The sequence below is a fragment of the Phocoena phocoena genome, chromosome 20 (assembly GCF_963924675.1).
Source record: "Phocoena phocoena chromosome 20, mPhoPho1.1, whole genome shotgun sequence".
Lineage (NCBI taxonomy): Eukaryota > Metazoa > Chordata > Mammalia > Artiodactyla > Phocoenidae > Phocoena > Phocoena phocoena.
Genome location: NC_089238.1, coordinates 50,991,140 through 51,062,979, shown reverse-complemented (window position 1 = coordinate 51,062,979; position 71,840 = coordinate 50,991,140). Strand labels below are relative to the sequence as shown.

At 47.0% G+C, this 71,840-nt stretch overlaps 1 protein-coding gene across 1 annotated transcript; it reads left to right on the top strand.

Moving 5' to 3' along the window:
- The first annotated feature begins 39,019 nt into the window (after nucleotides 1–39,019).
- Nucleotides 39,020–40,894, top strand: MAF (MAF bZIP transcription factor). The gene has a single exon (XM_065898976.1). The coding sequence runs from the start codon at nucleotides 39,171–39,173 to the stop codon at nucleotides 40,311–40,313; it is 1,143 nt and encodes a 380-aa protein (XP_065755048.1). The 5' UTR covers nucleotides 39,020–39,170; the 3' UTR covers nucleotides 40,314–40,894.
- Nucleotides 40,895–71,840: the final 30,946 nt, after the last annotated feature.

The following is a 71,840-nucleotide window of genomic DNA, read 5'->3' as shown; positions in this document are numbered from 1 at the left end:
TCACAAGCCCTGGCCCCGCGGGTGCTGGCTCAGCCTCCAGCTTCACTTAAGTCAGGGTTTCTCAGCCTCAGCACTGTTGGCACCTGGGTCAGATCATTCTTTGTCGGGGGAGTTGTCGAAGCTCAGAAAGGTCAGACGGCTCATCAAAGTCAGATGGCTGTTAAGTCACAGAGTTGATCAGGTATTCACTCAGCAAACATTTTATACCACCTATCGTGTAGTGAGCTTTATTACAGGCACTGCCGGCCAGCAAATATTTATTGAACATCTATAAGATGTCAATATTATAGATACACGAAAGAGCAAGACATGCCTTCTCATTGTGGAGGAGACAGAAAATAAACATGTGTACGATGTTCCGCATCATCGTTGGCCTCTACTAGATTCTAGTAGCATCCCCTGTCGGGACGACCAGAAATTGCTCCAGACGTTGTCACTTGTCGCCCGGGGAAGGGGGAGGGCAAGATCGTCCCCTGCTGAAAACCACTGACATAGAGGGAATTTAAGAAAACAACCTTAAAGTGAGGTGGAGCGATCTGAGTTAAAGTAGAAATCTGTCTGTCCAGAGAGAAACAAATGTATTCCAGAGATGACCTCTCTTGCGAAGGAATATGCAGAGATGAGAGCTACCCCGGGGCTGTGACAGAGCCAGCCCTGCTGAGAAGGACGGCAGCATTTCCGTCAGTAATTGGACCAGCTGGTTTCTCTGCAATTTGCCGTATTGAACCACTGGTTTATCGTCAGTGTCCCCCGTTAAACAGTAACATCTGTGAGACCAGGGACTTTGTCCCGCTAAGTAAGTGTACGATCCCCAGAACCTAGAACCGTGCCAGACACAAATGCCAGAGGGCAAACTACAGAATGAAGAAATCCAGATAATCTGCTTGTGAGACTTCGGTGACTTCTCCTCCTCTCTTTCTGACCCTCTCTTATTCCTCCCCGCTTTGTCTTCTGGCCTTTTTTCTCCTCCTCGGTACCAAAACGTGCTCAAGGTCAAAAGCAGATACACTCATCCTCCCACAAACAGACGCACATACCCACCAACACACCAGCAAGAAGTTAGAAGGAAAGACCAGAACACATCCTTCACTCAGTGTTCTGAGAAAATCAACCAGCCCAGACCCAACAGCAGATTCTACTGGAAATCAGCTGGCCTGTGAGCCTCTTGGCAGTTGTCGATCTGTCACAACTGGAGGGCTTGATGCCCTCACCACGAGGTCACCAGAAGTTCTGTGTTCAGGTCAAGAAACTGTGTGACCCTTTGCGTTCGGAGTAACACGCTTTACCGTCACACTTACGGTGAAAAATAACGTGAAAAGGCCGCCCCCCCACCCCTGCCACCAAAATAAATAAATCAATAAATCACACACACACACACACACACACACACACACACACACACACCCCAGCTCTGTGGTTATGAAGCCCATATAAAGCGGTTCCAGTCTCTTGGCAAAGACTACTAAAGGCTGGCAGGGCGGGCAGAGAGGCAGTTCAGAAAACATAATCTTTTATTTACTCAGATAAATATGATACTGGCTACATGAATATGAAGGCACTTTGTTAAACACTTGATATGCTGTACTGCACCCAGAAGGCCATAACTGCCTTTCGATTAAGGACAGTGATTGGGAAAGAGCAAACCAGGCAAATAAATAAATTATATGTATTTGTTTATTTTTAACATGCTTTGCCAGACAGGCCACAAGGCCTGTCTCAGGTAACACACACCTGGCAACCTAAACTAAAAAGGGACCTCTTGATAGGAAAGAACTGAGCTCCCCTTCCCTCTCCTCCTGGGCTGTGGCTGAACATCTGTCCGTCTGCCGTTCTGGGTGAAACAGAGGAAGTTTAGATCCAGTGGCCGCTGTGCTGTATCAAAGCATCCACCTCCTTTTCCAAAATCTGTGCAGAAGGACTGTTACAAATTAGGAAGCAGTCTTATAAATGCATAGAGTCAAACCCCAAACTGCATCTGAGTTAAGAACCAGGATATTCATGGAATACAGAGCGTGAGTCTGAGAAATGAGTTTAGAATCCTTCCCAAATGCCAGCAGATCTCCTGTGACCAGGAGTATTAAGGTGTCCCCTGGACTGGCACAGGCTCTGAGGGAACCCCTCTTAATTTTTACAGGTTCCTTTGCTCTTTGCATTCCCCCCAATAGCATGTATTGAGCATTATGTAAGTGTCAGCTTGTTCTAAACACTTTATGTGACAGTAATGTTATCCAGAATGCAATGAGGTACTATTGTTATCCATGTTTTACAAATAAATAATTACGACCTAGGGAGTTTAGGTAAATCTCCCAAGTTAACACAGCCGATAAGTGGTAACAAGGGGATTTGAATCCAGGTCATCTTCCATCAAAGCCAACACTCTTTAAACTACAGCTGTGTATTTTACTAGATATGCCCTTTCTACCGAGGGCGCTCCTGACCCCTCCATGGCTTCAGTCATCATCTCTGTGACAGCCATCAAGAATATTTCCATTTCCATACCAGCTCCAGTCCATTGGTAATGGCTGCCTGAATCATGGTGCTTAAGCAGCCAGGCTCAATGGGGGAAAAAAAAAAAAAATCCGCAATTGATTAGTGATGCCTGTTCTGGGTGCAGAAGGGGCAGTTTGTGGCATACATGCTACCTATTTGCATGTTCAGTTTCCATTGCCAACGAATACTTTATCTTCTGAACTCCAAAGCCAGATTTTCAACTGCCACTGAGCTATCCCACTGGGATATCCTGTTGACATCTCAGACTCCCCAAATCTGGCCTCTTCTCTCATGGTCCCCAATGAGGTTTCAAAAATATTCTCCCAGATTTCAAGCTGGAAACCTGAGAGCTGAGCTGAGCTCTTCTCTCTCCTTCATCCAGTACTCTAATCAATCGTGCATCTTTTCCATTCTGCTTTTCAAAAGTCGTGAAGGTTTCCTGTGAGCTATCACATTCTCACTCCTTGAGTGTAGGATAGGCCTCCGTTTACACTATTGCAAGACCCAGATAACCAGTGTTCCTGCCTCCAGATCTGCCCGTTCACTGCCAACTGTTCTTTCTGAAGCATGAGTCTGGATATATATTTCCCTTGCCCAGTACCTTTGTGGCTCCGCTAAGGTCCAGACCCTGCAGCTGGCATATGAGACCCTTTACCATGAGTTCTTATTCTAACTGTTCAGAGACCTCCCTTGCCCCTCGATGAGTCATCCCGTCACACGCTACCTGTGCTTCAGCTACCACCCTGCTCTACCGTCCCATCATCATTCATGCCCATGTGTCCTTGCACAAACTGTTTCTCCCACTAAGAATATCCTGCACGATGTAGTGATTCTTTACAGAGACCTCCACGCCCTTGCTTGACAGGAGCCAGCCATCACAGATGACACCCTCAGCTCTAAGAAGCGTTGTCTGGAGGAGCCAGTGTGGCCATAACAAGCCCATCCCCAGAGGGGCTGGGCCTTACCCTGGCCTGTCCTTTCCTGAGTCTCCTTCAAAGCAGCAGCTGTTAGGATGGGGTTTACAGCCTATACATCTGTAAACAAAGGTATCCTTCAGAGAGTGTACCCATGGAAGCTGGATGGTGAGACCCATGACCCTGAGTTACCCCCAACAGTGTCCCCAGGCACCTTGGCTGATGGGGTTTTGCACCAGCTTACAGTTTACCATTTCGGGGCACACAACTCACACCAGCCTCGTGGCATTTGGCATTGATACAAAAATGCAACCTCCTTGAGGGCAGGGGCCAGTGCGAAACATCTTTACCCTCCTGTTGTACCTGGACTTGGAACCTGTTACAAGGCAGGCAGTCAAGAGATGGCCATCCACGGACTTAGTGGAGTGAAGCAGAAAAGAGATGAATCTGTCTCAGCATTGTCCCTTATTAGCTGGGGGATCTTGGTTTAATTTTGTAACCTCTCTACTTCTGTTTCTTAAGCCACAGAACTGGGATAATAGTAGTGCCATATTTAGGGGTTCTTCAGACTTTGTTATCAGTGAGTAGCGGATGGGTGGGTGGATGGATGGATGGATGGGTAGATGAATATTCCTGTTGATGAACAGTGGATTAACAGGTAAATGAGTTACTTAATAGATTCACTTAATACATGTTTAGTTAAAGAGAAGTGAGTGCCAAAAGCCACCACCAGTCACACACTAAATAAAGCGACCCAAACACAAATGGTCCCTCAGGAAATAATCAAATAACAGTAACTTCTGCAGGCCTAGGGATGGCGTGGAGGTTCCCTCTGGGCACTCTTGTCACCAGATACCCTTCCCATGAAGAAAGGGGCAGGGAAGGGGGGAGGGGAGGGGGGGAGAGATGAAGGAAGGGACAGGATGGTAAAAGTGCACACATGCACACATGCTCAGAGGAAAAACTTAAAGCCGAGCCCTCCTGTCACTTCACCCTAAGCCTCTGCCCTTACCCCGAGCCTCCCCGGGAACAGTCTACGGGTCCGAGGTTTTCTCTTGCAGAAGAAGGTGGTGCAGACAGGATCTTGAGCTCCCCGTCGCCCTGCTTTTAAGTTGATCTGTCAGCTCCGTAGCGCTTGTGTGTGTGAAGGCAAGCAGGTGGAGAGAGACACAGAAGAGGACATCTCTGAATGCTTCTTCTCTAACCTATTAGAGGTCACCCCTCACCTGCCTCGGATCGCTCACCTGTGGCTAAAAGGCCTAACCCACTCTGAGAACCCAGATTCTCCTGTTGGGAGCTTTATGGACCCCCAGGACTTCTCTGGCCCCTCCCGGCTCGGCCGTATCAGCTGAGTAATCTCCCTGAGCGTTCTGACACACAGCTGCAAGAGATGAAAACTGTACTGTTGATAGCTGAAACTTTGGATAAGATTACATGGTTTTGAATATCTTGATGACATATTTGTCTGAAAAGTCTTTTAGAGGACAGCCTAATATAAATGCGCGGAAATGTTTCTAATGACTAGCATTTGTCTACAGACTTCGTTGGAGAAATTAGCATTCATGTGTCTCTGGATGTCATTTGCATTTGTATGTGGGGACCAACTTTTGAATAATCATCTCTTCCAGCCCAGAAGTGTTAACTATTTACTCCGAACACAGGCTGGTTTCCTTCTCAGGCTATCTGGCTGGGTCTGTGATGTCCAGAAATAGGTAATATTGTAAAGGACATATATCCCATGGCTCCAAGACCACTGGAACCTTCTAAGGAGTCATCAGATACCATTTGCCCTAGCAAATATTTACTTGCTCTGCTCTGTTCTGGCCTCACCCACCCCACTGTTTTAATCACCTCCCCTCATCCCAGCCAACCTTGGTTCTTGCTATGAGCTCCAGACCTCCTAGGGTGAAGGCTGAGACCTATCTGGTCGCAAGTATACTTGGGATTCTCCCCAGGACAACACAGATTCCACTGAAACTCCACGGAAAGGAGCTAGCGTGTGCAGGCAGCCTGGGTCCCATTCCCTTCTGTGGTTTCATAGGTCCTTTGGCTGAAGCCCAGGGTAATTTTCCTGGTCCAATTTTGCTTTAAGTAGAAGGAGAAGACAAGGTCTGGATAAAGCCAAGCAGAGCTAAGTGCTCACAAGGCTCTGATCTGCTCTGGGATGTCCAGGAAGAAAATTAACCTCTGTAGGCATCAGTTTTTTCATCCGTAATGTGGGGAGGTAATCCTACCAACTACCCAGAGTTAAAAAGACAGGAGTTGATCATGCATCTAAAATCCCAGGACTGGGCACACAGCAGACACTCAGTAAATGTTCCTTTCCTGCCCTGTCGCCTCAGTATTTCCTAGCACGCCGTCAGCAACAGCGTTAAGGCTCCTAATGGCAACTTTAGCAAAGAGCAAAAAATGATGCGCTGGTTTCAGCGTGAGATTCATTCGGGAGAGTGTTGCAGAGGGCGCGTTCGTTTGGGGATAGCTGGGCAGCTTGGGAGTCATTCCCTTTGTGAGCTCTGGGTCTCCAGTACAATTTCCCTGCGCACGGTCATTCTCCGAGGTCTTACGCGTCTGTGTCAGAAGGAACTCCGGACTGTTCTGCCTGAGAGGGTTGCTCTGGAGGCAAGAGGCCCAGCGTCAGGTGAGGGCCCCGTGTGGCTCTGCTTTGGGACCTAGCACCTTGCACAGAGTAGGTGCTTCATGAACGCCGGGTAAGTGAATTGGTGTGAGTTCGTCAATCTCGGCAGAGCCATGCTGTCTCCTCCTAGAATGTGGAGCAGGAACACTGATGGACTACGTTCCAAGAGATAAGTATCTCTAACAGTAAATGACCAGCAACAACAATTGTAGCATTTCTGGAGCCCTCGGTCCAGGGCAGACTTTGTGCTGTGTGCTGTATGGTGCCATCTGGTTTTGACACACAACAGGCCACCCAGCCATCAGCTGTCATCTCCCATCCCAGTGGGAACTTGGATTGCAGAATGGGAAGAGGTGTTTGCTGTTTCTTCCACTCAGCCTGCCCCTTCTCTGTTTTGAGGTAAAACACAAGTAGCTCATTTCAGACATCACTCTCTCTTAGAAATATCCCCCAAACCCCCAGGTTTGGGGGGATCTGTGCTCCCAAATATGGCCGCGTGCAACCTTCTGGAGACTCGGAGAGCTGGAAGATGAAAGATGATGGTAACCCTATATGTAATTACAAATGGCAACTCTATCAGACTGGAAGTGAACAAATGAAGTCCAACGAAGTTCAGCTTTTTCCACAATAAAGACTAATTTGTGTTTTCAGTTGCCGTCAATAGAAACAACCTCGGGGTCGAGGGGTGGGCAGAGCTGCTTTGCTGATACCCGGAGCCCGTGCCCTGCCTGTGATTCGACCTGGCGCCGGTCCTGGGGCATCCCAGCTTCCTTATCACAGGACGTGTTACTCCCATCCTAAGCTCAGGCTTGCTTGTCTGTCTGTCCACTGCCTGGAAACCTCCGGGAGGACAGGCGCTGGTGTTGAGATGAAGAGGGTCAAGGAATGTCTGCAGAATGAATGAACGTGCTCATCTGCAGTGTCCTCTCAACCCGCTGGTGTGTCCCAACCGGCAAACGACTGTTCTGGGGTCTTGCTCTGTGTCTCTCTGTCTCCCTCTCTCTGTGTCTCTCTCTGACTCTGTCTCCGTTTCTCTCTGTCTCTCTTTGTCTTTGTTTCTCTCTCTCTCTCTCTCTCTGGATGATGCTGACAAGGAGGGAGGGAGGGAGCATTGAAACCTGATTTGTAAGAATTATTCGATCTGTTTCCATCTTTCTGTTGGGCCTCACATGAACACCCCGACAAGTTCTGTGCCGCCATGTTAATGTTCCGGGCGATGCTCTCTGGCGGCCCTCATCTCATGCCAGAGACAACGCCTGCTCCCAAAGAATCCCAGGCCACGTCCCACCCTTCCTGTGTCTGCAAAGGCGCATTGGGAGAGGTAGAGCTGATCTTCCTTGAAGCCTGGGTTGCTGAGGGTTTTTTTCGTGGACACTGTGCCTTGAGGACGTTTTTATGTGCCTCTTGCCAAACCTGAAACTTGATGCTGGGATCGTTGGTGATCCTCTGAGAGTCAGAAGTGGCACCAGAACACACCTGACCACTCCCAAGAGCACATTTCCCAAGCACCAGAAAACTACACCTTGTCCTCAGGGTAGGATCAGCTCGGCAGAATGGCCCAGAATCTTCCAGCATCACTTTTCATTGTTATCCTGAAAGAAACAAATTAACCCGCAGATGTGGCTACTGTAGCCTCTACTTTGACTGAGCTGATGGGTCCGCTGGTGCAAACACATCATTAAATGAATATACACGTAATGTATTCATATATAATTGATGTGTATGTATACTTTCCCCTTTCTTTTGTCACTAGCCATTTGTTTTTAATTTATTTATTGGTTGGTTGGTTTATTTATTTATTTATTTTTGGCTGTGTTGGGTCTTCGTTGCTGCACGCGGGCTTCCTCTAGTTGTGGTGAGCGGGGGCTGCTCTTTGTTGAGGTGTGCAGGCTTCTCATTGCAGTGGCTTCTCTTGTTGTGGAGCACGGGCTCTAGGCACGCGGGCTTCAGCACTTGTGGCTCGCGGGCTCTAGAGAGCAGGCTCAGTAGTTGTGGCGCACGGGCTTAGTTGCTCCGCGGCATGTGGGATCTTCCCAGATGAGGGCTCGAACCCGTGTCCCCTGCAGGCAAATTCTTAACCTCTGCGCCGCCAGGGAAGTCCGCCATTTGTTTTAAATATCTACTGACTGCCAATCACATGGTCCCTCCTCGCACTATTATTTGAGACGTGGACTGATTTAAAGAAAAATATGTAAGTATCTCCCTCCGACACACCATTGATTACACCCACATCCCTTAAGGAGATGTATATTCCTACAGTTTCGATCACATAATTTATTGATGAAAAGGATACAGTGACAAAACTGGCACTGCGTTTTCGTCCTCAGAGTGTAACCCTCTGGGGGATTTTGTTTGTTTGTTTTTGTTTTGTTTTTTTTTTTTGCGGTACGCGGGCCTCTCGCTGCTGTGGCCTCTCCCGTTGCGGAGCACAGGCTCCGGACGCGCAGGCTCAGCGGCCATGGCTCACGGGCCTAGCCGCTCCATGGCATGTGGGATCTTCCCGGACCGGGGCACGAATCCGCGTCCCCTGCATCGGCAGGCGGACTCTCAACCACTGCACCACCAGGGAAGCCCGTAACTGATCTTTATATTCAGTACAATCCCATACAAAAAAACAGCAGGCTTTTTAATAGAAATTGATGAGCTAATTCTAAAATTGGATTTGTCTAGCAGGCTACTGTGAGTTCCAGTTGGGTTGGCCTCAGAATTAAGATGAGGAGATTTTTTTTTTTTGCGGTACGTGGGCCTCTCACTGTTGTGGCCTCTCCTGTTGCAGAGCACAGGCTCCAGACACGCAGGGTCAGCGACCATGGCTCACGGGCCCAGCCGCTCCGCGGCATGTGGAATCTTCCCGGACCGGGGCACGAACCCATGTCCCCTGCATCGGCAGGCGGACTCTCAACCACTGCGCCACCAGGGAAGCCCTCTGGGGGATTTTTAAGAGGAAACACCAGGGAGGCTATTTCTAACCTTCTGTCACGAAATTTAGAGCATGGGCTGAGTAGTGAGCATGGGTGAGCAGTGAAGCGCTGAGTATAAAGGTAGAGAACCCCATGGCAAAGGGGCCGACGTGTGAACCCCATCTTCCCGTGCTCCATGGAAGCCTCTGGAACATTCACTGGTGGGGGTAATTGTATCAGCACAAAGGACTGGGGGAAGGGTGTTAACAGCCTCTTTGCCCTCATTCAACTTTGTGTCTCTGTTGGGCTCTGCCTCCACCCAGCCCCACCCCCGCCAGGTCCATTCTCTACTTCTCCCCACTCAGCTCTGGGCTCTGGGAGGCAGATCAGTGTGAGTGGGCTCGCCAAGCCCTCTGGCTTCCAGCTGGCTCAGGCCTCTGAGTAACACTGCAGGGCGGTGGGGTGAGCTCCTGCCTCCCAACCTGCAGGTTCATTCGTGCCCTTGACTGAAGGTTACAGCTATAGAGTCGGAGTCAGGCTGCCCTGTCTAGTCACCCAGCTCTCTCTCCCTCTCTCCCTATCTGTCTCTTTCTCCCTTTCTCTCCCTCTCTCCCTATCTGTCTCTTTCTCCCTTTCTCTCCCTCTCTCCCTATCTGTCTCTTTCTCCCTTTCTCTCCCTCTCTCCCTATCTGTCTCTTTCTCCCTTTCTCTCCCTCTCTCCCTATCTGTCTCTTTCTCCCTTTCTCTCCCTCTCTCCCTATCTGTCTCTTTCTCCCTTTCTCTCCCTCTCTCCCTATCTGTCTCTTTCTCCCTTTCTCTCCCTCTCTCCCTATCTGTCTCTTTCTCCCTTTCTCTCCCTCTCTCCCTATCTGTCTCTTTCTCCCTTTCTCTCCCTCTCTCCCTATCTGTCTCTTTCTCCCTTTCTCTCCCTCTCTCCCTATCTGTCTCTTTCTCCCTCTCTCCCTCTCTCCCTCTCTCCCTATCTGTCTCTTTCTCCCTTTCTCTCCCTCTCTCCCTGTCTGTCTCTTTCTCCCTTTCTCTCCCTCTCTCCCTATCTGTCTCTTTCTCCCTTTCTCTCCCTCTCTCCCTATCTGTCTCTTTCTCCCTTTCTCTCCCTCTCTCCCTATCTGTCTCTTTCTCCCTTTCTCTCCCTCTCTCCCTATCTGTCTCTTTCTCCCTTTCTCTCCCTCTCTCCCTATCTGTCTCTTTCACCCTCTCTCCCTCTCTCCCTATCTGTCTCTTTCTCCCTTTCTCTCCCTCTCTCCCTGTCTCTTTCTCCCTTTCTCTCCCTCTCTCCCTATCTGTCTCTTTCTCCCTTTCTCTCCCTTTCTCTCCCTCTCTCCCTATCTGTCTCTTTCTCCCTTTCTCTCCCTTTCTCTCCCTCTCTCCCTATCTGTCTTTCTCCCTCTCTCTCCCTCTCTCCCTGTCTGTCTCTTTCTCCCTTTCTCTCCCTCTCTCCCTATCTGTCTCTTTCTCCCTCTCTCCCTCTCTCCCTATGTCTCTTTCTCCCTTTGTCTGCCTCTCTCCCTGTCACTTTCTCCCTTTCTCTCCCTCTCCCTATCTGTCTCTTTCTCCCTCTCTCCCTGTCTCTTTCTCCCTCTCTCTCCCTCTCTCCCTATCTGTCTCTTTCTCCCTCTCTCTCCGTCTCCCTATCTGTCTCTTTCTCCCTCTCTCTCCCTCTCTTTCTCTCTCTCCTCCCCTCTTCCCTGAGTCTTGGAGCCATGCACCCTTTCCTTACCCTTTCAGGCAGCAAGAGGTGGTCCCGGCTCCCTGAAGGCGGAAACCCCCGGAAATGATGCTTTGCCTTAAGGCTTTTCTATGTCCTGTGTTCCCGTGCTCTGTCAACATTCCCTTTATTAAAACTACTCTTGGTTCCCCAGGCCCACTCCTTCTCACTAGGACCCAAGAGACACAAAGTTGTGGATCAGATAGAATCACATGGGTGTGCTTCTCCCAGGTGCCCCAAGGTCCACCCGGAGTAGAGCCTCCTTTGTCTCTCTCCTCCTCTCCCCCGGATGCAGTCAGGGTTCTCTACAGAAGAACGTGAATGACCTTCACCCTTTTCCCAGGAGAGACCAAGCTGGGGTCCTGTGTACCTCAACAGGCCCTTACTGCCTTCCCCAGCCCACCGCACAAACTCTGGACCACCGAATCAGAGCTGAGCTATGCGACAGGGCAGAGCACGGACCAAAGTCAGAGGGCCTCTGCTCTTTTCCTGCCCTGTGACTTTGGGTTATACACATGCCTCCTCCTTGGGGATGATGTGACATTTCATCAAGTCAAGCCGTGAATAATCTTGTAGCTGAGAAAGGCCATGTGACTCATTTCTCATACATAAAATATAAACATTCCAATGGTACCATCAATTTCCCTTTTGATTTTACCACCTTGCAATGCAAACATGATGGCTAGCACTTCAGCAGCTACCTTGGGAAGATGAGGTGATAGCAAGAGGGGAAGGATGAGAATTGCAGAGATGGTGAGATGGTGACCTTAATATTAGTAAGCCACTGAACTAATGCTAGCAATCAGCTACCTCCACAACTGTGTGGTGTTTGTGTGTGTGTGTGTGTGTGTGTGTGTGTGTGTGTGTGAGAGAGAGAGAGAGAGAGAGAACATTAATCCTTCTTTGTTTAAGCCCCCTCTCAATTAATTTTTCTGTTGTTTGCAGCCAAAGGCATTCCTGTCTGATATAGTAAATAATGTGTCAATAAAATAAAATCACTTCTCCTTCTCCAACACCCCATTGGCTTTTTACATTGAAATCTGTGTAGTGTAGATTTTTTAAGTTAGAGGGTTAATCTGTTTAACCCCCTTTCACCCTCTTTTCAGCAGCTCCTGTAGCCCCTTGAGAGCAGATGCCACGTTGACATATACATCCCTAACGATCAACACCACAGTTTCCGTATAACTGGCATTCGATTAAAGATGGGCTTCAGAAGGTCCACGGAGGATAGTACAGTAACTACCATTTATTGAAGGACTAATACATGCAAAGCATTTTCCAGTTCTCATTTCAGACACATCGTATCTCTATTGAGCAAGTATTTTTACCCTCATTTTACAGATGAAAATCCTGGCGCTCAGAGAGTTTTCGTAATTTGGCCAAGATCCTGACGCTTATAAATGACACAGAGAAAACGTGAAGCCCCAGTCTCCCAGCTCCCCTATAGACATCTTCCCTGTGAGACAAACAATTCAGAGTGTAGAAACCACCCCCGGGGACTTTTTCTCGTTTTAGCCTCTGAAGATACCAACACACCCAGCCAGGTGCCGACCTGCATTGAAGCAGGCTCTGCATTAAACCTTCAAAGAGTCTAGAATTCGATCCCCGGAGGGTTCAGAGGATGATGGCTTTGGGCTATTGAGAAAGTGGCCCTTTCCACTCTCTCATTTGCATGCTGGATGTCTACTGAAAGTTGCTATGGTGATCCGTTTGACCAGAAGTTTCCGCTGAATCATCCCAACACATATGAAAGCAGAGATGTGGTTTGGGGACCCAGAGCCCCGTAGCCGGGGGAAACGTCTCCATCTTTCACTTGTGACTCACTCGTGGTCACGCGTAGGCCCAGCTGGGACGAAAGCGAGACCTCTGGGACAGGTGTCGCTCCCTGGAGACATTTTGCACAGCAGGGCACGCTGCAGTCGCCTCTGGGGACCCGAAGACTGGAGAAGGAAAGGTGGGAGCCGGCACCTGAGTGAGCCACGCCCTGCTCTGCGGGGTCATTCCGGGGCTCAGGTCTTCTAAGCAAATGTCTCGGTTTGGAGACCCCTAACAGCAGAGGCTGCAGTAGGCACGTGGGTTCAGGTAGTCTATCTGAGAGCTGATCTGAGGAAGCAGAAGGGAAGGGGATTCTAAGCCAGAGTGAAGGGAGAGCCTTACCAGTGTGCTATCTGGGTGCTGCCGTGGGCGCTGCCCTGCTTTAGGATCTGTTTCTAGAGTAACTGGTGACAGAACACAGAGACGATGGAGCACGGGACTCCATGTTCAGGTCTCCTGTGTTCAGGTCTCCTTCCACTTGCCGCGGTCCTGGTTGTAGGCCTTGATTTCCCTATGCACAGAAATGTAGAAAAGAATACCTCGTGTGGCTTAAAAAGAAATCATGTACACAGTGGAAGCTGGTGCAGGGTCTAGCATGTGGCACATCTTCAGTCAGCTTTGCTTTCTCTCCTTCTCTTCACCAAAGAGATTCAGCTAAGTGATACTGCTGCTCTTGGCTGAGAGCCAGGCTTAGGAGCTTATGGACAAACAGTTAATTTAAAAAATGTATAGATATGGGACTTCTCTGGTGGCACAGTGGTTAAGAGTCCACCTGCCAGTGCAGGGGACACGGGTTCGAGCCCTGACCCTGGAAGGTCCCACATGCCACGGAGCAACTAAGCCCGTGCACCACGACTACTGAGCCTGCGCTCTAGAGCCCGCGAGCCACAACTACTGAGCCCTCGTGCCACAACTACTGAAGACTGCGCGCCTAGAGCCCGTGCTCCGCAACAAGAGAAGCCACCACAATGAGAAGCCCACGCACCGCAACGAAGAGTAGCCCCCACTCGCCGCAACTAGAGAAAGCCCGCGCGCAGCAACAAAGAGCCAACGCAGACAAAAATAAAATTAATTAATTTAAAATACATATAGAGAGATAGAAAGAGATTTAAACATAGCTCTCAAAAATTGCCCTTTATTTTGAAGTAAATGTTATTTGACATTTGATCTTCTTTTGAATTATGTCCTGTGTAACTAGATGAACATGGATATCTTTAGAGATAAACAATGTAGATGCATAGAGGAAGTGGTGCCTATTCCCTTTTTTTTTTTTGGGCTACTTGGAGACATTTAAAGGATGCTACTGGTTGGGGTGCAGGGGGCTGTGCGGAACAGAATGTGGAAAAGTTGTCAAAGGAAAAACTCCAGGGCAGTCTGTTGGAGTGCATTAAAGGAGAGAGATTGCCGTTCAAATGGAGGTTGAGCTTTAAAAATTCTGGAACACATTACATTAGCAACATGTTACATTTCTGTGTGGAAAGACAGGTACAACTTTTCTAGAAAATACTTTGTCATATCAGCACCCTAAAATACGTATACCTTTTAGCCTGCCTTTTAGTCAGGGTTCTTCAGAGAAACAGACCCGATAGGATATGTATATATTTCCTGTTGGATAACTATCTGTCTATCAGTCAATCAATCAGTCAGATAACCTGTAAGCTGGAAACCCAGTAAAACTACTGGTGTCATTGAGTCTGAGTCCAGAGGCCTGAGAACCCAGGGAGCCGACTGTGTAGATCCCAGTCTGCAGGGATCTGGGATCCCTTTTTTTTTTTTTTAATTTTTTAAAAAAGTTATTTATTTTATTTATTTATTTTTGGCTGCATTAGGTCTTCATTGCAGTGCGCGGGCCCGGGCAGTGAGACAGGAAAAAAAAAGGGGCTGGAGGAGCAGGGGTGAGGGAGGTGAATCCCTCCTTCCTCTGCCCTTTGTTCCACTCAGGCCCTCAACGGAGTCACCGACGCCCGCCCACACTGGGGAGGGCGTCCACTTTACCGAGTCCACAGGTTCAAATGCTGAGCTCTTCCAGAAATATCCTCACACCCAGAAATAATGTTTCATCTGGGCACCCCACGGTCAGCCAAGTGACACATGAAATTAACCATCACAGCCTGGTAACCCCAGTTTTTTCTCTCTGTCTTACAGAGATTATCAGATATTCAGAAATGTACAAGGGTAGAGATCAAAGCAGTATGTATCTTACTGAAAAATTGGAAAGTATTTGAAAGTCCCGCAATAAGTGAAGTAAATTCTTTTATGATCATGTGATTAAGTGCTATGTGGGCAGTAAAGACACTCTTGCCAAGAGTACTCAATGATCAGGGAAAGCGTTGATGGTAGATTATGAAGTGAAAAGTTGGTTAATAAAGAGTCCACCTGATTCCAATTCTGTTAAACATACCCTTTCCTCATACAATTGCATATCTGTGTATATATTTTTGTATACTCATTACCCAAAGAAGAACTTAGGGGAAACACTATTCACAACCACTGTTTCTAAGTGGTTCTCTTCCCTTTATTCTTGCTCCTTTTTGTACTTTCCAGAGTTTCCATAAGGAGTAGAAAACACTGTCATGATCAAAGAAGGAAACGACAGCTGTGGTTCCTAAAGATGCTGAGAAGTCAAAACGTTCGATTCCTGCTCCTTTTGCTTCGGCTTCATTTCTCTTCAGAATACAGCCGGATCTGCCCCCGGAAGGTGAGGGTCAGGTGAGCTGCAGGGCCACAGGGGTCAGGACACCGCGCTTTGATGTGTGGCCTCCGCCCCCCAGGACAGAGCAGTGTGGAAGGCAGCCATCAGAGGACACCGTGGAGGGTTGGTTCGTCTCCCCAGGGCTCAGGGGTGTGGCATTACAGTGCCTGCCGTCGCTCTGGACCTTTGGGGGTGCGTCCTTGACCGTGCAAAGAGGATGAAAACTAGAAGCTCCCCGCATCCTAACCTCCTGACCGGCTGTGTTTTCTCTCCTTTGATGGCACCTCCATTTCCACATCCCTCCCCCTTTCTCTACGGCCCCCACCTGTGTCGTCCAGCCGGCTCCCAGCCCACCGGTCTGCTTCCACTCACACCAACACCTCGTGTCCCTCACTGACAATGCCAGAGGGTCACAGAGAGAGAGTGACCACGATTCCACCCACCGCAGAGATTTGTGAGACCCACGAAAACATCAGAATTGTAGTCAGGAGACCGTGTGGTTTGAATCTCTCTCTCTTGCCCTGCCAAGCTGTGTGGGCTTGAAAAGGTATCTTCACGTCTCTGAATTTTAGTTTCTTCACCTGTAAGCAGCCTGCCGCCTGATTGTGAGAATGACGTGAGTCTGTCAGCCTCAGTAATCACGAGAGCTGCACGGCAAAGACCTCAAGCTTCGCCACTTGAAACAACGCCCACGTATGGTATCGCGGTTCTGTTGGTCCGAAGTCTGAGTGGGCTGAGGCAGGTTCTCTGCGGAGGGGCTCGTACAAGGCCGCAGTCAAGGTGCCGGCTATGCTGAGCTCTTAATTGGAGGCCCTGGGGGAGAATCTCCTTTCAAGCTCATCCAGATTGTTGGCAGAATTAATTTCTCTGTAGCGGTGGGGCTGAGGTCCCCATGGCTTTTGTCAGCTGGGAGCCGCTCTCTGTGGCTGGGGAGCACCCACCTTCCGTGTCACATGCTTCCACACCCCCCGAAAGCTCAAGCCAGCGACAGCCGGCCCAGTCCTCCTTGGGCTTTGAACCTCTCCGACTTCCCCTTCTGCTTCCAGCTGGAGAAAACCCTCTGCTTTCAAAAGACTCGTGGAGATTGGAGACAATGGTGCGTGTAAATCGCTTAGAACGGTGCCTGGCATTTAGTAGATCAAGGTTGACTTCAGGACAAATACAGCCCAGGATACCTAGAAGGTTCTGAATTGGCTTTTATGGAATAAACGAGTGCATGAATGGATGCAGGAATGAATGAGTAAATGGGGAAAAAAAAAAAAAATCAGCTGTGAAGTTGAGTTCCTATTTTGGAGGGCGGAGGCAGTCAGCGAGGGACATCACCAACAGCGAGGGGACCTTCTGATATGAATTCCATCAATCCACCCAAAGTGAGGATTCAATTAATACAGCTGCTAAATAAGGTTTCGTCCTGCAGCGTGAGAGTACCTGGGGTGCGTCATCTGAGCCCGGCTTCTCTGCTCGGAAAGCATCCCGCTCCGAGACCCCAGGAAGTCTTACTGGCAATTACAGCCAAAGGAACAAAATTCTGTCTCTAGGCACTTCCCCGCCTTCAGCTTCAAATTGCTCTTGGGATCGTTGTTTCTCCCACACGGGCTCTGCGCTAGGCGCCCAACTCACTTCCTCCCGCAGGAGGGGCAAGGACGTGGATTCCGGATCTGGCCAGAGGGAGTCTGGTGATTCTACCCTTCAAGTCTCAAGTCCTTGTCATTTTAGCAGTCATCGGAGCATTGCTGAACCATTACATCGAGCGCCTCCAACACCTGTGAAACAACTCAGGTACCAAAGAGAAACGGAACAAAGATGAAACCTGGTGTCTGATGGGCAGCAGTGCACTTGGTAAACTTACAAGCACCCCTGGCTTCCAGACCTCCTCCAAAGGGCTTTTATAGCTTCCTGAAAATGCTTTAGCACTGGGTTTTAATTAAACATTTAATATGCATCATGCAAATTTATTGATTCTGCCAGGGGGAAAAAAGATGAATCTTGTTATTTGGACATCTCCAGCTAAGAACACTCATATTTTCCCGGGGGTTACTAATGGAGCCCCCGGCTGCATCCAAGTTTGAACAGCACTGCGGGAGCTGGGGAACATCCTGGTCTGCAAAGTCACCGGCTCAGAGCAATTGTGTTCATTTCAGCTTCTCAGACTCAGTCCTAATACTAAGGATGTAGGGAGATGCAAGCTGTTGAAATTAACACGAAGCACTTAAAATGGACCCCTTTGTCATAGGGTCTCCTTCTGTGTTCATGTCTTCCCCCTTCCCATTACTCCAAAGTTCTGATCTCTGAAAAGGATGATCCAAACTACCCGGAAAAATACTTTGAGGAAATGGCTCGGTGTACAGGATCATGCTATCCTGGGTCAGGATCCCACTAAGTTGGTATTTATTGACCAGAATTTTGGAAGAATGAGGAATCTGGCATATCAAATATTCTCATTTACTGCAGATCAATCACAAACTCTTTTGATTTCCAACCTTGTTGTTCAGATTTCTTCTAAATTCATATAGGCCTCATGTCCTGCCTTATTAAAGGGGAATTGGCTAAAACTCTTTGGTAAGGAGGGGTTGGAAATACCCTTGGCTGGTCTCAGCTCCAGTGTTCATTGAACAAGACAATAGCCATAGAGTAGTGGTTCTCGACTGGATGATTTTTTCCCCCAAGGGACCTTGGCAATGGCTGGAGATATTTTTGGTTGTTACAGCTGGGGAGGTTTGGGGGGCAGGAGTTGCTATGGCATCCAGTGCATGGAAGCTAGGGATGCAGAAACATCCTACAACACACAGGATAACCTCCTCCACAAAGAATTATCCATTCCCAAATATCAATAGTGCTGAGGTCGAGAAGCCCTGATATAGAGGCTAAAAAAAAGGTTTGTAATACAGGCTGATATATTAGATGGTCATCTAGAAGGAAAGATTTAAAACAAACACACAAACAAAAAGCCTTTGTTGCGAGAATCCAGTGGGGAGTCTGCCATCAACCAGCTGTGTGGCCTTGAGCAAGTTAATACATTGAATATACTGAATTCGATTTATTTACTCATTCCTCTGGGCAGCTTTGTGAAGAATGGCACGTTCTAATCTAAGCAGAGGAAACAAAATAAATGGTATGTGCAAAGGCTCAAGGCGGGAGAAAGCCAGTGTCCGAGGAAGGCCAGAGCGACTGGACAGTCATCAGCAGGAGGGAGGGAAAAGCTTGTGGACCTTCCGGCCCAGAGCTGTGCTTTTATTCTGGGTGTCACGACCCAGCTGATGCTTTAATATCAGCTGACTGGACAGGACCTTGTCTCTCTGGTTCCCTATACAGGCTCTAAAAGTGTCTGTTGGGTGAGAGACTCTGCTCCCTGCTGCTGTGGTGAGGAGACCTGACCGGAGGGAGGGGACAACCCTGGGGGCAGAGAGACCACTCAACAGGCCACTGTGTGGTCCCACAAAAAAGAAAACAGCGGGGCAGTTCCTCACACACTTAACGTTGTGCCACCATGTGACCTAGCCATTCCACTCCTAGGTATGGACCCAGGAGAAAGGACGACATATGTCCACCCAACACCTTGTACACAACTGCTCATAGCAGTGTTACTCGCAGTGGCCAAAGGGTGGAAACAACCCAAATATCCATCAGCTGATGGATGAAGCAACAAAATGTGGTGTATCCATACAACGGAATAGTACTCGCCATAAAAAGGAATGAAGCACCCACATACGCTACAACGTAGATGAACTTTGAAAACATTAAGCTAAGTGAAAGAAGTCAGACACACAGGACCACATTTTGTATGATTCTGTCTATATGAAATGTCCAGAAGTGGCAAATCTATAGAGACAGAAAGGAGATGGGTGGTCGCTGGGGAGAAGGGGGAATGGAAGGTGATAATAGGTACAGGTTTGGGGGGGGTGATGAAAATGCTCTGGAATTAGATGGGGGTGGGGTTGCACAAACGTGGATACTAATGGTGTTTGCGGGGAGGGAAAACCAGCAACGGAGGCTGGCTGCCTGCTTTCTCTTGCAGCTGCTGCCGCTGCTCTGATCTCTTCCTTACGGGGTCACATTCAATAACTACATGACAGTTTTCCCCACATCTACCTCTTTCTTCTTATTGGAGTGTAAGCTGCGGGGGAGGAAGTGCTTTGAGGAAGGGAATTTGCTTTTTCAGAGGAATCAGAAAACTTTCTTCTTGGTGACCTTTCCACCCTTCATTGCCAGAAGAGTTTGACCTCTGACCCCAGGGATGGTGGGGGAACAGGCTCCGGACAATAGAGCATTACAAATGCAGTGCGTTTTTCATGGACAAGATGTGGTACATTTTAGTGCAGATGGCTCTCCCCAGGTATTAGTCAACGTACAGAGAGAGAATGATGGTGCTTCCTTTACTTAGAAACTTATCTTAGCCTTTCCTACACAAATAAGTGTCATTTCTGGTAAAGTCAAAAAGAGAAAGAACATTCTTTTGTGCTGATGAGAAATGAAGATTAAAAAAAAAAAAAGCACGACTCAGGAACACAAAATTCATGGACATTAGGCGTCAAGTTCTCATGTCATTTGGGGAGGAAGGGTGAGTTTCTATCTGGTTTTAATTATGCTGACAGATAACAAACACATTTCTGTCTTCACAGGAGTGTTCAAGGCTGGGGCAGGAGACGACTCTCCTCAACGGACCCTGAGACAAGGAGATGCCCTCTGGCCCCAGAGGCCCCCCAAGAAAGACAGTCGCTTATGTTCAGAGCAGTAGCTAATTTCCAACGTTACTGGCTTTTCATTCATGTAATAAAGCATATGCCTTTGGAGTTAAGAAAGGGATGAAGGTAAGATTCCATCCCTTCCCTCAAAGGGCTCACAGGTATATGGAGATAAAGACAAACAGTCCGCGATAAACTGTAGAAGCAGTATTCAAAGGGTAGTATGAGGAGCATCCATTGATTAGGAGGTGGGTACGCGATGCGGATTACCAAGGTGAGCGCATCGTCAAGATGCAGCTGGCCTTTTATAGAGGCCCCGATAAACCATGCACTGGGGGTACTGGGAAGAGAAATAAGGGACTTGGGTCATTATTTTCTTGTCTTACGTTCAAACGTCATTTAAGGTCTGCACTAGAATCAAAGGACCAGGGTTGCTCTCCCGGGATTTCTCAAGGCTTAGGTTAGACCTCCAGTCCCATCTTTCAAAGGCCAAGTGGTTTGGTGGCTCCATTCCCTCAACCAGGCAGCCCCCGCCCCTCCGGCGGCCCTGGCTTCCCATCAGGGGAGACAGACAGGAGGCGGGTCTCGATTCCCAGGCTCCCACCCCTCCCCACACGCCGTGTGCCCTCCCTCCCGCGCCTGCCCGCCGGCTCGGTCATCCTGGCTGCTTGTGTGGAAGGCTGTTCACCACACACTGCTCTGAGCCCTGGCTCCTTGCCCCGCAAGGCTCCCCTGCAGCCCCCTGGGGACTCGGCGCCCGCGGAGGCTCCGCTGCCCAGGCCGCCGCCCTCACACACCACACGTCCTCCTTTCCCAGGCCCTGCTGCCCTCCCCTCCTTGGCTGGTGGCCCATCATGGCTGACCGACAGCGGGTCTACGACTTTCTTCCTTCCTTCCCGGGCACAGACGGGGTGGAGCCGTCGGGGGGAGAAGCCGGGCTGTGGTCTCCCTCTGCATCCCCAGGGCCCCTCCCAGCTTCCTGGTTGCTGGGCTCACAGGCGCAGAAGAAGCTGGCGAGCCATCCCATCTGAAAAACCAGCTTGCTACCAGCGAACGGAACAAATGTAATGCGGAAGTCACCAGGAGAGTAACCAGGGAACCCTGCGGACTGTGTCATCTCCACGGAGTGGCTTTGCCCGGTCCTCTCAGACTCCAAGCCAATTAGAGCCTGGCTAATTAGTTCTGGGCACTGAACAGCATTTGTGGGGGAAAGGTCACTTTGGTATACGATTTTCTTTCTCTCTAAGCCACAGAACTTCCTCCAAGGAGCAGGCACTCACCTCTGGTTCTCAGAAGCAGAAGAAGCCAAGTCACACATTTCTATGAATTCTCTCAGAAAGCCAATGGTTAGTAATAATAGCAGTAGCCGTGTCTATTGATTGAGCACAGGTGCCAGACTCTTCACAGATCTCGCCTGTAAGGGAGCCTGCCAGAGATGTGGGCAGCTCCTTTCATAGCTAAGTCAACAACATCTCAGCAAGCACAGTGAAGAGAAGCAAGGTCGTCTCTTGCAGAGCACCGGCCGGAAGTCCGGAGGGTCAAGGTCGTGCCCCGGCCCCAGCCGACCCAACGTGGCTTGGGCAAGACTCGTCTGCCGATGGCCATTCCAAAGCACTGTACCAAAGAGTTATTAACTGCAACGAGAAGGCACACGCTGGTGATTTGATTGAAATGAAGTGTCTGTACAATGCGAGTGGTACCCCCAGCAGATATACTGACACCTCCCAGTGCCTCCCAAGTTGGAAATCAGAAGGAAACGAGTTTCCGGCTGCTGCGTGCCAGGCACCGTGTGGGGTTACTGCCACACGCTTTGACATAGAAACAGCTTTGAAAAACGTGGGTGCACATATAGACGCGTAGACTTCTAAGATATACTTCTGTGCTCCTGTGATGTAGCTCTGACATTCTACGGAGAAGAGACTCCCCTAAACATCTTACCCAGACAGGTTAGTTAACACAAGGTATAAGTACTGACTCCCTAGAGCCATGAGAAAAGCCCTGCCTCTGAGTGTGTCGTCAGTGATTACTCCCCAACCCTGTAGGTTGTGCAGGGGTATATGTGGCCTGGACGACTTCAAACCACAGCACGGTGCCCCGGCTCGGCGGTGCCTGAAGACAGCATAAGCACAGTTTTAAGCCCAGGCTTTATCTTTTCTTGTATCTTCTCTCTTTCCATTTGTTTAGTATGTGTTTTTTCTTCCCAACTTCTGTTGTGTAACATCAGCATTTGTGCCAAACCTCTGTAGACAAGGATTTGGCAATAGGGGCGCTTGCAGTGAGACTCTGTCACTGTATTTGGAAAAATTAGGTGACCAGCCAGTTGGATTTTGTTTCTAATAGCTGGGAAAGATCATCACAGTGCAGAACGATGGGCGTGTTCATTCACCGGCACCAATGAGCTCTAAACTGGGTTCAACGAGACATGCCTTTAAGCCTTCAAGGGAATATTCCATTCCATCCAAATCCATTGGTTCTCACAGAACCACAGGAAACCAGTGAGAATGACCCAGTCGAGGTGCCCTTCTGTCTGTGAGATGTGTCCCGTCACGATGAAGCTTCAGGAAGCCGCAGCAAAGTTGTTCAGGAGAAATTTTCTACTTCCCCAGGTGAAAGGGAATAGTCACAGGGAATTCCATATGAAGTAGATTCCCCTAGAGAGATGAACAGATAGATACCAATGAGGGGGAAAGTAATATATTTTTTTCATTTCCCTGAGATTTTCATTTCTGGAAAACCAAAACACGAAATATACTAAGTGCCGGGGGCACGAGGGGCCTATCCACAGCGAGGGTTTACCTTTCTGTCAGATTTTCCAGTTTTCTTACTTAAAGCAGGAGGGTAATAACACTGGTTCCTTTTGTCACCAATAAGCTGTCCTACGTGTATTCTAAGGGGCTGATGTTATGTCTAAGAGGCAAAGATGCGTTTGTGCCTGGAAGTTGCCTCAAAGAAGTTCAAAAAGCTACTGCTTTGGGCTTCCCTGGTGACGCAGTGGCTGAGAGTCCGCCTGCACGTCTGGAGCCTGTGCTCCGCAGCAGGAGAGGCCACAACAGTGAGAGGCCCGTGTACCGCAAAAAAAAAAAAGCTACTGCTTCCATGGCCTTTCCCATGTCCCCTGGAGCTACTAAAAGAAATTTGCACTCTGTACATAAAAATGGGTGGATGGACAGACGGATGGGTGGATGGATAAATGGACAGGCAGATGAAATGATATATGAATATGGATGAGTAACAGGGTTTGTTATCCCTCTGTCTACCCGACTAACACAAAATCTGACACAGGACAAGCTTTCAGTGAGTAAAGACCTGACACACGGATTTCAATGAGGGTCAACTGGTCACTGCCTTTCAAGACTTGGGCTGGGGGAAAACTCAGAGTCATCTTACACACGTTGATATTTGTTCATTCATCAAAACCTAGGTGTCTTCATGCATCAGTGATGCACGTGAGTAGGTCCTTGAGGATCCCTGCTCCTCCGAGACAGTTTCCAAAAATCCTAACAGTAGTAGGATGAAAAGCACGAGTGGGCTAGCGACCAATTAAAGAAAACTTGCCTTCTTCCAAGTCTGTCATGAGAAAGTCTAAAGAAAAATCCCAGCACTCTTGCTGACGACCTCCAGTTCCTTGCTCAAGGCACTGTCCCCATCAGGGGAGATGTCCCCATGGCCTGAATCACCACGAGTCCATTTTCAAGTGCATTAACCTCGGAGCCCCCATATTCATGGAAAGATGATGCAAAAGGGATAAAATTAGGACCAAAAAGTAAAAGTCAGGTGTACATGTTTCATTCTGCAGCGAAATCTACCCTTCCCTTAATGCAGGTTTCTGTTTGAATCACCCGAGGGGATGGTATTTTAAGGCCGTACGATGCCAGAGTTACCACTGAGATCTCCACAGTCCTCTCTAGAGGAAAAGTTCCCTTAAGGCCGTACGTTGTTAGTGCTTCGTGCCTGGAGATGTTTGCTCTCCCTCTTGGCCAAACCCTTTCTAGACAGTATTCTGAGTCTCCTCCTCTCTTGCTGTGGTAGAATTTGAGGCTATTCTGCAAGCTTTCACGTAGGAGCACCTAGAAGTTAGGTGCTGGTGTGAGTTAGCTTGAACCAGGACGCAGAGGTGAGACATGAGACCCTTGGATGAAGGTGCTCTCGGCATCGTGAGGAGAACAGAGAGTAAACAGGCAATTACAGAAGTCTAGCAGGAGAGACCCCTGTGAGGAAATGGTGTGCATCCTGACCACGTTGGTGGCCATCATACAAATCTACGCATGTAATAAAATTGCATTTTATTCCTTTCAGCTGCATGTGGGTCTACAATTGCCTCAGATTTTCAAGAAGTCAAATATATATGGATAATTGCAATGCACAGTCCCAAAGGCCGTGCTGGCGTTGGAGCATAGAGTGGAAACATACCGTCTCACTGTGATTAGGAGAAGCAACCAGAGAAGGTCTCCCAAGGCAGCGGACCTCATCACAGGTAAATGTGAAGGCGTGGGGGAAAGGCCATGCAGTGTAGACATTGGCCCGTGCCTCCCCCGCAAGCCGGCGCTCCCACCAGTCTACTGCTGCCTCTCTGGGTTTGTGCCACTGCCTTTAGACCTAAAAGAATGTCTGCTTTAATCTGTAGCCGTCTCCCTTTCTCCCCCTCTCTTTTACAGGTCATTCACTTGTCAAAGAAACTGGAGCCTTTGTCTTATAGAATTGCCCATATTCTGGATTTGCATGGTTGCTTCTTCATGGGGTCTGGATCATTTCTCTCTCCACTGTTATCTCCTGATAGTGGTAATTTATCATCACCATCATCATCACCACCATCACCACCATCACCATCACCACATTGTACCAAATCATGCCAGCATTGTTGGAAGGGTGAGAACGTAGGCAGTCGAGTGCTACTTCTAGAAGTCTAATTCCCCTATCGTGTGACTTTAAACCAAGCCTTTCTTCCCTGCGACGCAGAACACGGACCACGATCTCATGTCGGTGCTCAAGTTTGGGGAGTGATTCCCGTACAAAGACAATGCACGGACTTGTGCAATGGCCAAGAAAGGCCGGCCCTGCAGCTGCATTCAGAGCAGGGAGTTTCTGGAAACAGACCTTTCTGACGGTAAGTTCCAATAAAGCTGGTGGGTGTTATATTAATGACTAGGCTCTTAGTCAGCTCAAGGGAACTGAGATCAGATGACACCAGGACGGTAGAGGGAGGTGAGATATTCGCAGTTTGGACTGCAGATGTGAACATAATTTCACGGGCATTTTCATAATCGTCTTATGCTTCGATTAAATGCGTCACATACTACTGGCCTACAAGCTGGGAGGCAGGGGGTGAAGTGAGGAAATCCAAGGTTATTTATTTGCCTTAAAACCTATGCTCTGAGAAGGCCGGGAGAGGGGATACACCTCATCTTTAAAACACAAAATCTTCACTTCTCAGCTCAACCTGTGTACTTTAGCAGTCAAAAACAGCCCACAAACAGACCAGTGCATAATCGTGTGTAGCAGACACCAACTCGGGGATAGTAACAGAGGCTTCAAAAGTGTCAAAGGCACTTTTATAAAAGGAGGGGAAAAGATTAAGTACAAAAGCCCTGTACCATTTGCCTTTGACCCTTAACTCCTTTTCCACCTGCCTGTACAACAGACTTCCTGGGGTCTTTTCCACCTGAAGGGTCCAATAAGACAGTCTTAGGGACACACAGGGTCAGCCTGACATCTCTAAACACCCACTACCAGTGGAAGCCGGAGGGCTATAGGTCTAGAAATTTCAGCTCACCTGATCTTTCCTCAGACTTTCTTCTTTTGGTTACTTGTTCTTCTTGGGTGACCGAAACAAACATAGGAATGTAATAATAGTGACGTTGCCGTGGCAGAAACAGGGCTCTCAGACCAAAGGATCCTCACCATACTCATAGAATGACTCATTTGGTCAGCTGGTCAACCCTTATCCAGTACCCGAGATGCTCCATGCTGGTGAGGGGTGTTCTTGGGACGGATACAAAAACGGACCACTTTCTTGGGAATTCCCTGGCGGTCCAGTGGTTAGGATTCTGAGCTTTCATTGCCGAGGGCCCAGGTTCAATCCCCGGTTGGGGAACTAAGATCCCACAAGCCGAGAGGCACAACCAAAAAAAAAAAAAAAAAAAAATGGACCACTTCCCAATGCCTTTCCTGATATGATATATGATATGATTTTACATACAACGCTATATTATAATACTATACTAACTTATATGATACCATGCTATACCACATTACATTATATAGTATCTTACAGTCTCTGCTATGTGTCTATGTGTTTCTGGTATATCTCCCTCTCACAATAGGTAATAAGATGGTTGGAGCATGAACTTTGCCGCCATGCTGGATTCATACCTTGTACCCCTCACCGGCTGAGAGACCTTGGAAAACCTCCGTCACGTTTCTGTACCTTAGCGTCCTTCTCAGCTACATGGAAATAGCAGCACGTATCTCTGAGGGCCGTTGTGAAGAGCGAGTGAGCTAAAGCCAAGGGCAGGGCCCGGGTGAGTATCGCGTCCGTTCTGGCTGTCGGTCACGTTGTCGTTTGGTGAGGGGCCCCGTGCTGCGGAGGACAGCTCCTCCGTCACACTCCGTGATTTCCCGTGTCCCTGCCCGTCCAACCCCTGTGGCAAAGGGATGAAGTATGCTCACTGACTCAGACTCACTTCCCGCGTCCCTGCCCACCCCGTTTCTGAGTCTAAGTCTGAGTCAGTTAGCGTATTTCATCCTTTGCCACAGGGGTTGGACCGGGGTGGGCGGATAACCAGTCACATGAGCCAGACCACTTCGACCCCAGCCATGACTTTCATGTGCCCAACTGGGGACTCAGACCGACTCCCATTGGACCTGCTGGAGCTGGAGCTGCTCCCACAGGGAGCCCTGGCCTGGAGTCCAGGCACAAGGTGGGTGAGGAAGCCAGTGCCAAGGACATCGTGTGGCTCCTGCCGGCAACCAGCTCTGTTCCTGCACCTTTTTTTTTTTTTTTTTTTTTTTTTTATGTGTTACGCGGGCCTCTCACTGTCGTGGCCTCTCCCGTTGCGGAGGACAGGCTCCGGACGCGCAGGCCCAGCGGCCACGGCTCACGGGCCCAGCCGCTCCGCGGCATGCGGGATCCTCTCAGACCGGGGCACGAACCCGTGTCCCCTGCATCGGCAGGCGGACTCTCAACCACTGCGCCACCAGGGAAGCCCTCCTGCACCTTTTGGGCACGTGGGCCTATAAGGTCCCTTTCTCCTTAATTCAGTTTAGGTCACAGTGTTTTCACCTGCAACGCCAAGAGGGCCAATAGTTGGCGCCCCAGCATGTGCTGAAGACCAGGACTGGAGGAGCACGTAAAGGACTCAGAGCTCACAGGGCGAGGAAGTAGCAAAAGCCCGCCTTGAACCCGGTTCTGCCCAACCACTGCACCATGAGCTCCCAGAGCTCCAGAAGGCTCCAGAAGGGAGGTCAAGATGCACCTGTGGGGATCCACAAAGAAAAGGCGGGAGTCGGAGACGGCTGCTGGAAGCAGCGGCAATTGCATTAACGACCAACCTTTACTAAAGGCTTATCAGAAGCCAGTCCCCACGGTCAGAGCTCCATGGAGCCTTGCGCCAGAGCTGCGCCTGGGGGGTGAGCACGATTTGGGCATGTGGAAATGGGGGCAGGCGGGCTTTCGTATTTGAAGATGACGAAAGAGTGTCCGTGTCCCTCGAAGCCCTGGGGAGGCAGCTGTGACTCCAGGCTGGAATGGGGCCTGCTTCGGTGGCGGCAGCCAGCGCTGGAATACGGGTGGCACACCTTGGTACACCGGCGTATTTAATCACTTCCCTCCGTTCATCCCGAATTCCATGCCAGCAAGACTTGCTGATTTCCACCTCAGTTCCAGGGCCCGCACATCTCCACCATGTTTCCACCCACTTCCAGCTCGGGAAGACGAAGGCCAATTAGGGAACAAGATAAGCGTCCTGGTACCCGAGGGATGCGCCACTGGACGAGTGAGAGGTGAGTGTGGGGACTGCCTTGTTGCGACATAGCAGCCACCTGACGCCTCTTAGAGGCGCGTTTTCTGGGACGCTTGGCAGGACATTTTGTGTGCCTTAGCACTTCAGAAAGCAAGGCGAGGAACCGGAATGTTCGTGTAGTCACTTTCGTTGAATAAATATGTATTGAGCACCTACTGTGTGCAGAGCACTGCAGTAGGCGAAGAAGCTGGAGACATGAGAGCTGTCGTCCTGGCTTCAGGACACTCACAGGGCAGGTGGGGAATTCACGTGGCACCGTGAGGGCTCAGGGGCAGTGAGCACAGGGACCGGACACCTGGCCCACCTTGGGGCTAGTGGACTGGCACAAGGACTCAGGTTAGGCTTTTAAGAGGAAACCCAAGACCTGAAGAAGGATCAGAATTAGCCAGGAGATAGGACAGAGGGAAGATGGCGGCGGGGGGGGCGGGGGGGGCGGCGCGTGGAGTTCCAGGTGGGCGAAATTGTACAAAGTCTCAGGAGAAAGGGAAAGAAAGAGGAACTCTGCCAGGTCTGGGGGTGACTACAGCTTGAAGGCAGGAGCAGAAAAGACAGAAGGGAAAATGCACGAGGCGCCATAGATGGAAACGGTATACGCAGGACGTCAGCACGGCCTTTGGCACATACTAAGAGATGAGTTCTTTTGAGCACTCACCAGGGGACTGGCTGACATATGCCAGGCACTGGGTACCCATGCTCATCGTGGTGACAAAAACTCTCTCCACCTTTGACCCAGGGGGAGACTGAGGCCCAGAGCCTGGGTCAAACAACTTGCCCAGGTCTCACACCTGGGATGAAGCAGGATTCAGACCCCATGTCGGCCTGCTGCCAAAGGGCAGCATCTCCTGGCTCAGCAACCCTCAGAAATCCATGCTTTACCTTCTCACTGCTCGGCCACTAAAGGCTCTGAATATCGTTGACCTAAAAGCCCAGCATCGTTTGGCCTGGAGATGCAGGAGGCTTTGGCCCTCCCATTCTGCCCCACCTCACTGGCTCTGTCATTTTGACCTCAACGATATTGTGACCTTGTCACTGAGACCCACCAGTGCTTTACAGCATCACAGCATGTCAGCTCTGTCTGTGCATATGGGTATCTGGGCCGCGCTTACCTGGCCCGTTTTCAGCCTCAAAGGGCCGAGAACATTCCCTCCGTGCAATTCAGATTTGTTTTTTGACGTCTTCTTGCAGTCCAGCCCATTTTCAGCTTGAAAAATGAGCTGGAGAAGACGGGGAAGCTTTGCTGAGGTCAGAGGGTGAATCAGCAGCCTGTCTCCATGCCGACCCACCTTTCCCAACCGGCCAGCGCCCACATCACTCAGCCCCGATTAGCAGCTCCTCACAGAGCCTGGAGGCCACAGTCGGTGACGCTCGCCTGGAGAGTCCCCATCACTCTCCCGGAGCCCCGGTGACGATCCCCGGCCGAGTCTCCTGCAGCAGCCAGCACCACGTTCTCAGGCAGGACAGAGACCCCAGAGAGCAGGTCATAAATGCCCACCGGCTCCTTCCTGCTTTCATGCCCAGCTTCCTCTGCAAGGCAGTGAGATGGGAACCAAGAAGGGCAGATTCTGCGAAAGCCTGCACATTGAGGTCCTTTCAAGAGAGACCGGGGGGAACCAGTTGCAGCTCAAAGGTGGGCACAGGCAACTCTGAACTCTTCTGTTCAAGAAAACGCCTTGCCATTGTAAAGCAATTATACTCCAATAAAGATGTTTAAAAAAAAAAAAAGAAAGAAAATGCCTTGGAGCCTCCCGGCTTCAAAACTGGCATTGGGAAATGGCAGGAAAGGTGGTGATCGAAACAAAAAAAACCAGGGGGGAAGGAATGGATCGCTAAGAGGCTTTTATACACACACAGAGTTCTTCTGCTTAGTTTTTCTAGGTTACATCTATTTTTTATTAGCCTCTGAGGTCCCAGCTTTGGACAACTACTGTATTTTGACAGGGCGAAGGTTTACAAAGATCAGGGCAGGTGAAACTTCAAACAGTTGTCTAAGTCATCTGCCATCTGCGACAGGGAGCTCTGTCTATACCAAAAAGAATGTAATTTTAGAATTGATTAGAAGGGTGGGTATAGGACATCCAGATGGGGTAAGTTAGTTTAAAATTATTCCAATTACCAAATAGGCCAATTCCTTTATTTTTTTTCAGCTTTATTGGGATATAATTGACAGATATAAATTGTATATATTTCAGGCGCACAATGTAATGTTTTGGTATACGTATACATTGTGAAATAATTACCACAATCAAGCTAGTTAAAATATCCATTACGTCACATAGTTACTATCTTCTTTGTGTGTGTGTCTGTGTGTGTGTCTGTGTGTGTGTGTGTCTGTGTGTTAAGAGCACTTAAGATCTACCCTCTTAGCAAATTACAGTACTCAATATACAACACAGTATTGGTCACTACAGCCAACAGGCTGTAGAATAGATCTCCAGAATTCATTCAACCTGCATAACTGACACTTTGTACCCTTTGATCAGCTTCTCCCCATTTTCCTCCATCCTTTAATCCCTCATAACCACCATCCTAATCTCTGATTTTGTGAGTGTGACCTTTTACGTTTCTACATATAAGTGAGATCATACAGTATTTGTCTTTCTGTGTCTGGCTTATTTCACTTAGTATAATGTCCTCCAGATTCATCCATGTTGTCACAAATGTCAGGGTCTCTTTCTTTTCTAAGGCCGAATAATATTCCATTGTAAATGTATACCAGATTATCTTTATCCAGTCACCTGTGGATGGACACTTAGGCGGTTTCCATATCCTGACTATTATAAATAATGCTGTGATAAATATGGGAGTCCAGCTATCTCTTTGAGATACTGATTTCATTTCCCTTGGACATATACCCACAAGTGGGATTGCTGGACCATATGGTAGTCCTATTTTTAATTTTTTTGAGAAACCTCCATACTGTTTTCCACAGTGGCTGCACCAACTGACATTCTTGCTAACAGTGCACAAGGGTTCCCTTTTGTTGCCACATCTCCACCAACCCTTGTTATCTTTTGTCTTTTCGATAATAGCCATCCTAACAGGTGTGAGGTGATATCTCATTGTGGCTTTGACTTGCATTTCCCTGTTGATTTGGTGATGTTCTAGGCCCGTTTAATTTTAAATGTCCACTAGGGGACTCGAATAATCCAGTGGGTCATTTTGTATAATGGGGGGACTGGGAGGGGCCGTCTCTACTGGGTTGCTGAGGGGCTTGGTCCCTTGCAATGCTGTCATCAGCAGGTCAGGGGGAGGGTCAGAAGTGCAGAGGTCCCCAGCCATTTACACAGCTGCCCTGTGGCCTCATGTGGTGAGAGCCACTTCACAGGCACAATCTCTGATCCTGCCCACCTCCCATTTTGCAGGTGAGGGGCCTGCTTCTGAGAGGTTAAGCGCATCAGTTTCATTTGCAGCTGGTGCAAAGGTGGGAAGCGAATTAATGGCACATCCTAGATTCAAAGAGATTTAGGCAGCAGGGAACAGTCTTGATCGAATGAGATGGACCCTAGGGGGATCGTTGTATGTTTCCGTGCTTGGGCTCCAAAACGTTAGCCCACAAACAGAGGATAGGGGAAATACGAGGAGAAAAGGCCTGGGGCCGTGCTCGATGAGTCCCTGGTGTTATGTGTCTGCCGGAGAGGTCGGGAAATTGTGGTCTAGCATGGGGAGCAGACAGACTGCAGCTCAAGGAGGCAGAGGGTGGGGCTACAGCCTGGGGATCCGAGTTCAGCTCTGGAACCTGAACCCTCAGGTGGGGGCAGCGACCTCGAGGCAGGGGCGCTTGAAATGCAGGCATATGTGGAAATGCTAAAGGCACTGACTATGTCTAGAAATGAAAAGGAAAGGCACGGAGAGGGTGTCATAGTGGTTGTCTTCTACTCCTCAGAGCCCCCAAAGGATGTAAGTGTATAATCCCCAAAGGATTTTGAGTGTAGAGAAGAAGGGATATGACTTGATAGTAGACAAACAGACAAACAAACAAACAGCTCTCCTGACAGTCTCAGGACTGTGGGAAGATAGAAGGTAAAATAGGGAGGTAGTGAGCACCCAATCACTGGAGGTAATCAAGTACATGCTGTCAGGACCACACACGGACTTGTGTGGGTGCTACGTGCTTTGGTTTCCCTGGACTCCTTCCACAAGAAAACTTAATTAAAATTTATGGCTTTGTTTGTATACTGACAGAATCCATGCTAGATGATTTTCATTTCTTTAACTCTGATTTTAGAAGAAATGAAAATGTTTTCCTGGGCCCCTCTCCGAAGTGAATTCTGCCAAAGAACAGAGGAGTGCCCCAAGCTGCTTTTTGAGATGGTTAGGGTGCGTGTGTTGCCAGGAGCATGGCGTGAAGCATGGCGTGCCTGCTACGATTCCATTCTGTAAAGTGTGTCCACCCGGACCCCAACTGTCATAGATGGTCACACCTGAGACCACGACTAGGGGACCAGAGTGGAGATGAGGAACTGTGGTTCTTTTGTTTGATGTCCTCCCATTTCTGTCTTGTTCAAATGTTTATATTTAACCAAGAGCATGGATCGCTGTTTATAAAATGACAAAATAAGAATACTGGCAAAAGGTCTATAAGTTGGACTTTCATTTTTATTGGGGGTTAGGGGCGGGGATGTTTCACTCAGTTCTCTGTTCAACCAGCAACACTGCCATGATGGATAATGCCGTGAGGGTGTCACTGGGCGAGTTTGGTGTTTTCAGTGCACAGAACAACATGTGAGAAGGTTCAGCAAAACCCATGATGCAACCAAGAACAAAGATACAACACAGGCCACAAGGGATCTCTTCTCTCAGGTCCAGCCAAACAAACTGAGAAACATACAGATTCAGAAATCGTCTGCATCAGCACACACGTATTTAAGTTTGGTTTGTGTTTTCTAGAACTCCAGGTTCCAGCTCCCAGGCCGAGTGGCTGCTAAATGCCTCCGGAACAGGACCTAAGAGTCACCCCAGACCCAGGGGGAGGAAGGAGAGTGACCAAAACTCCGCAGAGGCAGCACTACCACCAGCCTGTCCCCTGGGTTCCCCTGCACAGAAGACACATCCTGAACAGACACTGTCCCAGTATCAGGTTCGTTTCTTTATTCCTGCCTTTTTTAAAAAAATCAGTTCTGATTTCAGCACAGTACATCTCTGAAGGGTTGAATGCTTTCGAGACAAGTTCCCTGCGTGGTACAGCTGTGAGTAGGATCAAAAAGGGTAACAATGGGATGGTGAATTGCAAGGGGTTCCTAATTGAAGGAAAAGAAAAAGCCAGGGAGACGTCCATGGCCTGAAAGAAGGAAAGAAGGGGAAAAAACCAACAAGCGCGGAAATCTGTTGATTTGGAATGGCGAGAGTAGGAAAGAGGCCCCATCATTTTGGATCTCCATCTGGTGCCTAAACCCCGAAGAAGTCCTTTCGTTCAAATGCCGGTGTGTGCACGGAGCTATTATCAATCACGTCCTGTCTGCCAGGCCACACTGGGTGTCTGTCGGGTGAGGGAGGGAGGAAAGCTGGAGGAAATCTGGGAGGCTGTCCCGGGAATTCTCACTTGAGAAAACATCTGGCTTTTCCACATCTCTGGTGCAAAACAAACAAGAATTTTATTAAATGATGTGTATTGTGTTCTAAGGTAGAACTCTCTGACACAAACAAGCAAACAAAACAAACAAGACCCCAGACTCGAGCACTTGCTACCAGGGTCCTTCACAAAGGCACAGGTGACGAGTTGTGGGGTTTTTTTTCAGAATCCACTTTCCAGCAAACAATGTAAACAGTGTATGAAGACCCCAGACCCTTCTTCTGCCCTCGTCCCGCTGCCCACCCGCACCAGGCCTATACCCCCATCGAAATGATAACCCCCCCCAAAGAAACCTCCAGATGCCATTTGTCTACTTTTCGCTCTCTCCTCACACTTACTCCCCTCCTCTGAAGGCCTGCCTTCCCCGAAACCAAACGTGAGCCGTTCTCTAACTGCACTGGAAAATCAGAATTTACTGTACATATGTTTGTGTTCCACTTAATAAAAAAAAACTATATTTTAAGATAAACTTTGTTAGTAATTCATGAGGTAAGTGACTATTTATGCTAATCAGGCAGAAATATATTCTCAGGCATAATGCATTACATAAATTTGAATGTAAAATGTTCAATTATGAAGTAAATACAGGTAATGCAAATAATAAATTACCTCTAATAAAAATTATAGAAGATGTGTCTTCAAAGAGAGAGCGGCTTTAACTTACAACTGTGAATTGCTTAAAGAGAAAAGAATTAATAAACGCTGATTTACTCTGATGATTATTTAGCACATAATTCACCTATTCATAACGACTCCCAGTAATCAGACTGTTGTCTCACATTCTCCAATATGAGGCAAGACTGTTTCCTCAGCAATTTTACCCTTATCAGATTATCTCGTCTGATGCGATTAATTTTCGTCCATGAATCTGCTAACAGTGATTTCTGACTTACTTGCCCTGCTCACTAAAGACTGCTGAAAGGATTTTTCTCTAACACTACAGCTAGGAACAACACTCCATGCCTTATCATTCAGTTCCTCTGAACAACTCTTTTCTCAAATCGATTTAGTTGGTTTCAGAGTGAAACTCAGTGGACACTGGTTAGTTCTGCACCATAAAATCAGCTCCTGGATAAAAAGAGTTCAGACACTACCCTTGATGCATCTTGTTCTTTTTAGATTATATATGTCTGATTCCAACGTGATACACCTGAGTTGCTGTAACTCACAATCAGGAAAACTATATTATCTTTCACTTTTAATCATTATAATTTGGACGTAAACAGGATTTAAAATAGTTTTTTTTTGCAAAAAGTTATTATGTATGTACTGACATGAAACCAAAATTGCGTTTTTGATGTTACGGTTTCACAATCTCCTACGTGATCCGACCCATGCCCTCCTCCCTCCCGCAAATTCTTCTATAAAGATTCACTGCTTTCAGGAACCTGAATGCTACTGGTTTGAACTGGTCAATAATGACAAACGCATGGTTTCTAAATTACTCTGTATTGTTCTACAGAGATTACTAGAGTATATATAGCAAGGGAGTATTAAGCAGTAAGAAGGCACAGTTCATATTGTATTTGGATTAGATTGGCTTGGAGCAAAGTGAAACAAACAATGTTAGCAAAGAAATCTAAAGAAATGTGGCCTGCTATAATTGTAGAGACTCAAAAACCTGAATAGTACTAATTAAAATGAGAGAGCTCAATTGTTACAAGAGAAACGCCACTAACAGAAGACTGTAAATGTTTAGACACCCCTGTGAATCACCAAATAATAAAGGAAAAAGGACAAAAATGAGAATTAAGTTATAAGCTTGAGGGCACCGCTGCTCCACGTCTAAAAAATAATTCGGATCTTCCTTTTTTTTTTTTTTTTTCCAAGAGAAAATGAGAGACTATAAAAGATTCTGCAATGAGAGAAAAAAAAAGATACCCTGTCTGGTTTGACAGCAGTGTACAAAAATAAACCATAAAAATGTGCAGATAATAATACATTTATCTGACCAAACATGGGTATTTAATATCTAGAAATGACACATAATTGCAACAATTAGGTGCATGGCCATGAATCTATATCTCATGGTCTTCCTCATTGGTGAACTTTGTTTATAAATGTTGTTTATTTATAAGTGTAGCAGTTTCAGTGTTCCTGACCAAAAATACTTTCATGAAAGGCAGGGATCGTATCTCACAGCTTTTACCAAAACTGTGATGCAAAAGGATTAAAGAAAAAAATTCTCGTAAAAACTGAATTACTTCTTCCTAAGCATGCTGAAATTCATACTTTACATGCAAAATAGAAACTTCAGACATTTGTGGCTAGTGATTTTAAAAAAGCTTAGAAAAGTATTGCTATAGACAGTGCTAATGACACGATATGTTTATGTAATTTAAGCAGTAAATTTTCGTCTGAATACATAAACTGTAATCCCTTAACTTCATTACTAGGTGAAATACAGTTTGAGAGGAGGAAAGCAAAGGAATTCTGTTAGGTTGCATAAATATTGACATAATCTTCACTCTTTCTTCCCCAACTGGTAATAGACATACCTCATTCCATCCCAACAAAGTACTCCCATAAAACCAAAACTACCCATATAAACAGCTTCTCTGCAGTGATGATGAAAAGAAAAAGTGCTTTTCTAGAAAACAGCAACAGTGCTGTCCTTTTAGGGTAACGATGTGCCTACAAACGTTTTGGGGAATCTCTCCTTAGGGATTCCAGGGTTTGCTGAAACCCAAGGCTGCCAGCATGAGAGAAATTAACAAACAAGTCTAATCTGGTGTATGAAGCCAATGAGTGACACCTAAGGTCTCGTTATAAATAGTAAAGTATGCTGTCCAGTGGGTGAGAGCGTTCTGAAGTGCAGTGTTCAAGAAGCTGGCTTAATATATGACTAAGTGTCAGAAGTCAGGTTTTCTGAGAATTACTTTTCAGATAAACAACTTTATAGCACTGCACTTAATCTTACTTACTAGAGACATCTCATTTATCACTGAATTACAAGTAACTTTAATTCTATTGATATTGCCATAAAGCCCGTCAAAAATCCATCCTGGCACTTTTAAAGGGTTTGGGGCCCTGTTTGTTACATGGGATCCTCTTGCATAAGCCTCTCAGCCATAGTTACACTTGGAAGGCTCCTGGGTCCCCTGGCCTCTGTATTCACAGTCAAGGGGGATGGTAGGGAAAAATGATTCTCGCACCTGCCAGCACTGCCTTCAGCCCCTTTCCTAACAAAGTCGGGTTCTCCCACTGCAGTCAAACTAACTTTCTGTGCCTCTTTTCTCCTCCCACCTAGGGAAACCAGCTTCTTTTCATTTCATCAACAAAACTGGACACGGATCAATTTCAACTGACCTTTGCCGAAAGGTGGCGCTGTTGAGGTAAAAACCAAGTCGGTCCAACAATAGTTTTCACTCTTCGATCGTTTTGCAGGCTTTTCAGAATTTTTTTTTTTAATGCACCGTCCTAGCGTCCCCCCCCCCGTCCCATAAAATAAGATAAATATGATTAACACCAAATGCATTTCATTAATTGGAGGAATCAACAGTCCAACATCCAAGAGGGCGGGCTGGTCTTTCAAACGCTGGGTCGGCTTCACGCACTCTTGCTTCCCCCCAAGTCAATCTCGGCTTCTCCATCTGGTCTATCGCTTTAAAATCTTAGAAACAGAGTTGTTGGTTCTTTTTTCTTTTCTTTCTCTTTCCTTCCTTTTTCTTTTTTGCATAAGCTTTAGAAGGATCGGTCTAGAAAACTGAATAGTCATTAGCATCCGCGACCCCGAGGGGGAGATGCAGCCCCCCCACTCCACTCCACCCCACCCCCACTCTAGGTTTCCGGGCCCGTCCGAGAAACCGCCGTTTAAAATTTAACCCTTCGAGGGGAGCTGGTGAAGGCTGGGTGTTTGTTTTTTTTGTACCCCTTGTTCCACGCCACGATCAAGTCTGAAATAATTAAGTGAAACGTAAAAGTGCAAAGGGCGCGCGGCACCCTGATAAACAGGAGTCAGATTTCATAAGGGTGTGTGTGTGTGTGTGTGTGTGTGTGTGTGTGTGAGCGAGCGAGTGAGTGAGCGGGGGGGGGGAGAGAGAAATGAATCTCAAAGGCCAAACTCGGGCCAGAGTCGGAAGCCGGAGGGTGAGCCGGGCTGACCTGACTCCGAGCTTTCCCGGAGTTAATTCGCGGAGGAGTTCGCTCCCCCCGCAAGGGCATGCGACGCCAGCGGGCAGCCAGCCCCCGCGCGGAATGGCTCCCGAACAACTTAGTTCACCTCCTTTAAAAGAGGGTGATAAAGCGCGCTTTCTCTTTCCGCCGACTCCAGACCGCCCCGGCAGGCGCGCGGCGGGGCGACGTCCTCCGCGCCGTCTGGACCCCTGCACACCCGCGCGCGGCCACCGGGAAGAGGGACAAAGAGTTTGGGCCAAGTTTGAGCTCCGGGCACTGCCAGGCTCGGGGGAAGGAAGGTCCCCCGGGCGGACACCTGGGTGCCGAAGGTGGAGCAAGGAGAAAAAGCTACCCGGTGAATTCACGACCCTGGGGATGGTGGTCGGCGGTGGGGGGGCGGCGGCCAATCCCGAGCGAGTGGCGGGCGAGCTGGGGCTCCGGAAGGCAGGCCTTTCTCGCTCCGAAGTAAAGCCAACCGTCCTGCCGGTCCACCCGGGTTTCCGCAGTCCCCCTGGAAAGCTCCTTCCCCTCTTGCACCAAACTTTGCGCCGGGCTTTGCAACTTCCCGAGGAGGCTGCGGCACAGGAAGGGTTAAGACTGCCAGTCCCAGCTGACAGTCAGCTGATTGGGCTCTGATTGACAGCTCGGAAAAGTTTCCTTGTTTCTATATTATGCTAATCGCGGCCGCTCTCGCCGCCTCCCATTGGTCCGGAGTACCAGTCAATTTCCCTTTTGGGCCTGACGTCACAAGTGCTATAAAACTCAGCAATTGCTTTAAACTCTTCTTGCTGGATCAGAGGCTTTAAAATCTTTTTTTCATCTTCGAGCTGTAGCTCGGGCTGCTCGTCGGCTCGGCCTCTCCCCTTTTGCTCTCCGCCTCGCCTTTCCCCAGGACTTCGCTATTTCGCTTTAAAAAAAAAAAAAGGCAAGAAAGAACTCCGCTCCCCCCTCCCTTTCCTCCAGCCCGGCTGCACCTCTGTCTTGCACTTGGCACGGAGGGAGGAAGACCGCGAGGTTGAGAGAGAGAGAGAGAGGAAAGGAAAAAAAAAAAAAAAGCCAGGCAGAAGAGGAGGCGAGAAGCATGAAGTGTTAACTCCCCTGTGCCAAGGCCCGCGCCGCCCGGACAGCGGCCCGCCGCGCCTCCAGCCCCGAGCGGCCGCCGCGCGCGCCCCGCCTGCAGCCCGGGCCGGCGAGGCGAGCACTCCTTATGCAAAACGCGCAGCGGAGCGGCGAGCGGGGGACGCCGCGCACCCAGCCGGGCTCTTCTGGCTTCGCCGCCGCCGCCGCCGCCACCGCAGCCCGCAGAGGACCTTCCCGAGCCTGAAGCCGCCGGCTCGGCGCGCTAGGAGGCGAGCAGGCGAGGAGGGGCCGGGGCGAGCGAGCAAGCACATTGGCGTGAGCAGGGGGGAGGGAGGGCGGGCGCGGGGGGCGCGGGCAGGGCGGGGGGGTTGTGTGCGCGCTCGGAGGTTTCGGGCCAGCCACCGCCGCGCGAGCTAGAAGCGCCCCAGCCCGGCAAGCTGGCTCACCCGCTGGCCACCCAGCACAGCCCGCTGGCCCCTCTCCTGCAGCCCATCTGGCGGAGCGGCGGCGGCGGCGGCGGCGGCGGCAGGAGAATGGCATCAGAACTGGCAATGAGCAACTCCGACCTGCCCACCAGTCCCCTGGCCATGGAATATGTTAATGACTTCGATCTGATGAAGTTTGAAGTGAAAAAGGAACCGGTGGAGACCGACCGCATCATCAGCCAGTGTGGCCGTCTCATCGCCGGGGGCTCGCTGTCCTCCACCCCCATGAGCACGCCGTGCAGCTCGGTGCCCCCTTCCCCCAGCTTCTCGGCGCCCAGCCCGGGCTCGGGCAGCGAGCAGAAGGCGCACCTGGAAGACTACTACTGGATGACCGGCTACCCGCAGCAGCTGAACCCCGAGGCGCTGGGCTTCAGCCCCGAGGACGCGGTCGAGGCGCTCATCAGCAACAGCCACCAGCTCCAGGGCGGCTTCGATGGCTACGCGCGCGGGGCGCAGCAGCTGGCCTCGGCGGCCGGGGCCGGCGCCGGCGCCTCCCTGGGCGGCAGCGGCGAGGAGATGGGCCCCGCCGCCGCCGTGGTGTCCGCCGTGATCGCCGCGGCCGCCGCGCAGAGCGGCGCGGGCCCGCACTACCACCACCACCACCACCACCACGCCGCCGGCCACCACCATCACCCGACGGCCGGCGCGCCCGGCGCCGCGGGCAGCGCGTCCGCCTCGGCCGGTGGCGCGGGCGGCTCGGGCGGCGGCGGCCCGGCCAGCGCCGGGGGCGGCGGCGGCGGCGGCGGCGGAGGCGGCGGCGGCGGCGGCGGCGGCGGCGGGGGCGCGGCGGGGGCGGGGGGCGCCCTGCACCCGCACCACGCCGCCGGCGGCCTGCACTTCGACGACCGCTTCTCCGACGAGCAGCTGGTGACCATGTCGGTGCGCGAGCTGAACCGGCAGCTGCGCGGGGTCAGCAAGGAGGAGGTGATCCGGCTGAAGCAGAAGAGGCGGACCCTGAAAAACCGCGGCTATGCCCAGTCCTGCCGCTTCAAGAGGGTGCAGCAGAGGCACGTCCTGGAGTCCGAGAAGAACCAGCTGCTGCAGCAGGTCGACCACCTCAAGCAGGAGATCTCCAGGCTGGTGCGCGAGAGGGACGCGTACAAGGAGAAATACGAGAAGCTGGTGAGCAGCGGCTTCCGAGAAAACGGCTCGAGCAGCGACAACCCGTCCTCTCCCGAGTTTTTCATGTGAGTCTGACACGCGATCCCAGCTAGCCACCTTGATAAGTGCTCCGTGGGGGTCCGACTCGGGTGTGGGCTTGCCACTTCCAGAGCCTTACTCGCCACCGCCTCGCCCCCTCCCCTCCCGAGCTTGCCCCCCCCAGTTGCCCCCTGCGCGCACGCACACGCACACACACACACGCACACGCACACACACACACAACACACACCGTGCTCCGAGTTGGTGGTGGTGGCGACGGCTGTTTTGAAGTCGGGGAGGGGCAGGTTGTCTGGCTCATGCATTGCCAATCTGAAATTCTCCATAACTCGCTAGCTTGTTTGTTTTTTTTTTTTTTTTAACACTCCCCCCCCAACGTGCTCAATGTTCAGCGATCTCGGCAGAGTTCCTCATGCTCACCTTTGAAGCCCGCATCATTCACATATTTTTTTCTTCTTCAGTTCATGAGCTGGTGTTCATTTTCTGTGTGTGTGTGTTCGTATTGTTTGGATTTTTTTTTTTTTAATTAGAGTTTTTGGAGCTTGCTGTGTTACCTCCTTTTTTTTCCTCCCCACACTCCACCCTCACTCCCTCTCCACCCATCTCCTCTGAGATAAAAGAAAAAAAAGGAAAAAAAAAGCTAAGTTTTTTTTTTCTCCTCCTGAGTTCTTCGTATGAGATTGAGCTTGCAAAGGAAAAAAAAAAAATGTGAAATGTTATACACTTGCAGCGTGCTGAGTTCCATCGGGTTTTTTTGAGCATTGTTATGCTAAAATAGAGGGGAAAAATCCTCATGAACCTGCCACAATCAAGCCTGCATCAACCTTCTGGGTGTGACTCGTGAGTTTTGGTCCTTATGATGCCAAATCTGAGAGTTTAGTCTGCCATTTAAAAAACTCATTCTCATCTCATGCATTATGATGCTTGCTACTTTGTCTTAGCAACAATGAACTATAACTGTTTCAAAGACTTTATGGAAAAGAGACATTATATTAATAAAAAAAAAAAGCCTGCATGCTGGACATGTATGGTATAATTATTTTTTTCTTTTTTTTTTTTCCTTTTGGCTTGGAAATGGACGTTCGAAGACTTATGGCATTGGCATTCATACTTTTGTTTTATTGCCTCATGAGTTTTTTGAGTTCAGAACAAAAAAAGTGCAACCGTAGAGCCTTCTTCCCATGAAAGTTTGCATCTGCTCCAAAACTGCTTTGAGTTACTCAGAACTTCAGCCTCCCATTGTAAATGCACTGAAGGGATTCCTTGTTAAAGATGCCAGAATGGGTTAAAAAATTTAACACGGCCAACAGTAAAGAACTCTTAATGCTTTCTTTTTAATAAGAATGACTGCCCCACTGGGGGGACTAAAATTGTGCTGTTGCCGAAAGCAGTCTAAAATTTATTTTTTAAAAAAAGAAATCTGCCCCGTTATTTTTTTTGGTTTGTTTTCTTTTTCCTTTTTTTTTTTTTTTTTTTTTTTTTTGGCTTTTGGTCATTGTCAAATGTGGAATGCTATGGGTTTCTAGTATATAATTTAATTCTAGTTTTTATAATCTGTTAGCCCAGTTAAAATGTATGCTACAGATAAAGGAATGTTATAGATAAATTTGAAAGAGTTAGGTCTGTTTAGCTGTAGATTTTTTAAAAGATTGATGCACTAAATTGTTTACTGTTGTGATGTTAAGGGGGGTAGAGTTTGCAAGGGGACTGTTTAAAAAAAAGTAGCTTATACAGCATGTGCTTGCAACTTAAATATAAGTTGGGTATGTGTAGTCTTTGCTATACCACTGACTGTATTGAAAACCAAAGTATTAAAAGGGGAAACACCCCTGTTTATATCTGTAGGGGTATTTTACATTCAAAATGTATGTTTTTTTTTTCAAAATTAAAGTATCTGGGACTGAATTGCACTAAGATATAACCTGCAAGCATATAATACAAAAAAAATTTGCAAAACTGTTTAGAACGCTAATAAATGGATGCAGTTATAAAAAATGGCATTACTGCACAGTTTTAAGGTGATGCAGATTTTTTTACAGTTGTATTGTGGTGCAGAACTGGATTTTCTGTAACTTAAAAAAAAAATCCACAGTTTTAAAGGCAATAATCAGTAAATGTTATTTTCAGGGACTGACATCCTGTCTTTAAAAACAAAATGAAAAGTAAATCTTACCACAATAAATATAAAAAAATCTTGTCAGTTACTTTTCTTTTACATATTTTGCTGTGCAAAATTGTTTTATATCTTGAGTTACTAACTAACCACGCGTGATGTTCCTATGTGCTTTTCTTTCATTTTCAATTCTGGTTATATCAAGAGAAAGAATAATCTACAATAATAAACTGCATTTTTTTTTTTTTGATTCTGTACTCAGTTTCTTAGTGTACAGTTTAACTGGGCCCAACACTGCGTTAGAAGTGTAAAAGGCATCCTTTTCTCCAGAGGAAGGATTAATGGACAAGTGATGAGGCAATAATTCAGAGTGAAACATAGGCTGTTTTGTGAGGTGGAAGGCCAGTCCCTTCCAATAATTAGTAATATTTAATATAAATGTAAATTACAATCTCTCAAAATCCCCCTCCCCCAGAGTTTTCAGTTTTCAAATAAGTAGAGACATCATTGCCCTGGTGGAAACAAACAAACAAAAATCCCAACCAGAGAGCAGGGCCTTCTCAGCCTCGCCCTGAGCTTCTCATCCCACCACACACCCATCTAGAGGGAAACGAGCCCGGCAGAGAAGGCATTGGCAGAGGTGGCTTGGGCACATACGCATTCAATGGTAAAGATAAACAATTCTTGCCTTTTGGCTCAAATTGATTATTTTTCCTTCTTCCCTTACATGCCATGATTTTCTTGTTAGCAAGGCCTGACAGGATTTCACATCAACACTTTGGACAAATTACAGTTGTTTGTTTGTTTCTTAACTTTGAAGGTCATTTCTCTTAAATAGGAAAAAGAAAAGTCCACCTCTCACAGAAGTCCAAGTACGTATCTGGGTTTAAACTGTTATTAAATCATATTTCCCTGTGAATATTTAGCTGAGGGCTTCTCCACGTAGATGAGCTGGTAATGATTTCAGAGCACCTTAGCTCCTGGAATACAAGCAGAAAATAATGCCTGGTTGGAATAAAGGCTGTGCTTTGATTTATCGGTATTTACCCCAACACAGGCTATGTGTGCGGGCTCACTTAAAAGATCCCTTGGAAAGTCTGGAGCTACCTTCACTAACAGCATTGACCTATTTTTAAAATGACACAAATTCATGCAACTAATGTTACAAATTCATGCAGTTTGCATTCTTCAGCAACTTCCCCTAGATGGCTAATAGAACGTTAGACAAAGCCAACACTGTTTTGAAAATATAGCCAAACACGGTGACTTTTGTTTTATTTTGTTTTCTGTTCTTCAAAAAATAATAATAACAATAATATTGCAACTCTGAACGAAGGCCTGATTTTGAGGAAAACAGGTTGTGCTTGGCGCTGATGAGCTCTGGCCGGTGTGTCAGCCTTCCTACCCTTTTTCACAGAACATGAAGACAGTGGATAGGGCCCCTGAATCCACACTTTATTTTGCTTTAACACAGGTCTTGATAGTAAACCTACCTCCATGTGCTTGAAGTTAGCTGTTCTTCTCTGTCTCAGAGTTCTTGTTTTGTTTTGTTTTGTTTTTTTGGTCCGATCCCAACGAGGAGATTTGCAGTCTCCCCCTGTAGAAGCAGAAATATCGCTTATACAGGAAGCCCAGCATCAGACACAAAATTTTAGGCAAACATTTTCAAAATAACAGTGACCTGGATGGAGTTACTGCAGTTACCTCACGAGGAATGCCACTTGCGAAAAAATACAGTGGTCCAACAATTAAGCATTTTGCTAGGCCCCTACAAGGCCGTTTAATATAATAAGCAGATTTTTGCCCCAAATATGAAAAAGCCAAATACAGAGGTGCTGGCAAAAAAGTGAGGTTTTGGTGGCTGCCTTTAAGAGAAGGCTAACTCCTAATGAAAGGCACTTTCAGAAATAACCATTACTAAAAACTTTGAAATGTAATGAGAGTGGTGAACACAAATACATGCTTTTTTTTTTTTTTAACAAAGAAATCCTGCCTGAGTGCCCTTACTACAAATAAGTCTCTACATTTTTTTTTTAATCATGTAAGGAAATCTAGCTTTCCCTTTACACTGCATTTGAGTCTTTGTCTAAATAGTGTTAAAATTCCTTTCATTCCAAATACAGAACTGAGCCCACTCACAAGTTGGAGCCATCGGTGGGATACACCACATTTTGGAAGCCCCACAGCGTCATGTGCTTACCCGTGTGTTCACAAAATGAAATATACGTGAGAACTGTATTTTTATTATTTTTATTACTATCTGCAGTCATGGAAAACAGCCTACCCCTGACTTCTGTTTAGTTTCCTTTTTTAAAAAATAAATGTGTTAAGAGATGAAAGCTATTAAACGTATAAGCTCCATGCTACTTAACTGTGCCTCCTGTCTGAGGATCATACAGACCCACAGAAAAGCACGCTGGTGTTTCTTACTTTACGATGCGCCAGAATGAATAGATGCGATTGTTTTCAACCTGTAATATTGGTTTTTTTTAAAAAAGCCACTGAAATTTACAAGGTATATGCGTTGATGTGAAGGGAAGTGTCACAGAAGGTTAACAGCTAGCATTTTTAAAGCCTATGTAGACATGCACACTCTAAACAGTACTTTTTCACGCTTCGTTGTTTCTCTGGCAGATAATTCTACTAAGAAGAAAAATAAATAAATAATTGACACCCCCCCCTCCCCAAGCAGATGCCATGGGCAGAAGCTTTAACAGAGCCGAGCACCCTGATTTTCTCTCGGGCCCTGGATAGTATTGTATTTATCAGTGATGTCAAACGTGGTCACTCATCAGACAGAGCCGTAAGTGAAACCAATGTTAGTTAAGTACACCCCCTCCGTGTGCTTTTTTTTCCCTCCCCCTTCTCTGCTCTCAGGCATCCGCAAACTCACCTCCCATGTTTTCTTTTTCTTCCAGAACCGTGTAACAATTTTTTACAATGTATCCGACACATTAATAGATTGACATCAAATAGGCAGAGATTCTACTTCCTGATCTCAGTGAGGAAATGATGTGTAGATAATCATATTTATCTGCCTTCATGCGTAACCACCTGGGCTCTCAACGGAGGCCATTCCAATGCGAGAGGCTCTATTTATTACTGAAGGTGGGATTCTAAGGCTCTGAGCTTTTCCCCCTCACACCCTTACCCCGGTAGTTTTTATTCAGTAGCGTTGATTCGAGATACTTCCGCTCTGAAATAGGACCTCCCCTTGCCAAACCACCAGCTTTAAGGTTAAACACGGCGTACAGGGGGGGCAGATGGTGACCACACTTGCAAACATGGGGCGCAGCCGTCTCAGTAGCCACATTCCCAGCGTGTCCTTGTCTGAAATGACTGAAGTGGCTCGTGACACATTCAGAGGTTCCCGAGTACAGTAGTTGGAAGGTTTTTGCTGTTGTCTTTGTTCTTGGTTCAGACCAACTTACTTCCGTATTCACCCTTGGCTTGATCAAATGTACTCCCCCGGTGTTCTAGGCCAATCAATGTATTTAAAAGTCCGCTGGCCACACAGGTATCTCAATATTTTGCCTGTCGGTAGTTAAAGACTAACAGAGATAGGTTGCAAGACTGAGGTCCACGAGGGACAACCTTTAGCCGTCTGATTTCCGTGCCAGTAAAACACACAGCCAAAGCCGTGGGGCTTACTTCTCATATAAACATGGGATCAGAGAGGCTAGGAAGCCAGGTTCACCCGCTTTACACTGCTCGTCCGCGAGGCTCCCCACTGCGATTTACTTTCGTTTGATTTATTTTTAAATCTTGTCCCTTTTCTTGAAGAAATGTCTTCATTCTTAGGGAAGAGATAACTACCGTGAGAGGATATCCTTTTTACCACTTCTGATTATTACTCAGGAGGCTAGATGAATAATTTGGGGTCGGTGCCTTCCTTGTTGTCCAGAGTAAAATAAGAGAAACCTAGTTTGTTCTCACTCTGGGCCCATCCTAAACTTGAAAGATGTCCCAAGTCCAAGGCTGGGCGGACAGTAGCCATAAGGGAGGTGGTCCAGCCCTCCAGCCCACTGAATCAGGATGAGTCCGTTTGTTTTTGTATTTGTTTAAAAACAGAGCAGGAGCCTTCACCCACCTTCTGATAACACTGCTTTTCTCACTTTTGATATAAATCTTCAAAATCTAGACATCACACAGCCCCAGAAAAGGGAAATTCTCTCCAAGCCTGGCTCCACCACGGCTCTTGAACAAACCCAGCTCTGTCTGGCATTTTTTTTTTCTCCAGCGGGGGTAGGGGACAGGGTGAGAGAATTTCAGTCTCCCAGGCTGTCTCATGATTGCCGGGGCATAAAGAAGTACAGTCCTGCAACAATGTGGGAACATCTTTACCCTTTAGAGAGGGACAAAACAAAAAACAAAGCAAATCAAATTGCTTGGCACGAAGGCGTAGCAAAACCCCAGGCTCTCCATTCCTTGTAGCATCTGTGGGAGGTGAGAAATGAGGCAAGCCAGAGAGAATGGTGACGCAGACTTCGAAGGCAAGGGTCACCCAGTGTACACATTTGCACACAGGTGCAAACCAGGTTCAGCTGTCCGTTTCTTTCCTGTATGTTCACGTGTGTTTCTGTTTCGAAAATTTTAGAGATCGAACCCCAATTAAGAGCCCCGAGGAAATTGCAAATGTCTTAATTTGGGGGCATTTATAAATATTTCAATCTGTGATTTTGCAGTGGGGACATCTGAGACATTGGATGTGTTACGCCCATATTTCTGTGGTCACCGCAGTAGGTTTGATGGCATCGTGACTGTTTTTATTGCTTAAATTTGAAAGCCCTTTGTGTGTTTTCCCTAAGTTTGCCCACTATAACAAGGCCAATATAGAAAGAACACATCAACGGCACGCAGAAATCAGACCTTTCTATGAATGTGCATCAGAGTTGGACAGTTTTAAGAAATTCACAAAATGCATTTTCCACAGAGAGGCTGTGATTGGGACGCACAGTTCTCTACCCAGATCGTAGTCATCTGCTAAGCACCTCTTCCCTGTTGAACACAATTCATTTTCTTTTCCTTTCTTTTTGTCAAGTAACAATTTTTTCTATAATTAGAACTCCGGATTGCAAAATCGCATTCCTCCCTTCTCCACAGATTCTTGGATCTTTAGTTACGACGATTAGAAAGGGGCATTAATTCAAGAAGGGAGGATGAGGGAGGGGTGTCTGTGGAGCTTTGGGAGAGGAGGAGAGGAAGTAGAAATAGTTCTGTGCTCACCTCCCCACGCCCCCTTGGCCTCCACCCAGCCCAGGCCTGGGTGTGAGTTACACGCTGGGGATTTGGATTCTGAATTTATTCTAAATATTCTGATCACCAACCTTGAGTGTTTCCAAGCTAAGATGCCAAAGAATGGTTTTTCCTTGTGGTTGGTTCTTTCGGTTAGGAAATAGGAGAGGCCATGAAACCTTATAGAACTGGGCGAGGAGGCGTGGTAACCGCTCTCCTGAGAGAATCCCCAAAAAAGGATGGTTGTGAAGGGAATCCTGGCCTGAAAACTCCGGTCAGCAGTGCCGAGTTCCCTTTTGCAACCAAAATCTGTCCTGGTTCTGCATGACTTCATCCACTTCTGGAAGCCTGTGGAAGTGGGTTTCTGGTCTCCTTTGGGGGATTTTCCAGAAGGAAAGCAGGCCTGAGGGTCCCAGAAAAATAGGCAATCCCAAACTAGGCCCAGAGGAGCAGAGGGCAGGTAGCGGCTGGTGTGCAGGGGCTGGGGGGAGTATTACTAACAAGAGACGGACCTTGGCTTATGACCCCCAGTTGCCAGAGGTCAACTCTAGGTCATTCCTAGGGCCCTAGCTTCCCACCAGGCTAGATGTGTTTGCAGGGTGACTGACAGCCCTCTGGCAGACCCTGAAATCCCCGTGATCCCTAAAAGCAATAGAGATGTCCTTAGCTCCAGGGCTTTGGCCCCTTACCACCTGGTCCCTGTCCCATCCCAGTGTCCTCTCTATAATTTCTGGCACCTCTACCCACCATGCCTAGTCACCAGGGCCATCAGAGAGACTCAGAAATCACTGCCTTGTACCAGAAGGCAGTCACCTAAGCTGAGCCTTTGGACCCATTAAGTCACTTCTGGGGCAGGTCCAGTGCAGACAAAGGCAGGGATGCAGAGAAGAGCTGGGAAGTGGCTCTGGCATGTCTAAGGCCAGCGGGAGCTTCCCATGCCAAGGACTTTGAAGCCTGGAATGAAGAAGATGAAGGCGGGGAGGATGCTGAGGTCCCGTCTCCCAGTTTCCATGCATCCCCTCTCCCCACGCATGCATGCCCTGCACCCTCCACCCCGCCCGACCCCCCTCCCGGTCTACATTTGTTCTGCGGGGCCCATTCACTCTGGGCATCACTGCCCTGGCCAGGTGCACTCCGCATCCTCAGGGTCCCCTGGCCACTGCATCAAGCGTAGAAGGACAGGAAGCAGGGCCGGCGCGGTCGGGTCCGGCGGCTGCCTGAGGCCAAGAGGAGTCCTCGCGTGCCTCAGGCCCTGGGCTGCGCCCCGGGGGACCAGTCGCAGGCTCAGGACGCTAACAAAGCGGCTCCCCTCCGAGATGCCCGCGCCCGTGCTGGGGCACCACCGGCGGCCACTCCCAGCAAGCCCCAGGGCCCCACACCCACCCGGTGCCCGCGACCCAGCTGGGTACTTGGATTTGTATTGGGATTTGGTTTAAGGTTTCCAAGAGGACTGCCCTGGCCACAGTGGAGCCCTTGGGGACATTGAAAATACCTGCTCTGCTGTGCTCTGGGGTGGGCGCATGGAAGGAGGGAGTGGGGTTCAGCCCTAAAAGGCTCCGCCTTTCACCTTGGGACAACCCCCGTCCCACCTTCCAGCTGCCCCAGGAACCTTCTGCAAATAAGAGCATCAGCTCCAGATCATTTGATTTTGACTCTATTAATTTTCCGGCCCATTTCCAGATCTAGATTTTTTTTTTTTTTTTTCCTGCTCTGGTTAGAGACAGTGAAGAGGCAAAAGAAAAAGAAGGAAATCTAGATAGACTGTTTTAAAATCTTTCTAGAAATCTCCATACAGTTGGGGTTTTCCTTGATAGAGTTTGACGTTTATTGTAGAGGAAAGCTACTCAGGAAAACTTTATTAGGATTTCACCCACAGCTCCAGCAAGAGGGGCTTGCTTGCATTCCCAGATTTAACACAGTTGCTGTCAAATCTCAGGCACTCAGAAACTGTCTAAAGAGGAGAAACTTTAAAACAACTAATTTCAGAAGGGAGACCTTCCATGTAGGATTTTTTTCTTACAGGGACCTTCAGTTTTTTGGATCCTTGAGTGTGAAGCAGTCAAGCATCATTGCACCTTCTCAAATAAATTCCCCCCCCCCCGGCTTTTTTCCTTTTTCTTTGCTCAAGGAAGGATTCATAAATGTGCAGATAAATATGTTGAAACAAAAGCAATGATCTCAGCATCTGACGCACTTTTACACTGTCAGATTCTACTGAAATCTTTTTTCTTAGACTGGGGGAAACCCGCAGTCATCATTCTCAGATGAAATCTGTTAAAAGATGATAGTTGAGTCTGTTTTCAGGCAATGGATCCAACATATTCTTTCATCTGCCATTTATCTATCTATCTAATCTATTTATGGAACTGTAACACATTGTAGGGGGTAGGCTATTAAAAGATAAATCTACCATTTCCACATTAGGACACAGACATGGTCACACGACAGAGTTCTTTTTGGTCTACTCTACGTGTTGGTAGGCGGGAGCCAAACCTAGCCTGAATGGTCTGTCTTAGAATAATGATCTTCCCATAAAACCTTCGCTGGACTTGGCATGACTCAGAGCACCGCAGAGGTCAGAGACTCAGAGCACCTGTATGTTCTCAGGGTGCACTGTCCGTGTTAATTCCCTGCACTGTACCGGTAGTGAGACCTTTAAAATCTTCCTTGGAATATCACTGTACATTCCTATGCTATTTTAAAAGTACTATTTAATGGTTAGGTAAATAGGTCCCACTTTTCAAGGCTCTGTGCTAGCAGACATCTGGCTTCGACTACACCGCTGCGGTCAGGATGGAAAATCTCCTCTCCTGCTCCGCTGTGAGACCCCTTTGCCCTCCACCACCCTTCCCCAGTGACTAGCCTAGGTGAAGGTGATGAGAACAGAAAATGGCAATGGCTTTTGGACCCTATTCAGGTGTGCAAACAGAATCTCTCTCTCCTCAGCTTTTGAAAGTAAATGCCTCGATAACAGGATGGGCTCCCCAGGTGGCCAGAGAATAGAGGTCATCTTGAGGAAAGGGACACCAGTGATCTAAAAAGGACATCTACTTTATGAGATTTCAGGCAAGATTCCAAATACGCATTTAATGAGGTCCGATTCTTTTTCTCCAGAAATAACAGAGGCTATGAGTGAGCTGGTCAGGAAGGCAAACGGGCATTTTGCAAAGTCTCCGTTCAATTATTGCTTTGTAATATTGTTCTAAAATTGAAAAACGCCTCACGAGTCTATGATCTCCTGTAAATATTCCTTGCAGAAGCTTAACATACGTTTGCACTGCCCCAAAGGAATTACAAAAATATTCCCTCCACAATCTCTTAAGCTTTTAAACTCTATTCACTAGCATTTCTAAAAGAATCTGTTGTTCCTAAAGACTTTTTTTTTAAGTGACCTTATATGGGAAGTTTTCTTGTTTTGTTTTGTTTGTTTGTTTGAGATTAGCCATTTGAAGTTGAAATGGAGAATAATTGATATCACAGATAACACTTCCAGGTTTTATAACTTCAGTATGTGTCTTGTTTCTTTCTTTTTTTTTTTTTTTTTGGCATAGAAATAATTTATTTGGCAAAAGATTAGTGTATACTCTGACATGAAAGAGTATTTTGTGCCGTAATGTTTTAAAAGCATTTCTAACGTGAAATGTGGATGAAAGTCCATGATGTATTTGGGGCAGCTCTGACAGATATGAATACAAATTTGTTTATATGAGTATCTTAATGCATAGTCAGACTATTTAGATAAAGGGAACTGGGAAAATTATAGAGTTACGCTAAATGAAAATTTAAGTAAAAGATTCTGTCAGTTACAGCAGCCTACAGATTTCAGCAGGTGTATGCGTTGTGTGTATTTTTTCACACCAATTGTAAAGTAATTCAAATAAAAGTGGGGCAGATTAAAGAAGAGTAACTGAATCTCCACGTTGGAAAAAAAATCAGATTGACTCACTGGTGTATCACAGTTATTGTACCCAGATTGACTGTAAGCATGTTGAATTTTTTAAATTAGATTTTAAATATATTTTGACAGTCTGAACTTGTAGAGTATGGCTAACTAGGGGGAGAAATGACAGGTCTGCTTTGTTATTAAACTGCTGTCTGGAAAATATTGGACTCCGTACAGTAAATGATAATTATTTTGCCACTTACATTAGTATAGCTAATAGCAATAAGGGGTTTTTGAACCATAGAAAGCTAACTACTTTGAATTACTGTGCTTTGTTATTCACTGTGAAGCAAAAAGACTTTTTTTTTTTTCTAAAGCAATCTCATTTTCATATTACCGTTCTAAGCATTCTCTGCTACTAATTTAAACAGAGAGGAAGTTAATAAATAAAAGGGTGGTCTCTAAATGGTTCTATTTGTTAAGAGAACGCCTGCAATTAAGGTCATCAGTACCAGCAGAATAGACCAGGGCCATGGAAGAGGAGGGGGGAAGATGGAAGAGAAACAGGCCCTAGTAAAGAGCCAGGGTTTGGTTTTGGTTCCCTGGGGATGGGCAGTCTTTGAACACTTGAGAGACACCCATCAGAGACCATTCATATCCTCCTCCACTGTGAACCCAGGATCGCTTGGTTCTCTGAACTGAGGGCAGCTCTAAAGCTGATCCAGGCTGCCAGGCCAGTGGGCATCACTGTCTCAGCCCCCCCAGGACCAGAGCAAGAGTGAAGAGGGGTCGTTGATAAAGCATCCCACGCCATTCTCTTCCATGTGAACCCTTCCTCTGGCAGGGCTGAGACCAGGATGCCAAAGCAAATGGACCTAAATCACTCTTCTTTTGGTCTCATTCTGCCCTCTTCATAGGTAGTTAGGCTGCCTTGAACATACTGTCCTTCTAAAGCCCTCTTCATGGTTATTAATGACCCTTTGTTTATTTTAATATATTTACTAAATCAGGTACCCAAGGGAATCCTCTACATCAGTGATGTGAAAAATCCTGTTGCCTGAAGTCCAAGAGGTACATCTTGATTTCTGATTTGCATGTGCTTGTTTTAGTGCATTTTCCATGAGGGAGACAGCAAGCAAGCAAAGCAAGTGAGGAATGCTGATCGTTTTCGAGGTGCGAAGGTCTCCTGCTTTAGTGGTTTTAGTATTGGGGTTTCACATGTACGTATATGGTGATACCAGATGCTGAAGTGAAGGATGCATTGTGTGTTGAGATGAGCATGCATGCATTTTTATATTGACTTCATGACGTCGGTGTGGTGTACAGAGTACTAATCCAGTCCGAGTAGATCTCAGACCTTTAGCCTTAACTAGCGTGAGTCTGTTGACTCATCTTTATATCTGAATGTCAGACAATTTGCGTTGTCCCCCTCCTGTGTCCAAATGTGAGTTTGGAGCCACGCCTCCCTTCAAATGTAGGCAGAGGGAGGCAGAAATGTGATTTTCACCTATGAAAAAAAATGAAATTAAGCTATTTAAATGGGTTTTCAATTACAGGGATCCCGGGGTGAATTTAATTATGAATCCTCTTCGTTTAGAGAGCTAGACCAACACTCTTACACCAATAATTACTTAGTGTTATCGTTTTATGTATTCCTGTTACGTCTTATTGGCTAATGGAATGAAGTTTGACTTTTTTTTTTTTTTTTTTTTTTAAATTTGCTTGCTGAGAAATTTGCATGAAATACAGCTTTGGGTTTAAGTCCCACCGTCAAATTGCTACTGTTTAAGAAGGAGACACTTTAAGAATCCAGTGAATTGAGGGTGTCAGGAAACAGACCCGGATTTTTTCCCGCTCTTCTGATATGGTATCTGATTACTTACTTTTACACGTTATTATAAGGACAGGCTTTGAATAACTGGACTGTGAATATTTAACATGATTTCTTTCCTAGCCTTAAACAAAATTAACATTTTCTTTAATAGCTCTCATACATAGATTTTAACTAAGTGTACACCTTTGGGATTAATTTGTGTATCCTTGTGTATGCATGCCATACCAATACTTTATTCCTTTCTCTTTCTATTCCTTTCTTTTATCCCTGTCCTTATAATTGCAGTTTGAAAGCCATCTATTAAATATAATGATCCAGACACACCGGGCAGGTTTTGTTACACCGAAACCATCCATTTTGAGCAAAGAGTTAATGAACTTTTAAGGCAAGGTTCACCTGGGTCTTGACCGCCCCCCCCCCCCACCGTAATATTTCATATAAGGTTACTGGCGGGAGAGAAATCAAATTTCAGCTGTGAACATGATTGACAGGTGAGAGTGAGGAAGAGAAAGGCATTTGGCTAGATGGGGAATTTGGAGAGGAGGACAATTCCTCCAAGTTACTCTGTGGTATTAGATATTATAAGCTGATATATGAAAAGTTCGATACTTGATACTCCTGGGAGAGTTACTTAGTTTATTTTCAGAAAGTCACTTTGGTTAAGAGACTTCAGTCCTGGAAGCCAAAAATGGGGAATCACTAGCTTTCTGCTGTCTTGCTGATTTCCACTATGTACAACTTTGTGGCTTATTTTTGGCAATTTTCTAGGCTAGAGTGTGAGAATTAAATCACAAGCCATTTGGGGAGGCATTTGATTATTTTATTTATTCTCAGAAACACAGTCTAGATTATATTCTGGTTCTTGGGCATATTACAGAATAGTCATCCTAAGTGGTATCACAAAAAGATCAAATTCTCCATTTTCATAGCATCCCTTGATCCTAACATTTTCCATTAGTGCACGTTCCAGCTTAACATACGCAAATCTACCCAAGTGCATGATTTATCAAGGTTGTGCCTTCTAAGCAAAGTCTTCTAACATGACGATCAAGAGAGACGACAATCCCACACTGCTGTTTGATGTCAGTTTCTCCATGGTCGCATCCCTGGGTCAGGTGGGATGTTAGCATCGTCACCGTGGAAAGAAGTGATGGTGTTGTTTGACCCTAAGACAAAGAGTGGCTTTGGAGTTCACCTTAGAGGCTGTCTCTTAGCGTGAATTGTCAAAAGGAGGTAACACAACTACTCGTGGTTGGCACCAAAACTGAAAGCAGGCCTTTGATACATGCTCTTTTCATCTTGTGTGTTGAAACACTAATTTCAGGAGATACTGGCGGACCTTAGCCTGCTGATGTGTATGCTCTACCCATTACAGATGTTCCTGACATTGGCTAAGACCCATCCGGATGCAACCGAGCCTTAACAGAGCTGCCTTGGGGCAGGGCAGGTCGGACACATATAACATAGGGGAGAGGCCTGTTGGTAGCTTTCCTGTCACCCGCGGGAGTTTCCTGATGGAACTTGTAAAAACAGCTCTTCCCGGGTTCTAAGTACCCGTCACTTTTTTTTTTTTCCTAGTCTTAACAATTAGCTGAGTGGATATGTTTTATCCTGACTGTACCTATGCTGACGTGAATTCAAACCAATGTAAGGAAGGCTTTACTCTGTTATGAACTGGGATATAAACAAAAAACACAGTAAAAGGACTCCGAAATCTTGTTTCTACTTTGTATAACGTGTCCTCCCACGTTGCCAGGAATCACCCAGAAATAAAACGCAAGCATGGTTTCCCAACGTCCAGTGTCAATGTGAGCACAGCTATTTAATTCCAACGTAAAATTAAAGATGTCATAAGCATATTTCCTTTGCAGAGTCCATCAAAATATTTTAACAGAAATGGTGAATGAGGTGTTCTCAGGCAAAGGCCATGGGAAAACACAGACAGTAAGTTTTCGTCTCCTGGTGCCTCGGTTTGAAAGGCCCAAGTGAGAACCGTGGCTGGTCTTGACTGTGGCTTCACTGCAGACCCCTCAGGGCCTCTTGGTACTCAGTTTTTAGAGTAACTGCCCCGTCCTGGAAGACAGCAAGGGGTAGGATGCTGTCTGGCACGCAGATCTGGAGAGCAGACCAGTCCGTCACAGATGCCATGAGTATGTCTTAAGCACATTACATCACTGTATTTGTTGGCACTGAGAAAATAAGGGAAAATAATTCTGTTTAAAGCGTTTTATTACTGGGACTAACTGACCTAATTGTTTGTTGTTGTTGTTTGTTTAATCAGATTATGCTCCTGCCTAAGCCCCCCCATCCCCCTTTCCATACAAGGCTGCCTAATGTCTTCCTTTCTGTGGACACCGGCCCACTAGTGAGCAGATTTAATCAATTAATTATGGCAGAGCAGGTACAGGGCAAGCAGCTCAATGAACTCACATTATTTCCAGTCAACGTTAGAATGCTATCAAAGGGGCTGCCGTAAAGAAAGGAACATTATGCGTTTGGGAGCATTTGGGGGGTGGGGGGAAGGAAGAAGGAATTTTTGCACTAGTATAGCACTCGTTATTTAAAACAAAATGATGCTTCTGTAAAGAGCTTTCGTTCTAAAAGCACACATTCAGTCACCTGCCAAAATCTCAGATTTATTGCTGCCGTTCACAGATGCCAATGTTGAAACTCTCCTCGCCTGCCGCTTGCTGAGTCTTTCATTTCCTCGATCCAAAAATTACTGTAAAGTTGTTGTTTAGTGTCTGCCTTTTTTTTTTTTTTTTTGCTTTTCCTGGCACCTAATGAAATTATCAGCAATAAATGAGCTATACAGAAGGGTTGGGTTTGCTTTTATTTATTTATTTTGTTTTTTGGTCTTTTTTTTTTTTTTTTGGCAGTATTTGGAAAATGCTGGGACAGGGGTAAGCCGGTGGGAACATTCGGAGTGCCTCCCTTTCCAGCGTCCACAGGAAATGAAGCTATTAGCATTTATATAATTTCAGATGGGAACTAATACTGAGGGTGGGAGTGGGGAGGAAGTTTCAGGTGTTGAGTGGGAAACAACACGGCCCTGACCTCCAGTATAAACTGCTGGAAGATATTACCACCTAATTAACAATCCAGGGGCGCATCCTACACCTTCATCACTGGTGAGGTGAAAATGACAAAAAAGAGAGGAAGGGAGTTTGTTTTTTGCCATTCCCTCAGCAAGCAATCATCCTCTAATGACGGGTCATCCACATGCAGCAAGTGACGATTTCTTTTTAGTCCTTTGAGTCTATAGAAAAGCACAGTAACTTCATTTGCTGGCAGGTAGGCAGTAGAGGTGAGAATTGAATTGATCTGAAATTGACCCTGCGGTCACGCCTCCTATTAAATTGGGTTCTTCAGACAAAGTTTCTTTTCTTCTTCCTGGGCTCCTGCCAGCAGCCAAGCTGAGTCTTGAGTGGGGTGGGGTTGAGGTGCAATTATTTAAAGGGATTCTGACCCCAGGGTTGAACCCCCAACGCAAAGTTACTCAGGATGGAGACCTTTCGTTACAGATGGTGCTTAATTAAAGGGCTTGAGTCTACCGCGATGGCGGGCCTCCGATTTGTTTATATTTTAGAATGAGGTTCGTTCCTGATGTACAAGAAATGGCGGAGGAAGCATCTCTGACTGGGCTGAAAGTTTTGAATGGAGAATAGAATTTTCTGTTTCCTTTTAAATTTCTCTTCCTTATTTAACCGCCCCCCCCCCACCCCGCCTCTTTCTGATGGAGCCATTAAAGGCCTTTCAATAAATCTTAGGGTGCACACGATACCTTTGACAGTGTTGGAAATCCTGCCTTGCTTTTCAGATGGCCAGGCGAGCCTGCTGGACAGGAGGCCTGGCCTCTCTCACCTCCCAGCGGCGAGGGTCGCCAAGAGAGATCAGCAATTCCTTCACTCATTTTGACCTTTTGGACCTCAGCTGAGAACCGCTGTCTGGTTAGTGCCTCCTGGTAGTTCTGTCCTGATGCTCCAAGGCAGTTTTGTTTATGTGATACCCAGTTTTCCCAGCCATTTTCTTTTCTTTTCTTTTTCTTCTTCTCTTTTTCTCCTTTTAAAGCCCGGAAGCAGTTCCTCACCACTGCGTAGTAGAAGGAAAGTGCACGTGCTTTAACAGGCGTGTTTGGAGATGTGAGCCCGAGTTCCCCCGTGCAGGGAAGGAGCCACAGTTTGGTATGAGGACAGGATTTCTGTAGACCTCGGGGCTGCACCTGCGGCCCAGGGCGGAGGGCCCTCAGCTGCGGTCCTCTCGGCTCCGGCAGCCTCTGGAGACTCAGAACGCATGCGCATGCGAGGCACCTTTCCCAGGAAGCCTGGCTTTCCCCCGTGCTCGGCGCTCTCCTGACCTAGTGGAGCCTCTGGAACCAGAACTCGCTGCTTTCAGAGTGTTCCCCAGCTTAGTTCTTGGTGATAAAACTGTTGGTAAAAATGGGATGCGTTCAAAACACTCTAGTCTCCGCGGGGAACCTGGTTAATTAGAATGTTACCTCTGTGGGCTCTGATCTTTGCTCACTTTGTAGCGTCCTGACAAGCCCTCGTGTAAAACGCCCGAAGGTCAGTGGAACAAAATAGCACGTGACTCGTGCGGTAAGCCCTCCCTACACGTTTGTGGGCGGATAATAGGCCCAGCTCCCAAACTCAGCTGGGAGGACTTGAGTTGGAGTGTGTTTGGGCCTTGCAGTCTGGTTCCTGCGCCGGAGCAGAGGGTTCCCTTGTCCGTCAGAGCTCGGAGCTTTCATAGCAGCGCGGAGACAGTCGCTCGGCTCCGGAGAGGGAAAAAAAAAAAAAAAGTAAGGAAGGATTTCGTTTTATTCTTTTCGAGCCCGCTGATATTAGGAATGAAAACTTTTCCATCCCTGTTGCTGAGAAATTTGTGTTTTTTAAGGCATTGGTGGGGATGTGATGGCGAGGGATGGGGGGTGAGGTATTAGATCCAGCAAGATGTTTCTGTCTGTCTTTACTCAGCGTCTTACAGTGTTCTTCAGATTCTGCATCCTCTCCAGCATCCTTTCCTAATACAATAAAAAGAAGGCCCTTTCCCATGTTTGCCACGGTTAACTTATCAGATGTTTCACTTTAGGAAAGATGGGATCCAAGTGTGTGATTTCATTGTAAATTCATCAGGTGTCACTTGCCAAGTTATTGAGGATGCAGTTATTCTGAGAAGGCATCTTTTTACTATTTCTTTAAAATTTAATTAAGATCAGGCCACTGCCTGGTTTCAACTGGACGGTTCCCCCGCCCCCTTTTTTCTTTCTTTCTTCTTTTTCTTTCTTTTTTTTCTTTTTCTTTTTGGCTATTGCAAGCTGCAGTAAAGTGACCTGTAATTTATAATCAGAGTTTGGTATCGTTAAACTGTAAAATCTGACTTTGGGGTTTTGCTTATAAAATAAATAATTGAAAAAATATAGCAATGAGGCTTGTACAGTAGAGGCAACGTCAGTACATGTATATCTGTGTATCTGAATATATGTGTATGTATTTTTTTGCTGGAGGCTCTTAAGCTAGCCCTGAAAAAGCATCTTAGAAAACTGTGACTGTCAACGTCCAAGTAGGAGGATTCCCTGATAAGAATATAAGCACATTTTCTTTAATGAACTTTGAATTTGTTTTGTAAACTCCCTTCGTCATTCACGTTATTTTTTAAGGTGTATTATTTCGGCACTAAGGAGTCAGCATATACACGCTCGAATTCTCTGTCTATAGGCTATGGCGCGCCTTAGCTAGAAAGACTTATTTTTTCCTTTTCTTCTAACAAGGATGCTCATTTAGAAAGAAATGTTTATGTGAAGTGCTTGTCAGTTGGCATTTTTACTGGGTTGCTAACCCAAAGGTAAAATATAAAGCCATGTCTTTTCCTCACTGGCTTGTTGGCTTGTTGTTACTGGAAGGGTCCCTCCCTTGTTAGCTTGATAAATAATTTTACTAGGGGGACTCTGCTGTATTTTTATGCTTGCTGTCTGTTTTCTGCTTGCTGCAAATAAATTTCTGTACTCAGAGGGCACTAAAACTCCAAACACATGGTATTTTCCCATTTTGCTGCTGGTCGCCTGAAATATTTATTCCATCTCATGTTTTTAATTAATTTTTTAAAGGAAAAAATAATTTGTGATTAACAGCAAGCAAAAATTAGCCCTTTATTTCTCAGGACCATTGGGTTTGAACCTGGAAGTGTAGTTTTTTTTTGGAAGGCTTTGCGTGTCAAACCCTGTTTCATGTTTGTCACATTGAAGACAAGAGTTATTCATCTGGGGAGTCCTGAAGTTTTCTAATTATAGATTTCCTTCTCTGCCTTTCTAGCTGTACGTATTAAGCTGTTAATATGAGAAATCAAGAGGGGTATAGAATTCTGCCTAGAAACAAGACACTACACAAATTCTTTACATTTGAAAAATGATATATTTGTGTGAAAATGGAGATGAAATTGATCATAGGTATCAATATAGCTGTCAGCATCCCCCTGACTCCCAGGCCTTGAGACTTGGGGTTCATTACTGAGGAGAGATGGGTGTGGGTCAGTCATTGGGGCAAAATGGGAGGTTCCCTGGCACAAACCTAAACAAACACACCCGAAAACATTCCAGTAAAATAAAATACAATAATAAAATAAATGAACATATTCTACAAATTACAAGCACAGTGAACACAACACACAGTAGGGGTACAATAATATGTTTAACGAAAGAAGGATATTTATGCATGTTGGCAAAAACAAGTGATCATTTTAAATCATTGCCAGATTATCGCATTAATTGAAATATGATTTTTTCAAAGCAGATCTTCTACTTGCGGTTTGCTCATTAGCGGGGTCTTATTTTCTGAAACTGGAACATATTTTTACAAAGGTACCAGAGACATACATTTGAAGCTAGAATGCCAGCTCACATAACCAGGATGTTGAGGAGACTGAGTCACAGGTTTTCTGGAGTTCAACTTCTGCGAAGATAGAAAAAGGAAGAGAAAAATGTAGAAGAAGGGGCAGTAGACGTACATATTGATTATTAAAACGTGTATGTATCTTATCAAACGTGTACACAGTTTATTTTCCTCTCCCACTTCTCAGGGATTTCAGAAATGAGCTAGGCTTCAAGCGGATGACTTGTTTTTCCCCTCTAACTCTGCAATTGTAGAGACTATGAGAATCAGATTTTTAAAATATTTACCGCAGAGTTGATAGTCACCATTTCTTCCAGTCACTTTGGGGTGGTACACGTTAGTCAGGAGTTAGAGAAAACTTCCATGGAGTTGAAGACCATGATATTCCACCCAGCCCCGCCCTTTGGAGGTCATCCAAAGCCTCACGGGCGATGCTGACGACAGCTACCATTGATTGAGCATCTCCTGGTAGCCAGGACCTATGCCACCTTTGATCCTCACAAGTAGAGGGGGCAGATACTTTAATCCCCTTTATAGAGATGCAGAAACTCAGGCACAAAGCAGTTCAGATAGGATTTGACCTTCCACCACAGTCCTGCAGATTTTCTAGCTAGACACCATGCCACCCCTGCCTCAGCCAGCTCATTCCCTCCTTCCCAGTTAAAGAACTCAGGGTTTAACCTCAGCACATGTTGTGTGGCCTCAGCTGCCCTCCCCTCCCCGGTGTTCTTTTTCTGAGTGGGGTTGAGTGACGCCTAGAAGAAAATGCATTATAATCTCAGAAGGATCTAGAAGATCGAGGCTAGTACTTCTCATGAGCTTGACCCTAAGGACCCCTCTGGCTCTAAAAGCAAACGATTCTGTGGTCTGGGTTGTGGTAGGTAATGGAGCAGCCTTTATTCAGAGATAAAGATTGTCATTTCAAGAGCATTTAAAAAATAATAGATGGTACATTTCCTTAATACCCTGTAATGTGTAAAGTGTCAGGTGCACAGCTGACACTCAGGAAATTGCTGGATAGTGAAGATAAATTAGCGTTAAAGCACTCCATTGAAAGGCCCATTTAATAAGAAGTTGTCAGCAAAACCTGTAGTCCCATGAAAAAGAACACACACTTTCTGCATCTGTAAAATAGGGGTAGTCCCTCAAAGGCGTCCGCAAAGGATTAAATACGGTAATGTGTGGAAAGCGCCTGGCACAGAGTAAACATCCTGCCATACTCGGCCCTGATCGGTATTATGTGGAATAAAACTTTGACCTTGACACTGTGCAGGCTCTGATTTGTTTGAGAATAACTTCGTGGTTATGATATTGGACGTCTTCCCTCTGCTTTAAAATAAGTGTTGTCACAATTGGAACATGGGGAAGAACCTAGAACAGTAGTTTATTATCTGCCTTCCCCTCAAAAACTACCATCACCCCTAAAAAAATTTTTTAGAGGTGTACTTGGGAAATTCTGCGGTCAAATAATTTAGGGAAATCATGGATTAGACCAAGTTAAACATTTAATTTTGCTATCCTCCATCTCGGAGCCTTTATATGCTAATATGTATTGTGACCCTCCATAGGGAAGGACCAACGTGGGTGGCACACAACATCTTCCCAACTTATTTGAACATGGAACCTGTCTTCTAATCAGCCATCTTGTGGAAATAACAGTAGGGCAGTTTTGAAAAATGGTTGACTAGGTAAAGAAGTTCTGACTTAATTATTCTATTTAGTACCAAAGGACCCCTTTACTAATTTCCTCCTGTGAAGCCCATGTTCTCAAGGATTCATTTGTAATTCTGTGTGTTTGTTTTATTAATCAGAGCCCCCTCCATAAAAGCTCTAGGGCTGGGCTTCCCTGGTGGCGCAGTGGTTGAGAGTCCGCCTGCCGATGCAGGGGACACGGGTTCGTGCCCCGATCCGGGAAGATCCCACATGCTGCGGAGCGGCTGGGCCCGTGAGCCGTGGCCGCTGAGCCTGCGCGTCCGGAGCCTGTGCTCCGCAACGGGAGAGGCCCCAACAGTGAGAGGCCCGCGTACCGCAAAAAACAAAAACAAAGCTCTAGGGCTTCTGATCAGCAAGAGAAGTGGTATAATTCCACTGATGTATATTCAATCAAAAGCAAAGAAAACCTGATCATGGGGGTTATCCTGTAGGTCTTTACGATGATAGCAGTAGTTCATGGGTGCCATTACTGCCTTCACAGGCTCCCTGTGGGCTTTTAGGACGCCGGTTTGGGATTCTCTGCTCTGATTAAAATCCCAGGATCACTGTCAAATTCGAACTGCTGTTTGTGATTGGATGAGCCTTCCGAGGGACTCTGAGGTCTTGGCAGGAGCCCGTCAATTTCTCAGAATCTTGGACATAAAAACTGCCTTCAGGTTTCTGTTCCTTTATTGTAAGGATACAGGTGTACATTAAAGGCATGAAATGCAAGATGGAAGGTGGGCAGTGTTGGCGATGGGGGCTCATTCTCTCTGTCCCTCTTCCCTCCCTTTCCTCTGTCTGCACATCTGCTTCATTCTCCCTACAGGAAGCCTTCTTGCTTTGAAGTACCCCTGATTCCCACCCTCACCCCTACACATCCCCAGCAGAGGTTGGTTAGCAGCCCTGCTGTCCTGTTCAGAGGAGATAGCTGATAGGTTCGCCTCGGTGAGGTATATCTTTTGTCCAGTCAGCACTGGCTAGGGGTGGGGCTTTATGGCCAGATGCTACCTAACCACGTTTTCTGAGAACGGGGTTCTGCAGGGACTGGGAGATGGGGGAGATGAGCGCTCCCCAGCGTCGGGGAGGGAAACTGGTACCCGAGAGTCACATGCACCGCTTAAGAAAATAGGAATGAATAGAATTGGGCCATGAACAGGTCTCTGAACCCAGAGACTGGATCATCAACCTTGGATGCACCCATGGGGCTTTTAAAAATGTTGATGCCTTGCCCCAGACCAATTAAAGCAGAACCTCCACAGGCTGGTGGGGCTCGGGCATCAGTATCTTTTTTTAAATTAATTCCCAGTGATTCTAATGCACAACCATGATTGAGAACTCCTAGTAGTGTCCAGAGACACAGCCGTGGGAACCCAGAAAGTGAAGAAGCTGCTGGTGAATTTCCCATATTTTATCGTATTGTCTTACAAGTCAGCATTTTTCAGGTCCAGTTTGAAATTAAAAGGGATGAACAATTGCTTTGTGTTTTTCCTGCTTCCTCAGGCCTTCCTAGTGCTCTATTAACATCAACTCTGTTTTTTATAAGGAGGGCTCAGGCATTCAGATAAGGCACACAGGGAAAGAGAACCTGAGTTGGCGTCCAGAAGCCCCATTTTTTACACCTGCCTTGGCCACTAGACAGCCTTGTGACCTGGGCAGGCCACATTCCCTGGATTACCCTGCTGGGCTTGATTCTTGTGTTTTGGGAAATGGATCAGTTGAGCTCGAATCAGAGGCCTTCTATGAGTCTACACAGTCAGCTAAGGGACCAGTTTGTCAGGGATTCCGCACGTGAACCAAGGGAGATGCTAAGCATTTAGAGCTGGCAGAATGGCTGATTTTAAACATGGGACGGTGTTTTAAAAACTTCTGCGTGGAAAAGAAAAGAACGTATTTGGTCGTCAACTTACAAAGAGAGACATCGTGCAAATTCTTTGCACATACTTCTGCAGTTACCGGTGAGATATTTGTATTACTGGTCATCATGACCAGCAGGCACTTAGTCAGTGGGTGATCGGGGTGGTGGTAGAAACAGGACCGAGGAAAATGCCTCTGGTTAGAGTTAACCAAGATGTGTGATCACGCGCTGTCCGGCACATTGATTCTCCACTAAAGCATAGCATTAAACCACACAGAAATGGGCCCGCTCTGGAGGCACTCTTTACCTTGTAAGACAATTACCTTTTAAGTTTCTCGTCTTCTCTTAGGCTGGAGCCTGGAGTACGTGCCTCATTTATTTTTGTACCCAGCACAGCCCTCTCCCAGGGAGCAGCACAGGGCATCTTTGTCTCAGATCCTTCTGGGAAAGTGGCAGAGTGTACCTGAATCAGGTGCTCAAACAAACAAACAGGGAACAAGAGCCTGGTAAGAATTCCTTAAATGATGAAGATGACATCTTCGCAGTCTGTCACAATGAGAGGGAGTTCTCTTAAACCTCTCGCAGCTTTTCCACAAACCCGTGTCCCGACATTTCCTTGACACTTTTGTGGGCTGAGCTTCCTTTCCCGGACAGCTTGTTAAATATGGTGTACACCAGACCTATTTCTTAACGTCCTCTTTTGGAGAGCTATTGGAAAATAGACGCTTTTGCGGTGGCTGGTTGGGCCTCAAAGTTGTTATGCTTTATTTTAAGATTTAGTTCAACGAACACTCGTTTTGCACCTGCTATACACTAGGATATGGATTTGGTGCCGAAGGATTCAGGAACAAATAGGGCACAGTTCTTGCTCTAGAGGTTTATTACTGATGCAGACAGACAATTGAAAACAGTACATGCTGGTCCTATTTGATAAACGCTTCCCCAAAGCTGTGGGGTTTGTGAAAAGGAGGAGGGTGGCTGTTTTGTGAACTTCCTACGTGAAGGCAAAAGCTACGAAAGTAGCAAAAAGAAACTCGTTTTATTTCTTTTAAACTTAGGATAGGGAAGATCTTCCTTAGCCTGATGCAAAACCCAGATGCTGTACAGCAACGGCTTGATAAATCTGACTACATGAGCATTTAAAACCTACGCACAGGAAAAATGCCATGAACAAAATCAAAAGACAAACAACCAAGTCGGGAAAATCGCAACCCGCAAGATGGTCAAAGACCCAATTTCCTTAATATGAAGAGTTCCTTTAAATTCATAAGAAAGAAAGTAAACAACCTGATAGGAAAATGGGCCGCTTTTAGAAAAAAAATAAATACAGATGACCAATAATCTTCTGAAACTATGTTCGTCTCACTCCTAACCAAATAAGAATAATAATCCCTTTGGGCTGGAATCTGGGGCCATGGGCAGTCTCATACACTATTGTGAGCCTGTACATTGGACAACATCTTAGGGGGCTAATTTTTGTAATATCTAATAGCACAGAACATTCACAGAGCAAATACTCTCTTCTACACATTTTGTGCTTGGGGATCTCAATTCAACACAGCAGTGCGGGCCTAGCTGGAATAAACTGTGTGTTTCTGTATGTGAGCTGGGGAGGAAGGATTGTCCTGGGCATGGACCGAGACGGGTAAACAGGGTTCCGATGGAGAAGAAATTGCGAGGCCAGGCCAAAGAGGGTATGGAAACAGAAGACAAAAGGAAAGAGAGGAATGAAGTAGTGTGGCTGGTGCCCTGAGGGTTGGCACGTTTCCTTTCTCTGGAGCCACTTGTGCCCAGCACTCATTTTGACAAATGTAAAACCATTCAGGTGTGACCCTTTCTCTTGAGTAATCCATCTTACTCCACGCTCCCCACCAGATAAAAGACACCTGTGTAGTAATGAGTCCACGGAGCCCTGTTCCCGGAGCCCTGGCAGCGGTCCCTCTATCCCAGCCCTTTCCTGTGTCATCTGCATTGTCGCGGCCAAAAGTGTTAGCGAGAAGAGAGGGAGGGGCATTTTTCAAAGAACTGTGTGGGGATTTGGTCACGTGTCCGTCATTAACATCAATCGGAGATGCAGGGCAGAAATGCCTGGTAAGTTCCTACACACGTCTCTTTGAAAAAGGTCCCCTCTGGTGTGGCTCCCAGGCTCCCCTCCACTGATACAGGATTTGGGGCCTTTGAAGTCGGTTGTGGACATTTCACTGCTTTCTTTGACTCCAGCAAATCGCTCCAAAATGCTACAAATGTGAAAAAGTGGAAGGGAGTTTTAGCAGCAGCTTAGAGGTGCAATCCCCTTAAGCCATTGACAGAAAAATGTGTTTCTTCTTTCAGTTTTTAATTTGGGAGTTATATGTTAAAATACAGCAATGCCGTTGCAGTCTTCTCTTAGGAAGAGAAAAATGAAGAGTGAGTTGGGTACCAGGTGGAGTAAAGGGGTAGATTTTGCAGCCCTCGTTCTTTGAACTTGTCGCAGGGGCCAAGATGCCTGCAGAGAAATTGTGTAAAACAGATTTTGTCTAATGTGGTTGAAAAGCGTTTCCAACAAGGGGGCAAGCGTTTCCAAGGTGAACCTGGATTTGACTGGGTGTCAAGGCAGGTTTCCTATGCTGAGCCAGGAAATCCTGCAGACGCGTCCTGCAGGAACCCAGGAAAGGACAGAATAGGGAGACTTCAACCCACCGGTCTAGGGGCAGGGGTTACTGGTGTGCTTAAAATTTTGCCTTTAGAGTGCTCCTTTTGTGGGGAAGGTACTTGGCCCTGGGTGCATTTTCTGAAAATTTCTCCAAAGTTATTTTATTCCCGTAGTATGCTAGCACTGTAATAAATTAGGAAAAAATATGGGGTGGGGGGATGCCCACCAGAAGGACCCCAGGCTTCAGCCACCACCTACATACATTTCAGGATTTGGCACAAACCAGACGTTTTTCAAACTCATTTTGTTTTGTTTCAGCAGAGGAAGCATTTATTTGTAAAATGACAGGTTATGTGAGATCACTGGGTAAAAGAGAAATGAGACGCTTATGGGGGTAGAGATGATCCTCCAAGTTCTGGGCCCTTCTCTCTCTACCCCCTAGGGCTCCAGGATGTCTGCAGCCCACTTTGAATACCTTTGGGGAGTCCTTCTCTAAGGGAGTGCCAGCTCAGTAGGCTTTGATATAACAAAGGACCGCTTTCCCTCACTGGAGACCCTGAGAGATTGCTCAGGGTGTTACAGACCTCAGTGCCAGACCTTTCCAGCTTTGTGACTTTGGGAAAGTCTCTTCCCTTCTAGGTGGGCATGATAGAACCAGCCTCCTGGAATTTTCCCACGGGTTAAATGAACAAGTCAGGGCAGCATCTGCTAAGTGGGATGCCAGCAGGCTGTGGTCCCCACTCAGGCGGCAGCAGAAGTGACCAGTGATAACTGTGTCTCCTTTGCCTCAAAAATGTTCAGGATCCTTCTCCCCAGGATTCAAAGCAACCTCAGAGTCTAGTTGGTCAAAGTTGACTGCTTCCTCCTTTTTCTTTTCCTTTTACCACTTTCTCTGGGTCCCACTGATGGGTCCCTCTGCAAGACCCTTTTTTCCCTTATACCGCTCTGGACTCTGATCCAGGACCCATGTCTTTCATTCCTTTCACTCAGCATTTAGCACAGGGGATCGAACAGAGCATACTTCCAGTAGATGTTTGCTAGATTGACTGTCGTTGGTGAGCTAGCAGCGCCCACTCCTGCGGGCTCCCGAGAGCCAGCTGTATGCGTCTCTTTCAATTCCACGTTCAGTGATTTCACGTCGCGGTAGCATGAAATCGGCTGTGGTGGGAATATTTGCAGCACGGAATGCAAGTGCTAATAAAATCGAGCCCCTTTCTCTGGCCTCCATCCTCTGCCAAAGAACCAGTTGTTAAACATTTAGCAGCACACCGCTGCATGAGATGCCCAGATGGAAAAAAAAAAAAAAATGGAAATGGAACAGAGCAGGATGGACTCTATCAAATGCATCACGGACATTGCTGCTCTGATGGTAGCACAAAAGAAGCAGAGAAGGGGTGATTATTGTAGACTGGAGGCATCAAAGAAAGATCTTAAAGGATGGAGAGTTACGGGCATCTAGGAAAAAGTGGTCAGATGTTCCAGGCTCTGGGGAACAGGATGGGAGAGGACACGGCCAGGTTAATAAGGGAGTGACTTTGGACTTTGCAAAGGATGGTGAGGAGATGGGCTTGCCCAGGGCGGAGGAGGGGTAGGTGAATAGTAGAACTAAAGGCAATGGCTGGAGGAAGGGATTGGGACCTTGGAGGATGCTTAGGTACTGTTAAAGGAGAAGTTGAATTCCATTTCCTCCTGCAGCAGTGATTCTGTTACCTTGTAGATATGTCTGACTTAATGCAAAGCATTCACCTGCCAATTTTCGTGGCCTCCTTCACCTCTTGAGCTGGTGCGGAGTCCAACTAAATGCCTTCCAAAACGTTTTGAGATTTAGGTAAATCGATGAAAGAGGGATCCAAAAGGAGGGTCAGTGACAGGAGCTGGGCCGTGTGGGGCTGTGGCTTGAGGCTGAGAGTGGGGAATCGCTACCCGGTTCTTGCCACTTCCGTCCAAGATTCGGGCGGATGGGTCAGGGGACCAACCTCAACTGTTTTTAATTTTAATGCTTGGACTTCGACCCATGCCTCCCTGAGAACCAGGGGCAGCTCCCTCGAGGTTGGTGGTTCTCAACCTCAGCTCCCCATGAGAATCGTCTGGAATACTTCCCCACTCAGATCGGTTAAATCGGAATCCTGAGGTGGTACCCGGGCATCAGTGTTGTTTGCAAAGAGCCCCAGGTGATTGTAGCACACAGCCAAGGCTAAGACACACTGCTGTAAGGCACTGGGTCCCAAACTTCAGCGAGCACCAGACTACCTGAAGGACTTGTTAAAACTCTGATCGCCAGTAGACCCCATCCCTCGAATTTCTGATTCAGGCATTCTGGGGACGGGGCCTCAGAGTGTCCATTTCTAACAAGTTCCCAGATGATGCTGTAATGGGGCCACATTTGAGGACCTCTACCGTAAGGTAACTGAAACAGCATTTGGAAAACGATTAATGGGGGATGCAGGTAGACTGGGGTGCCATTTCCACCTCTGCAGTCCCACCTGCATGACCTCATTGTATGTTTAAAGCAGGGATGATTTTGCTCCACAGGGGACATTTGGCAACATTTTTGGTTGTCACCGCTTAGGGGACTGGATGCTACCGGCATCTGGTGGGTGGAGGGCAGGGATGCTGTGAAGCACCTTGCAGGGCACAGGACAGCTCCCACAATAAAGCCTTATTCAGGTCCAAATGTCATTCGTTCTGACACAGGGAAACCCTGGTTTAAAATCTCTGAGCTGCTTTGGACTTCATAAGTGAAACAGGAATAGTCATACTTGTTATTCTAGGTTGTTGGTGAGAATAAATGACGTCCTACAGGTAAAGCACACTAGGCAGTTGTACGTGGTGGTGGTTGTTATCCTCCCAGCTGAGTCACTTGGTGATGTACACTTGGTGGAAGGACCTGACCTCCATGGACCTGTTTTCTCATCTGTAAAATGGGCACAGTAATAGGTCCAAACCCCTGAAGGGTAGACGTGAAGATTAGAGATACTCTATGCAAAGTCCCTAGAAGCAGTCAATAAACATGATCCACTATTATGGCTTCCCGTTATATCTTGACCCGGACCATGATTCTCTCCCTTGAAGAGTCTAAGATGCTGACTGACTCCTCCTCACTTTGTAGGTCCTGTTAGATAGGTGAGAAGTCAGCTAGTTTCCAGGTTGTCAGGACTCAGGAACAACAGCAGGAATAGGGCAACCTGCTAACATTCCAGGCCAGATCGAAGACTCTCAAGCCAGATGGTGCTTCCAAAGTGCCCAGCTGTGTGCGGCTGATCAGAAAAACTGATGTTTCATTTTGGTTCCAGAAACTGTTTCCCAGCCTTGGCACAGATCTCCTTTAATGAGAATTTGGTGACTTGAAATGTTTGGAAAACAAAACACCTCCGGGACCCACATCCCATAGGTAGACCAGTCTCAAGGCAGTAAGTGATTTAGGGTGCCCCTCCCCCCCTCCCCATCTTCCAGATGGAGTATGAATTTGAACCCAGGTCTGCTTGACTCCCACGCCTGGTTTCTTGACCAGCCTTTGGCCCACGATGTAAGTTACAACAGGAACCCAGAAGACACCAGGGTCCACCAGGGGCCATCCACAGACACCCGGGCCTGCCAAGCCTCCTTTGCAGAGGGCCTCCTGCCCCCAGCCTCAGAGCTAAACTGTCCTTTGTCTAATCTTCACGCAAAATGGATTTTAGTAGCTGGATTTTATTGAGAAACTGACTCCCTCATCGCCCCACCCCCAGCGTTGAAAAACATATTGTCTTCTTTACTGTAGTTCATTTTGCTTTCCGAGGTGATTAATGAATTAAAGGTGCAGTGTATTTATTCTTTCGCCTGATTACCATTCTGTAATAAATCTAAGCTCCAGAGTCTGTCGATACAGGAAGGCCAACCTGCCTCTTTGGAAAATAAAGGTTTGTACATTAAGCTGAACTTCCAGCTCTCCGACGCAGGAGAAAATTCAGCTTTTAGAGCCTTAGAGAAATAAGTGGGAGGCTCAAAGAGATACTGGCCGCCAGCTAGAAGATCCCATTTCTGTGGATGGGAAGGCACTTTGCTGACACCTACCTGGACATGGGAAGGCCTGTTAACCTGTAGAGGGGATTTCTGTATTGGAAGTGCTGAGTATCAGTCTCTTCTTGGAGGTAGCGGTAAGGAGGGACGTGACACCCACGAAGACCCCGTCCCAGACCCGCGAGATTTTATCATCAGTGTAAAACGGTGCTCTCTCTGAATTTCTCTCATCTCCGGCTGGGTGGCCACGTTCTGAGCGTCATCTGACTGAGCACGTGGCAGGGAGGTTGCTGGTTCCCAGGGAGATCTCCTGGAGGGCAGGAGAGCACAGTGGCTGAGAGCGCTGCTGATGCAGACAGACAGGCCCTCCTCCGGCTCTGCCTTGTCCCTAAGTAGCTGAGTGACCCCTAGCAAATCTGGTTCCTCATCCATCCAATGGGGGCACTTCACCACCACCCCATCGCCGAGGGCTCTTGGGAGGTTGGTTGGCCCATAGCACCTGAAGGGAGTGATGCCATGCTTTGCCTTCTGAGGATCTGACCTCACGTAACCCCCAGCCAGTTTGACCTGTGCCAGGACAGGAAAGAAACAAACGAAACCGGGTTGGTGATGTCATTGGCCATTGCCTCTTATTTATTTATTCATTTATTTTAAAAAGAAAAAACAAAACACAAACAAAATGAAAAGCCAGTGATTTATATAGGTTCATTTCTCAGCTGCCACTGATCAAACAGAATATATATGTTATATATATTTTTATATAAGATTACTGCTGTATTATGAAATGTATATATGTAAAATACATAGATAATGAAAAAAATATATTCATATAGTTATTTCATTGTATATTTATATTCATACATATTTATTTTTTTCATTATATGTTTTACATATATACAATATATGTGTATATGTATTTGTAATATATATTACACATATATGTAATATATATTTCAATATATGTTACATATATTACTTTACATAATAAAGTAGTAATCAAAAATCAGATTAGGGCTTCCCTGGTGGCGCAGTGGTTGAGAGTCCGCCTGCCGATGCAGGGGACGTGGGTTCGTGCCCCGGTCCGGGAGGATCCCACATGCCGCGGAGCGGCTGGGCCCGTGAGTCATGGCCGCTGAGCCTGCGCGTCCGGAGCCTGTGCTCCACAACGGGAGAGGCCACAGCAGTGAGAGGCCCACATACCGCAAAAAAAATCAGATCAAATGAGTCCCCCCTTTCTAGCTAATATTTGCATTTTGATAGTAGGTAGCCTTTCTTTATATGCAGTTTATCCATCCCCAGACAGCCCAAGACGTACCTTCAAGGACCTTATAAAGTCCCCTAGACCCGGGATTCAAAATTCCATCCAAGTCCATTTTTCTGGAAAGAGAGTCCCTGCATTCATCAGAGCCTCAAAGGGACCGATAGCC

What these genes read in the sequence shown, in the direction of transcription:
- MAF (XM_065898976.1), top strand. Translation starts at nt 39,171, where the DNA reads ATGGCATCAGAACTGGCAATGAGCAACTCCGACCTGCCCACCAGTCCC.